This window comes from Chiroxiphia lanceolata, chromosome 5 (assembly GCF_009829145.1).
Source record: "Chiroxiphia lanceolata isolate bChiLan1 chromosome 5, bChiLan1.pri, whole genome shotgun sequence".
NCBI classification, from domain to species: Eukaryota; Metazoa; Chordata; class Aves; order Passeriformes; family Pipridae; genus Chiroxiphia; species Chiroxiphia lanceolata.
In genome coordinates, this window is record NC_045641.1 from 55,040,108 (window position 1) to 55,112,196 (window position 72,089).

The window sequence follows — 72,089 nt, forward strand, 5'->3', positions numbered from 1 at the left end:
TTGCTGCCAGTTCCATTAACATGGAAACCCTACAGGAAACCCTCGCCCGCGTGGTGAATGGGGAAAATTAAGCGTTTTCTGGAAAAACTTTCCAGACCTAAATTTGGTGCGGTCTCACTCGAGCCCCTGCCCGCCGTCCCTGCAGGTGCAGACGCCAGACACGCGGGGCCAGGGCGGGCGCTCCGCGGGGACCCGGAGTTCGGCCCGGCTGAGGCGCCTTCCAGCGGCCCGGGAGAGCCGCCGCGGAAGCCCCGTCGCTCCGGCGCACAAAGGAGGGCTCCGGGCAGGCAGCGCTCCCCGCCGCTGCCGCCCCTGCAGCCGCCGCCCCCGCCCGGCTCCGCGGCTGCCGGGGCGGGGCGAGCCGGCTGGAGGGGCCGCCCCGCGCCCGATCCGCCGCCGGGGCGGGCGGCGGGGAAGGGGCGGAGAGCGGGGGCGCCGCCACCGCCCCCCGGCCCGCCCCGCCCGCCGCGCCCCGTGGTGCCGGCGCGGGCGCGGGGCCGAGGCAGAGGCGGCGAGGCCGGCGGGGCGCTCACACCGCGCCCGCCGCCGCCGGGCATGGAGGGCACCGAGGCGGCCGCCCGCGGCAGCAGCAGCCCCAGCCCCGCGCAGCCCCGCGGCTCCTCCTGCGGCTCCGGGCCGGCCGGCGGCGAGGCGGCAGCGGCCATGGAGGAGCCGCTCGGGGAGGCTCCGTCCCCGGAGGTAACGGCGGCGAGGAAGCAGCAGGGGGTGAAGCGGCATCACCACAAGCACAACCTGAAGCATCGCTACGAGCTGCAGGAGACCTTGGGCAAAGGCACCTATGGCAAAGTCAAGCGGGCTATCGAGAGGTTCTCTGGCAGAGTGGTAAGGCTTCTCTCTGCCCGTTTATTTCATATGTACAGGTATATGTAACTTTAATTTCCAACGCCGGGTGCATTCCGTCGGAACCCTGCCACCAGGAGCCCCGTCCCTGTGCGGAGCTGCCGTGTTGTGGCGAGGCGGGCGCTTGGCGTGGCCGCAGCCCGCGGGGACCGGGTCAGCATCCCACCCGTGCCTGCGGTCCAGGGCTTTGTTTAGAGTGCAGATCCAGTAGAGAGACTTCTGTATGGGTGGAGTGGTGAAGGTATTGTAGTAGCACATTGGTACATTTTGGAGGGATGCATTATCATTGGAAAAATAGGGTGGCTTCTTGGTTTTGTTTTGTTTTTACATGCGGGTCTGCTGTGAACAGTTATTTTTTTCCCCCGGTGGAAATGCACGGTTTGGTGAAACCTGTCACATTCCCCAGCTGACCAAAGCTGCTCACAGAGTACTGTCAGAAGGGCAAACGTTGGCTTCTCTGTTTAAAACCGCCGTGGTTCAGTCATACTTTTCTGACCTGAACTTTGCTGACACCTAAAAAAATTGCAGGGACTGCAACCCAGCCCCATTGGTTTTTACGATCCGTTTCACCGCTCAGCGGTGCCGGCTGGCTCGAGGCTTGAAGCAGCCCGGAGGTTGTCCAGCAATAACTCAGCTTTAGCATTTCCTCACTGGTGCAGAGCTCCAGCCGGGCGCAGAAATGCGATTGAAGCAGTGTACACATTAGTCACAGTTATTGTCATTTTTCCTTCCCAGAAATATGTAACTATTCGCAGAGGACAAGCGAATGAGAGGCAGGCGTTGTTGTGTTAAAGATTGTTCTGAGGAATAGATGGTTTTCTTCAGAGGTCTCCATGCTGAAGTAGACTAATTGAGTTTTCACTCGACTTCATCTAAAAGCAAGGCATTTCCCTGGTGACGTTACATTTATCTTTCCCTTTCGGTTGCTGGGAAGCTCAATGTGCACCCAGAGGCAGAAGGATCTGTAAAACAGAAAATGAAATTTCAGATGCTATGGCTTTAATAAGGAACACTTACTTTGCAACTGAATAGCTTTGTGTCGACAGTGAAAATGAGAGTTTCAGCCAAGTTGTAGAGTCATATCATATATGCTTTCAGTTTATTAGCTCATTTGGAGGCTGGCTAAAGAGAAACCAGAGATGGACATCTCTGCACATGCTCACTCTAAGTCCATGATTTTTAAAGTTTGCTGTCTTGGCCATTTTACAACTTCAGGCTAACAAAAGCTCCAGGGCTACATTATATACTATCATTTTGTAAGTAGATTATTTTTGACTTACATTACAAGATGTAGTAAATAAGCAAGTAAATGGAAAACATCTTTTTTAAAAGAGTTGAGAAATTAAAAAGGAAAGGTGAAGTAATGTAAATGAGATTTGGCTTTGGGAAGAGCCCTCACAGGAAAAGATGCAGAGTGTATCTCATCTGAGTTAACAACAGACCAGGTCTTTCTATATAACTGTCAAGCACTTCAGCTACACAGCTAAAGGATACTTTGGTGATATGGTCTCAACTGAATTTATATGGCTAATGCCATCTTGAAATGGAGAGAATGAAAATCAGAATGAATACCCATGCAATCTTAAATACAATAAAAATGTAACACTTGCACTATCAGCTGGTATGTAGAAGCTAAACAAGTCCTTACCAGGGTGTGAGTTTTTTACTGGAGTAATGCAAGCCTTGGCGTGTGGCACTTCATAATTATTAACTAGTCTGCAGGCAAGTTCTGGTGTAACGTGTCTGTTTGAACTGGAACATCTGCAAGTGTATGTAAAGTATCCACATTTTGTCTGCTTGCAGAATAAAAGCTAGTTGTCAGGAATCCAGCCAGATCTAAGTGAATGGAAAACGCTTCTTGTTTTCCCACAGTTCCGTTGTCTGGCTGATACAGTGAACACCGATTGCTTTCCGTAGGTGAGATAAGAGCACCGACAGGATGACTGATCAGAGAGGGGCAGAATTTTCCTTCCTTTTTTCCGCCTCTCTTTCTCTTCCCTTTCCTCTTCTCAGTTCTTATTAGTGGACAGTGCACACATCATCCGTGAGTGGGTTGGACCAGATGCTGCTGTGTCCAGCAGGGGATGCACAGAGCAGGGGATGTGGCCGGCACTTTCTCTTGCACCATGTCCAATGCCAATCCTATCTCAGCCGGCAGCTAGGAAGCGAGAGTCCTAAGGTTGCTCTAGTCTGGTCTGTTTGCTTCCTATTCTGCTACTGGTTTAGCTAATCATCTCTTTCTTTACTCAGTGATAAGCAGGTATTTGAAGCTGGATGGTAACAGATTGCAAAGCTGGACCTTGGCAGCAGCACTGTGTTCCCATTCACCAGCCTTGTCCAAGCCATTCTCCTATTTGGCCTTTCCATTTCTCTTGTCTATCAACAACCTCTTTAGATTTAGTATGGCATTTCATAAAGATATTTGCATGACTAGCCAGGCTTTTAATATGAAGCACAAACTTTGGATTTGTCATCATCTGTATAAATACAGAGCTCGGAAATGAGATAGAAACTGGCACGTTTGGGTAAATAAAGTGGGACCTGTCTTCTTACCATGGTTTTAAAGTACAGATGTGCTTTAGTCCTGTGCCACTGGAAGTCAATAGTGAGATTTCTGTTGAATTGAATGAAAGTAGCATTTGGAATGTGTTCACAGGTTATAGGTTTATTCAAATTGTTATTCCTCTTAACTTTAACTTCATTGTCTTTCCTCCTAACGCAGTGGTACATGATCATAAAGCTTCCTGCCATAAAGCTTCAGGGTAGATTGCATGATACATTTGGTTTCTTATTGAAAACAACTTAAGTGAATTTGTGTATTAGTTGCCACAGTGACTGCAGACAGTATTGCATGCTGCATGAAGCAGTTAAAATATCGCCCTCTACATGACGTATGAGGCGCCTAATTTTGCCAGCAAGATTTTCTTCATTAGTACTGGCTCAGTATACACAGTTGTAACTTATGTTATTTTAAATTAAGGCACCTGTTAGTAAGTGTAAGGATGAAGAGATGATATCACAAGCCTGTGAAGTAACACTCATGTTGACGTTTCTTTGGGCGTTTTCTCCACTTGACAACTTGCACATGTTAAACTGAAGAACTGAACTGTTGTTTGTGTTATGTATTCAATATTTGTTAGCCAAGAAATCCACTGTTACACTTATATCAGCCTTAGTTAAGGTGTGCATTGACCTCCTCTGGCTGATTCTGTGTGTGATGCAAGAAGATGGTAAATGCTGCTGGGTTTTTCTTTGACTAAATGATTCCACTGGAGTAAATACTCATTGGAATGCAACTTTAAATTACAGATAGGTGTTTTCAGTCTTGTTATCTGTGTATTCCTGATATTATACAGAAAACAATACCTGGATTAAAAAGATGCATTAATTTTAGTTAGTGTTAACAGAGGAGCATGCAGCTCTCTGAAACATGGAAGATGCCAGGTAAACCTTATTAGACTGCCTGGAGCACTCCCAGCAAAGTTTAACGCAGGGGTTCAATAGCCTGGCCGGTGTACAGCTCCCTGGGGGTGCCCTCCTGTGAGATGCTCTGCTAGGAGTCCTTTTGCCTTTCTCACCGCCCCTGGACCTGGAGCTTGTTAATGTTGCTGGTTGATTGTTACAACCATTCATGAAGCTCCTTGTGTTATCTGCACTTCCTTTCTGGTACCATCTGTCTGCATAAGAGGTTTTGACGTTTGCAAAAGCCAGGAGCTTGTCTCCCTTTCTCTACTTAGGCTGCACTGAGGAGGCCATGGGGAGTAGATGCAGGAGCCTCCCCCTCCACCTTCATCTCCCCCTTTCTGCCTGAACCATGACATCTTTTCTTCCTCCTCACCAGCAGGTGGAGGAAGCACTATTCTCCTCCAGCCGTTCCTTCAGAAAGTTAATTATTTTGGGAATTGATGACAAGCTGCAGCCCAACATGAAAAACAGGCACGTGGTTCATATTTGGGCAGGCGAGTTATGTGTGGTGGCTGGCGCCTGTTATTTATCTCTGTTGCATAAAAATTCAGGTAGAAGGATGTTGCCAAATGAAATTGGTTTCTGAATCAAAGTCTTATAAAAAAACCCTTACACTTTAAAGCAACAAATCTTTTTATTTGCAGCTCCAGTGAAAACCTCTCCTTTGAAACAGCTCTACATTGTGATGCTTTCCCAAATCTTCGTTCGCGAAGCCCAGCCATGATGACATTGTGATGCTTTTGAAGGGTTACATAGGATTTTTGAAATCCTGAAACAGCAACAGATTGCATGAAAGGAGGACCTTTGATTTGCTGATTGTATTTCTCCATATCATAACAAAACCAAAACATGAATGCCAACAATGACAGCTCTGTCATATCAGTAATTAAGGCCTTGTTGGCCACACAACCGTTTGTTTGCAGTGTGGTTTTTAAGGGTTCCATATAACAGGATAAAAATGTGCTCGTGGGTCACTGAGGATAGTGAAAGCCAGGTGAAACGTTTGCCCCAATTCTCTTATCTGCACAGCTGATATCACAGAGAATGCTGGTATCCCTCTCAAGCATGTGAACCCTTTTATCTTTAAGGATATGTTATATTTCCATTTTTTTCCCCCTGAGAACTTCTGCTTCACTTAGCACCTGGGTCACTACTTCGTATTGATTTTTATCTTGATTGCTCAGTGCAATATCCAAACTGCTCAGGATAATGTCCAAATCTGACACAGAACTGTTTATTTTTTTTAGGTTCTTTGTTGCTCTTATTAAGATATCTTCCTTTGTTGCAGACACCGGTGTAAGTATCTACACAACACTGCTGTGATGTGAAGTGCTTGTACAGCACTTTGCACAGCAGGTTCCTGATTCGTGAATGTGCCTTCCACAGCTATGATAATACACTTGAATTATAGAAACAATAGCTTGTATTGCTACCCCATTTTATACATGAGAAAGGAAAAACTTGCCAATTAAAGCCAAAATCGTTGGACATATCAGCTAGTTTTGAGTGCAAACCTAATACTTGATTACTTGATTTTTTTTCCAGCCGCGTAGAGTACGTAACATCAGGGCCCTGTGGATGATAGCCTCCTCCTCAGGCTCTCCTGCCTCCTGGGCTCTCTCTTTGCCCTGAGCTTTTGTCCCTGTGTGACATCCAGCTTCGGTCTCCATTCCTGGCCCTTTTGTACTCCACTGCCTCTTGCTTTGTTGTGCATGCCAGCGCTGTGACCCGTGCAGAGCGTGCTGCTTTGCTCCCTGCTTCCAAGCTGGTAGCTGCCAGCACGGTCTGCGCAGCCTGGGGTGGCTGCTGTGTACACCTCTCCTGCCATGCAATGCTTACGTGGGGCCAGAGGAGGGGAGGAGGAGAGGTTCTTGCAAAATATATCACCTAAATCTTATTTATGTATGTATGTATGTATTTATTTATTTATTTAAGATGTGTGAACTGAGTTCTTTTAGGGACTGGTAATGTGACTAAATCTGGACAATGTTTTCATGGTGCTGAAGGCGTGTTAGTGGAACTCAGGTCATCCTCTGCGTGCATGGAAATTCTAGATCTGGAACGAACAGAAGTTGGAAAGAGTATATGGGCTTGAAAATAGTTTTGCTGTTAATTTGTTATTTGTTCCACCCTTAGTTGTTAGATGTGTTCTGAGATTCTGCTTTAAAAAAGAAAAGAAAACAGGATTTAGGAAAAAAACCCACTGGAATTAATCTAGTAAAAAACACTGGAATTAATCTAATGTCATTCACAGTGAATATTGTGGGCTTATTGCCATAGGAGTTACTACCTGGTTATATAAAATTACTACTGTCTTCACATAAGCACTTGTTTAATTGAAATGCCAAAGAAGACCTTAACATCAGGGGCTGCAGACTTAAATAACTGATTACAGCATGAAGGTCATCAGGAGAAAGGCACTAGTACAAAATGCTAGTTTTCTACACTGAGAATTTTTGTTGGAGAAGCAGATTTGTTCAGGGGAGTATGGTTCAGTGGTATGAAAGTCTGAATTAATGACTAGCCAGTGAGGAGTCATCTGAATACACTAGCTTGTCAAATCTTTTACCAAATTAAAGAACAACATGTTCTTTGAGCTTTGAGTGGACATCAAGTAATGTTCTTTCAATGATGTTGCACTTTCTTACAGGTGAAAAAATTAAAAGTTGCGTGCTTTCCCCCCCCCCTGCATTGGATTGAACAATTTTGGGCAGGTCAATTAACTTTTCTGTGTCTCAGTGTATTCATTTCTGAAGGGATACTACTTAATATAGGAAAGTTTAACTAATGGACAGGGCCCATTTTGGCCTGATACATACCTAATATGATTCCCTCTAAATGTGAAATTCACAACAGAATTTGAGCCAATGTTTATAATACAGCCTTCAGCTAAAAACACTATAACGTGTCTAAGCATTTTTACAAATGGTTTCACAGCACCATATGCTAGAGAACACAACAGAATGGAAATTGCTTGTACAAAGTCTTTCATTAGATATTGCTGAAATATACTGCGTTTTTTTAGTGGCATATGTTCTAAAAATTATTATTATTTTTTTAGGAACCACAATGTGGATTTGCCATGTGGATACAATTACTGTATATATTGTAGTTCGGGGTCATACATGTTTGAACAAAATCGTGTGGAATGTGCAGTTCTTGTGAACAATTGTTTATTCTTTAGAGAACTGTAATTGTAGTTAGTCTGTGTTTTGTCTGGTAAATAAATAACCCGAGAGTCTTTGCTGGAGTGAAGCACTGGGAGGAGGCATGCAGTGTCCACAACAATGCCAAGGAAGAATGAGGAATGTGGGTTGAAAGTCAGTTCTGGATATATCAGCCTTGAACACCAGCAGGTGAATGTGTGTAGAGCCATGGTTATCCAAATGTAGAGCATATGGGACATGTTTCCAAAACCCACATACCAGGGATTTGGAAATTGGCTGCTGACCTTTGGTTTGACACAGGCATCTCCCTGGTTCAGGCCTCTGCCTCCTGTACCATGCTTATGTCTGTCTGTGTGAACCAGGATGCCCATGCCAGAGCACCTCCTCTTGCTGTACAACCATGCTTCTCTCAGCAGGATACCGTTCTCCTCATTGTACGCTCTTCCTGTAACTCCTCCTCTGTGTGGAGTGGCCACAGCCTCAGCAGCTCCCGACCTGGGTAGGGGTGGAGGTTGCAGCCAGTGTCCAGCTCTGGTGTTCAGTTTCAATGGTTTACGCACCACCGGTGATGGGTGCTTTGGCATGGGAATCTCCGACCTACCGAGAACGTTGTTCTCTTCTTGCCTCCTACATAAGTCAAGATCTGTCCCTAAATTGCCCAGGCGTGCACTAGACACTTTATAGAAAAACCTCTTGTCATTAGCCCTGATGGGTTGATGTACTTAGGATAGTTGGTATGTCAGAGGAAATGTCTTAGATGAAAAGGTCTCCGACTAAATATGTAAATGATATTTGTCAGCGTTTCCCTCAAATATCTTCCAGCAGATGTGAGTACCATGTGTGTCCATTTAATAAACTAAACTCAAAATAATTTCCACTTTGCTAGATATATGGGGAATAGCTGGGCAGGGCGGGGAGCGAACTACAAAGCAAGGTAAAGGCTGCATATGTGTGTTGTTATATTTGATGACCAATTCATTAAAGCCATAAGTGTATCCAGGCTTTCAATAGTGTTCTCCTGCTGTTGCTTCCTGTACTCCCTGGCTACAAAATCAGTCTCTATGGCTCTCATTTGTCTTACCCACATGAAAGACTTTGAGCATCTGCAAGTTATGATTTGAGAAGTATCTGCTTTTAAACAGAATATATATATCACCGTGTCTTCACAGGCAGCATAGTATGTTGTATAAATTAGGGGATCCTAGACCTTTGAACACTAGGGGGCTGGGTGAGATGCTCTATGTGCTTACTGTGTCTGACCATACCCATCAAACATCCTGGACCCACACCAGAAATGCCAGATGTTCAGTACACGTGGAGGCCCTCCCGCAACCTTTGCTGCCTGTTGCAAAGGGTGGAGAGGGCAAGGCTGTAGCCCTCTTTTGATCTTCCATTGTTCTAGTACTCTTACTTGAGCTCAGTAATTTTTATATTTTGAGCTAAAGACCATGGGCCAAGCCTCAATCCAGTCTACTGGATGTTATAAGCTCCTTGTGTCCCCTAACTCTCCAAAGACAGATGGGACTTGCTTCTAGATCTGATGGTTTATGAGACTGTCCTTAAAGCTGCCACTGGTCTGAGTGGGATGCAAGTCCCGAGTCTTGCTCAAGTGTGAACATTTTCAGGCTCTGTTCTTGTCAGTGGAGGACATAATAAAACACTTTAACGGGTGGCTCCTTTCACTTGAAAAAAACCCCAGTCACACAGCAGTTACGGGAAAAGGGGTTGGCATGGCTGGCATGTTTGAAACTGTCCTGGCCAGTTGTAGGTGAATGCAAAATCACAAAATAAACGCAGGTCTTGTTGTAAGTATTAAGAAGACAACTGAGGTTGCTTAGTTTAACGTGCATGTAATGTAACTGTTAATTTGTGGATTCTTCCTTAGCTTTCCCTTCTCCCTGTTGGAATTTCCCACCTCACCTCAGCCACACCTCCGGCAGGGTACCTGAGACCCCTTGCTATTGGGTCCTCTGGATGCCAACCTAGTGAATGGGAGGGTCTGCTGCACCTTGTGTGGGGCTGGCTACCTCTGTGGTGAAGCATCAGTGCTTGGCAGGCTGCTCTGTCCCTGTTGCTTCACCTTACTGGTTGGCTTGTGGTAATCCCAGAGCCCTTTGGTCACTCTGACCCAGCAGCCGGCATGTGGGACAACTTAAGCAGAGAGGCTGAAGGACTGTCTTTATTCCGAGGTCTAGTGGCTTGAGGGACTTGCAATTATCCTAATGTCTTACTGTGCTGAGGACCTGAGTCAGCACATTTACTGCCTCAGAATAAAGACACTAGTTAAGGGATATTAGGCTTAAAAAAAAAAAAATTGTTCCTGTGAAAAGATACCATGCCAAGCTCAGACTAAATTTGGCTGTTCATGGGTAGTTCAGAAAGACTGGGGTCCTGCTGTTGATGGAGATCTCAAAGCCTCCATATCATGTTTCCTGTACACAAAAAGGCATTTGATCTCTGCTGCAATTTCTAATCTCCATGAAATACCTGATGGTGAAGGATATCTCTCTTTTTTTGAGATACAAGTGTCATTTTAAAAGTGAGTGTATATAATTTTAATCACAGAAGATAGCAATGAGGGTTGGGTAGAAATACGTTTTTGAGCTGTGTGGTAATGAAACAAATGTTCCTTTTTGTTAAACGGTGCTTTGTTGTTTACACAAAAAGGTTAAGTCCTTTGCACACAAGTTTGACGGGGAAGACAGCAAAGCATTTGTTAAAAAAACAGTTCCTGCGGCATGTGCTTGGAGCTGTCATTTATTTGCATATTTTTGCCATCACACTCTGCACAGATCAAGTATTACAGCTTTCCCGCTGGAGTGCAGCTCAGGAAGGAGGAGTGAAGGCCACCCGGTCCCTAAGGTGACCAGAGACACCTGTGGACACCTGGTGCAGTGGATTCAGCAGGGCTGAGATGGGGGCTGCTTTTTGGCACGCGGAGAAAAAATAGCCTTTGGGAGGAGAGGAGGGGAGAGCGCAACCTTCCTAGCTGGTAATGCTCTAATGCCATGTGGCCTGGAACCTGGAAAATTCCTGTAAATACCTGCTGGAGGCAATGCAGGCTTAGCTGACCAATGCAGGGATGCAACTGAGAGGCATCCACATTGCCCCCTTGGGAAGATGTGTTTTTAATCAGGACTATACATAAGCAACAGCATCCTTCACGCTACTTTTTTTGTCATGTTTATATTCTTTTCTTCAGGGTGCCAAAATGGGGTGAAATAATTAAATGGTGATCTGTGGGTTTAAGCTCCACCTCCTGTAGGAGCTGGTTTTTACACCAAGGGTGTGAATGGTTTCCCTGAGGTTCATCCAGAAAGTCTGTGGTGGAGACGCGGTTTGACCACAGTTCCAGTGCTGTCCTGGGCCATTCCTTTTGTGCATATAACCATCTCAGGAAGATTTCTCTTGAAATGAATGTCCTCTTTCATGGCCATAGTCACACTTCGAAGGGATGGTGCCAATTTTTCAGAAGCCTGCCATCTCTTGTCTGTTGGAGGCAGGTCACCACTGTTGAGCACCAACTGGTACCAGTTGATCACTGTTGTGTCTTCACAAACTGGGAGGAATGAGGGCCTTTAGGTGGACTGTGCAGTGCACTTACATCCAGGTCAGGGACTAGCCATCTTTTTCAACTACCGTTTTTTTTTCTGAGTACAGTTTGAGATTTTTCTACCAGGCTCTCTGTTTCTGTAAAACAAATGTATTCTCCCATCCTATCTGGCATTTTGTGATGAAAACATGGTCTAATGGGACCTGTGAAATGCCTCGTTGTGGGTTGTGCATTACTCATGAGGAATTCATCAGGGAGAAGGATTTCATGCTGTACTTCAACCTCCTTCTAGCCTTTCTTGGATGAAAGGAAAACTGCAGCCGTGAATGTAACTGGTTATCATTATTGGATGTCATTACTCACTCACTCCAAGCATAAACCAAAAAAATTGCATCCCTTGTGATGTCCATGGGTAAAATGCTGCTCTCAGTTACATTAACACTTGTAAGCTGAAGAGTAGAGTTCGACCCTTTGTTTCAATTGAAATATTTGTTTAACACAAGCGAGGACTAAACAATACACTTGAAAGCGATTTGTGTTATTGTCTGTAGAGCAGAGCTTGTATTTTATGAACTGACTGATCATAAAGGCAGCATAAATCACATAAAGCATTCTCATCTGCCTTTTCTTTCTTTTTTTCTTTTTGCAGATGGGGCTTGTAGAGTAGAGCTGCAGTCACATGGCTGCTCCAGGATATTTTAGTTGAACTGTGCGAGTCCATTAAACAAATGTAATGGCTTTTTGGAAAGAAACGCTGCGTGTTTCAAACCAAATGTTTTACATAGAGAACATCTGGGTAGTTCTGGGTGTTTGTATGTAGAGCACATCAGACAGCAGCCGTAGTGAGCTCAGCTGGGAGGTTGCCTGGGATGTAGTTGTAGGATATGACAGTTCAGTTGTTATGGGGAAAAATTCCTATGAAGTATTGCCATAAACTGAATGTTTGGCACAAACAGCTATATCGTTGTTTTGCTGTACACCCAAGTTATTCTTCTTACCTGCCCAGCAAAACTCTAAGCGCTGTTTAAATAAACCAGTAAATGCTGGCACCTCTGAGATGTGGCACGTGCATTAAAGTGTGCCTGAGGAAGGGGAAATGAAGCTTGCTCTGTTCTCAGCGAAGCACTATCGATTCCTGCCATGGGCAATGCAGTGCGAGTGAGCGATGAATGCAATATGTGAGAACGGTTTGTGTGATTGAGTTGGAATTGATTGATGTTCCAGTGGTGTGGTGTGGTGTTGCTTGAGGAATGTGAAAATGCAAAACCGGTGAAACACATATAATTAGGCTGACGTTAGAGTTTATTGGGGCTACTGGAAGAACTTTAACCTGGGTGAATTAATAAGTCTGTTTTTATTTCGCAGCATCGGAGGTAATATATTTCCAGGAAATGTAGGAAATGTTGAAAAATGTCTTATTTGGGAGTTGGTTCTTAAATTATTTCTGCAGTTTAACTGAGGAATGTGTGGTTCAAATGAGATTAAAGTTGTAATTTCCAGAGTAGCAATGCAGCTTCCCCTTTCAGGATTGTTTAACTAAAAAGTTAAACAAAGTGGGTTAGGCAGTCTCTTGGTCCCGTCCCTTGTGGACAGCAATTCACATTATGCAGCACTGCTTTAATAGTCCTGCTCGGTCTGACATGATTTGTGGTATTTGCTGAGATGAGTTTTTGGACCGAGCGGAGTGAGAGGGAACGGCTCCTCACTCTGAGGAAGGGGATATGTCCAAGTCTGTGCGAAGGTCACTGGCAGGGGGAAGTGGGAAGCCTGGGCTGCTGTTGTTACACTACCTAACAGCTTAGCTTCTGGCAAGGGGATACCAGAAACCTGAGTTCTAACTCTCCCTTATTCAACTGACTCCAGCCAAAACACGTGCCAAAAAAGGTGTTTGTGCGTGTTGAAGAAGGGGGCAACAGTGCTGGAGATCTCAGAGTCTGGAGGAGTTCTTAGGCAAAAGCTTTCCAACACGAAAAAAAGAATTGGTTTGCTGTTTCTCCCCTCCAAAGTTAAACCTCCTCATAACTACTTAGAACTACTGCCTGCAGTTGTGAACTCCTCTTCTAGCAGGGAAAGCTAGAATTATGCGTTTAAGGCTACCAAATTGCTTGATCACCAGGCACTTAATTGTAGGAGAGCATAATTCATTCCTCACCCTCTCATGTCTACTCCAAGCCCAACTGGCTGCAGGGAGCAAGAGTGTTCCTGTTCCTGTGTTACTCTCTCCACTGAGCCATTGGGGTGGCCCTGGTAATATACTTTCAATAAATAGAAGGGAACAACAGGAGATTCCTCTACCTTCAGGGGTATAAATATTTCTCAGAAATCAGAGACGGATGGGGAAGAAATTTTAGCAAACTCCTTTCCTTCTGCTGTAGCAATTCTACCACATTCTGTCATAAATTCTGGGATGGTCCCTTCCCAGAAGGGTCCGTTAAATAGGTAATGTCCAGGCAGAACAATGTAATACTGAAGCAGTGCATTAACAAAAACTAATGTAATATTGCAAAGTGGTCTGTAAGCCCTGGAGCAAAATAATCTGGGTGAGGCTTTGATACACAATTGCCAATCTTTTTGTTTTCCAAGAGTATTTTTCCAGATAGGATGTGGGTTTATGGTTTGCTAGATTCCTGCCAGAAAGTGGTGTTTATATTTTGATCCACCTTAGATCAATTTAGAAAAATATACTAGTCATGGGTACTTCAGATAGTTCTGTGTCATTAACCCTTCCAACTTGGCTGTTTAAACATATCTGTGCACCTTCCATGATATAATCTGTGTGGCCCACCATCTTTTCAGAATGAATCCTTGCTCATCAATGTTAATCTGAAAGCCTAAACTATATAAATTCAACTTTAAAATCTCTCCACACTTCAAAATTCCATTCTGTTAATCTGGAATTTGAGGTGGTGAAGCAGTACAGTGTTGAGTTTTAATGAGTGTTGTGGTGCGTGAAGGTACAACATTTCTTCTAAACAAGAAAGTCTCTTCCCACGTTTTCCTTGTACTATTGTAATTCTCATGGTGAAATACCACTTTCTTTTATCCTCTGAAGGACTGCAGAACCAGGAGAGCAAAATTAAAAGATCTGAACAATACCAGGTGATTTTACAGCTGTGGCAGAAGAGGCATTGTAAAGATGTGCAAAGCTCTCAGTGATTCTGAGATTTCTCTGAACTCGTGGAAACTTCACTGAAAGAGAGTAGAATAAGCCGAGTTACATTTATTTACTCACAACTTTCTCAAGGAGAACGTACCAATGAATGAAAATGTACTGTGAGGTGGCTTGGGAAAAAAATAGTTCTAAGAATGAGTTCAAACAACGTCTAACCTTCTTCCTTGTTTAATGTGAATTACAGCCTCGCACTGATGTAGCACCTTTCACCTAAACCTGCAAAATCACTTTAGAGACTCTGGTAACTGCTGAGGTTATCATTATTTAGCAATTATTTAGCAGCACATTGCAAGTTTGCAGTGGTTGCTTAGAGGGTGTGAATAACCCTATTTCCAATTTAAATTATTGGGAGGAATTACAGGAGACTCTGTAATTTTCAAATTGGAACTAGATCCAGGCACCAGGACTTTATACCTGTCTTCTTTAAAAAGTCATAAAGGGCTTTTTATAACAACGTAGCCAAGATCTTGGTTTTGTGTTTCATCCCCAAATTGATGCCTTGAACAGTGTGCACTCCCTACTTTGGAGGATTACTTCAGTGTGGTTCACTGCTTATTCACAATGAAAAAACAACATTGAATTAAAGTCCCTCTCTGCTGCCTCAGGTTAGCATTTTGCATTACATCAGCAGCTGTGGTAGCTGTGAGATCAAGCCTCAGAATTAATGTGAAATCTATCTTCCAGTTTTTGGAGACTGGATCTGGAATACCCATGTAACATTGAGAACAGTAAACTTGGGGCTTGTGAATTCTTTCACTCCTCTTTATCCTGACTTGCTAGTAATTTAATTAGTGCTAAACAGTCTGCGCACAGACTTGCAGCAGTTAAAAGACTGACTGACATAAGATTCACTTCCAGTGACTTTTCCTCTTTTGCACATGTGCTGGATGGAGCTGTGCTGTATTTGGAAGTTGATCAATAATGATTGCACAACTCTAACCTCATTTAAACTATGATATAAACAGACATGATAGAAACGGATGCTACCAGTTTTTTTCCTACTTAAAAGTGAAGTCAGCTTTTTTTTTTCTTTTCTGCCTTTTTTTTCACCTCCTTTTTTTTCCCCCCTTTGTGGTTCCAACAAAATTGTAACCTGGAAGAAAAGCAGTTGGACTTTGTGAAATCCCAATTCAGTGTAGCATTTGGCTTTAGTAAATGTGGAAGCCAAAAATAAACATCTGCTTGGCAACTTCACCAGACGTTAACTGTAAATGCAGATTTCGTCTTTTCAGTGAATGTGGCATTCAGTGCTGGTTAACATCTATTAAGGAGAATGATCCCTAGTTGAGGCTGTAAAGCATTTTTTTCTTTTAATTACAGTTACGAACCTCCATTGCCTCGGGGAAATCCCCTACCCCAGTTCCTTTCCAGATATAATTTCTTATGTGCCAAAACATGAACTTTTCTTGAAAGCTTGAAGGTAGTTGGATGGGATATTTGTGAGTTACTAGGCTTTGGAAAGGAGATGGTCTCCCATCAGTCTGTGCCTGACAGCCCCAAAACTTCAACTGGGCCGTTTTTTTTCTCTTTTCTTTAGTCATTCAGAATTAGATCATAAGCCTCTTTTTTGCAGGCAGAGTGATCAATATTTTTAAGTATTAGATATTGCATCTTTGGATATTCAGAAGGCTATGATGTTACATTTAGAAATGTATTAGAAAAAATGTAAGCAGTCCCATTCTTTTCTCCAGGAAGGTGAAGTCTGCACATGACAGGATGCCAGCCTTGGGCTCTGATCCTGACGGGCCACAGCTGGAAACATCTTGTCAGATCTCTGCTTTTCAACAAATCCTTTGCACCCTCTGCTCCTACCAGGGCAAATTCATTTTACTGTGGATCAGAGAGGATTGAAGAGGGTACAGATTTGTGGTAACGTGCTGTATAGGTACCATTGGGACAATGGGGAGGGGTGAGAAGGTGCAACTTAAGGTAGCGCTATGGGAAACACTTCATTGCTAGGGATGGTGATTTTTTGTAGGATCTTCCTTCTCAGACTGAACAATCCTACAACTTGGAACTTCGGTAATGCAGTGTAAAAAGCTTTTTATTTTGGGAAGTGAGAAGTTTCTTAGTAGATTTCCAACACGTATGACTTCAGGCCAGGATTCTCACCATTGAATGAAGAAAGGTCTGCCAGGTAAATTTGTCAGGGAATGCATGATGTAAATATGCCAGGTTTCATATACATAGCTGAGGATAGCAGGTACCAAACAATGAAGGGATGTAAACTTCTCAGTAAGGCAGTAGCTACTCAGGAAATGTGCTCACAAATCCTGCTAACAGGCACCATATGCGAGGGTGAGGAGAGAAGTGGAGGAAGGGTGTTGTATGTGTTCCTCCTGGCACCCACTTTGTATATGTACAGTATAAATGTGTTCATCTGGTGCCTTCCTGTTCATTAAAACTTGATTCCACAGATGTCTTTCTCTATGAATAAAGGGGAACTAGAGAGAATATATAATCCCCTGACCCAGTGTTCGTAATTAGTTAATTCCTCTTCTCCACTTGATGGATCATAATTTATGATATGGTAGCAGCAACTATGTCCAGAGAACCAGAAAAGGAAAATTAAACCCGAGATAATCGTACCTTGGTTCTCCAAGAGGCAGTGGCACATTGTACCTCAGCTTATGCAAATAGAATTTTTACTTGAGACTTGGCACAAGAGTGAGTTTCTCTACAGGTAATGACATCAGCTATATTTAGAAACATAAGCTATTTTATGTGGAGGGGAATGAAACAGAGTGATGCATAAAGATGTTTTCATTATGCTTTTACACATTGCTTTTTACACATGCAGAGTGAGGCAGCTGTAAAAAATACCTTTACCTTGTACAAGCAAATGAACCTGAAAGGTGCATCACGGCACGTGCATCCTCACCCTTTATGTGTACAGCTGCTGTCTCACAACAGCAATAACAGCATTTCGTGCTTGGTAACATCCATGATGTGAACAAACGTGTGATGGAGCAGAGCAATGGGGAGATGCCCTGAGATTTAAATCAGCAGAGTCTCACTGGGTGCAGATGGCAGCGGTTACCCCTTTGAGCAACTCCCCTGATTACTGCATAGTTTGCCAACATATCAAACAATAGAGTTGGGCTGCTGATAAATAATTAATAAGGATTTTGTTGCATGCTTGTCTCCCAGGCAGTATCACCATGGAGATGATCTGGCTTTTAGGATGTGAAAACTAACAATCTCCAAAACAATGGCATTGTGTCAACCTTACTCTTTCTCTGAAAGGGAGAGCTCTCAGAGATGTGTTAGCAGATTACACAATGCCAGACACTAATTTTGCTTCCACTCACAGTGGCCTTTTGTCCAACTTTTTAGTGAGTGCATGAAATGTTTTCAATGACCATGCAGAACCTTGTTCTTAGAATTACATGTCCTGCATGATGCTCTTTAGTACTGCATTTGGCCAGGAGTTGGAGTCTCAAGACAGCTTTTTTTCCAGCAAATAGACACAGGAAGGATATAATCCTGTGGGAAGAGGCTTACAAGAAGTCTGCATGAGAATACCTTTGCAAAACCCTTTGGATGCTTCACTTCCCCATAGGAATATCTATCCGTGGTTCCTTCTTCCCACCTGGAAGGTCTAGAGCCCAGATAGACAGGCCTTTCCATTTTCTCCTTTGTGCAACCTCTGGAAGTGCCATTTCAGTGCAACTGCATCAATATCCCTCTCCTTATCATTTGATTGCAGCCACCTTAGGGACCACACAATTTCATAGCTTTGTTTCTTTTCCTCTTGTGTTGGTGATGTCTGGGGCAAGAGCCATAGGCAGAGACTCCCCTGGAAAAAACATAATATGGTGCCAGACTTTATTCTTTCTTAGTGGACTCTGTGGGGCTGGAGAAAGAACAATGTATCTTTTCTCTCCCCACCCCCAAACATCCCCTGCCTCTCTTTTTTGCCCCCTGGTTGATCCACCTATTCTTTACCTCCACACCCCGTTGGCATTTGGCACATTTCACTTCCCACCTCCCAGTCTCAAAGAAAGGAAGCAGAGCTGTGAAACCGGCTGGGCTCGCCCACTTCCCATTGCTGGGTGGGGATGGCCTCAATCACAGCTTTCAGAAAGGAGAGGTTTATGTGAATTTAACCCTCCCCTCCCTCTTCACCTCCTGCAAATAATTTTTAATAATTTTCTTTAAGCTGCTCTTCTGATATGTCTTGCAGTGGCAGCAAGCTGGTTTCCCTTTCTCAGGGGACTGATATTTTTTTGACTCTCCACAATCCTATTGCAAGAGCCTATTGGAATTTGCTCGAGCATGGGTGGTATGCACAGGCGCTGGAACCAGCTTAAAAGTCACAGTCCCCATGGTGGAAAAAAGAAGTTCGTATCTCACTACAGTCCTAAAAATAGCCTTGGTAGATAATAGGGAGTTGGAAGATTGTTTTCAATGGGACTGAATGTGCTGCACACAGAGGTTGCTGGGGAAGGTCAGTGGTTTGTGGCATTCAGGTGGTCAGCCTCTGCTACAGCACTCGCCGACTTAAAAATCTGTGACTGCACTGTGGCTCGTTCTACCTTTGTTTATATTCACATGTCGCAGCTGGAAATGAGGCAAACGTAGGTACATTACATTAAAACAAACACATGAACCAACTTCCTGAAATGAAGTGAAACAGCTTTTTGCTTTGATGAACATACAGCATTTTTAGCTCATGCCATAAATGATGATGCCAGCAGTGACTCAGCAGACACGGAGATTTGATATGGAATTGGGCACCTACTGCCTGCCATGCCCTTTGCCAGACGTTTAGACTTGGAGATATTTTTCTGTACGTGATGGTCTTGATCAGGCTCTGTAAAAATGAATGTCACCTGTTTTGCTCTGCTAAGCAGCTGAGAAGCTTGAAAAGAAGGAAGGACATTTCTCTCACAGATAGGACTGAATGTACAGAAACCTTTGCAACCGTCATCTTTTTGAAGTATTTATAGTTCAATTCCAGTTATTTGTATGAAACAAAAGCAAAGAAGCATGAAGTGTGTTGGAAAATATTTTATAATCTCTCTACACCAGTTCAGAGAGTGACTATAAATTCTCTTTCCAGCAAATGGAGACAGGTAATTTATTGCAGCCTTGAAGAAAGCAGCTTATTTCTCCACGCTTCCTGCCCAGCAAACTTTGCAAACTGACTCATGGAGGGATGGGAAGCCAAAAGCTGTGCTCCCTCTTTCCTATCTGCTTCTGGAAGGCAGAGCAGCAGTGGGGCAGGGCCTATGTTTGTGCAGAGCTGTTGGTAAATTTGTGGCAATATTAGAGGCTCACAACCTCCTGCTTTCTCTCCCCTCTACCATACATTTTGGGGAGGGTATTGTCTCTGCCTGCTTCTGAGCAGAGGCTGGTACCAGAACTGGCAATGCAGGCAGAGGTGGTTTCAGCCCATCTCTGATGGTCTTTCTCCCCCCGACCCCATGTGTGGGACCATGCAGCCATCAGATCTGCAGGAGAGATACCGAGGACGTTATTGGTGTGTACAGCCAGTATTGATTCCCAGAGGGACCATCACATGGCCTAGTTTTGAGCTGTGACCTTGGTGCTTATGCATATATTTAACTTCACATGTGTGAGCTATCCCACAAAAGTCACTGGCCTGCTCACATGTGTGAAGTTAGGCATGTGCTAAAGTGTTTTGCCAGATTGAATACTGTGTCTATGGGGGCTTTGGGTGAACTTGAACCTATTTTGTTGGGGTTAGAGGCTTAAGATTTCATTATTAGGAATCTGATATGTTACGCTCTCTGAGTGCAAGGTCTTGGAGTTATCTGAAATTCTCATTAAGACAAGAAGCTGGGAAAAATACAAATTCCTCCCCTAGTAAAGTTACTAAAAATACTATAATTAAATTATCTAAGTCTTAAAGCCAGTAAAATATATTGAGAAAGTGTGGTAGAGGTATAAGTACAGTGTTTTGAGAGTACCAGAGGGACTAACAGCACTTTCTCTGCAGATCTTGAGCTGCAATATTTGGAGTAGTTAATGTAGCTGATGTAAAAAAGCATGTTGTGTTTGCCCTACTCTTGATTCATAGGCTGTGACCCTTAATAAATTTTGATGTTGCACACAGTGAAGCTGTTGCTTTCAGAGAAAGGAAAGTAAGCAGACAAGAAAGAAAGAAAAGGACCTAAAGAATGAACAAACAAGTTCTTTCATAAGGTATTTCTCAATTGAGATTATTTCTTATTATGCTTATGTTATTCAGGTTCATCATGTAGCAGTCCCGCAAGTGGGGTTTTGAAAAATTGAGCCAACTCTGTCTGGTGTTAAAAGCATAAGCTCACTTTGAAAACGTATTGTCTGGAATATGTTTCTGAGAAAAATACATTTAATGAAAAAAGTTACACTTTTGATATTTTAAAATACCTGCAAGAGAGGCTTGTTTTACAGTCTGATACCATAACATACAGGTAGGGGTCTTGTTTTGCTCAGAGAGATGAAAACAATGAAATATATATAGAGAGAGATATGCTATAAATACCCGAAATGCGATCATGACTTGTAATGTTTTCGTGAAATACTGAAAAAACCCAACTGGACTGCTTTCTTGTTTGTGCTGTTTCTTTCACATCAGTATCCATGAGCCTGAGTATCCCTGCTGACATGGTCTGGAGCAGACTGATGCAGGTGAAGGACACTTGGCTGGCAGAAATCCCTTTCTTAGAAGGGAAGAGCTGGAACAAATGCTGTCCTGGTGCTCCACTAATCCTGCTTTGGGATGCCACCTCTGACAGTGATAGCCTGCTGACAGCAATCACTTGCTGTTTGGCCTTTCAGACCAGGTCACCAGCAAGGCCGTGCACTCCTGGTAGCCTTTGAAATGTGGAACCTGCCCACTTGGGGATTGTGGAGGCCACCAGGCAGATGCCAAGGGATAAAAAGTATTTATTGCAATGCCTTAGAACCTTTCGCTTTCGTGAGGCTCTTTTTGAGGAGAAAACCAGCAACTGAACGTGGGGAAAGGTAAATCACCCTTTAATAACCAGATGGTTTGATGAACTTCCGTGATGTGTTGCACAGTTTGGAAGGAAGAGGCAGACAGCGAATGCTGTCGATGCTGTCCTTGTTTTCTTCTGGAGTCACATCAGCTTTCTGTTCCGATTTCCTCATCTCCTAGAAGTGGATGAATAGTGGTGTTTCACCACTTGCCTACCAAGGTTTAATTAATAAATGGTTGCACTCTGTTTTGAGCATGCTCACGTGCTGTGCAAATGGACAGTGATCCTATTTCGTTAGTATATGCAAGTAAACCTCCCTTACTTATGGAGTGCTTATACTGATACTGTACAAGGGGCATTCCCTCCTCCACAGCACTCTTGCTATTTGTCAGGATCTCAAGGGATGGTCTGACCATGGGCAGGTGGATGCTTACAGCTGCCCTGGCTCCATTTACACCACTGGAGTTAAGATATTTCAAGCCTGCCAGTTGTCTTTCCTTGTTTCCAGGTGCCAGTCACTGTGAGCTGAAGGAGCTGAGGGAGGGAAGAGAAAGTCTTGAATGTTAAAACCCAAGAGATGTGTTCAGCTTGAATTCTTTCCTTATACTGGGATGAGACCTTGCAACCTGAATGTCACTGACAAAATCCCAAGTACTTTGACTGGGCTGTTGAATTGTACCCATGCAACTGGGAAGTGATGCTTTCAGGAGGTTAAGTACTTTCTTCAAAATTCAGTTAAACTTTTAGGAATAGCTGTTACGAATTAAGGCTCCTAGGTGCCTTTTAACCACTTTTCAGCATGGACTATGGGACTCTAAACTCTCTGGTCCTATTGAAAAATATGTTCCCAGGCAACACATCTGTTTGCATTAGAATATTAATCCAAACATAGATTTACAAAGTGCTGCCACACTTTTCAATCACATTTGCACTTTTGTATCTAAAAATATGTTTTCCTTTATACAATTATTCAGTAGTTATATGTAGACGTACAAAAGTCCTGCCTGTGAAGCACAGAGTCAAGTTAGTAGGAGATTGGCATGTTCTCTGGGCTGCCTTATTACTTTACCAGCCCTGAATGGGGAAGAATTTGCTCCTCGTTGTATAGACAATGAAACCCTTCTTAAATTCTTCCTCAGAGCCAAGTACAAGGCTGTCTTTTAATAAAAAATGTGTTTTTACCCATGTCTATATTTATTTCTTGCAGGAATGCACATGCTGCTCCAAGAGCCACCCACATCCTTCTGTAGACAGGGTGTATTTGCATTTGCAGTCGGTCCCAGTGCAAACGTGGGAAGGGGGAAAAAATCTAGTGTCATCTTCATAGTTGGTTGCCTTTTCCATCTCAAAAATTACTGGGAAATTATCTTGGGCACTCATTCAATTAAGATCTGTTGTATTACCTTTTCTAGAATTATGTGCCATGTAAATAAGACCGTAGTTATATTGTTACTGTTAAAATCTTTATCCCAGGTATTTGGGTCAAGAGGAAGAATAGAATTGTTTTGGTTTTAATTTGCAAATCGATTTGTCCCTTGATGACTTCTTTTTGTACTGCTGTCTCAAAGTAGGGGAGCACATGAGCATGAGCTTAATTTTAAGCACGTGCTGCAAGCTTTGGGAATTCAAGGGGATTGGGCATATGCATAATGCTTTTTTGAACAATGTTGCTTTTTGGAGTTGAAGTCTTTTTAGGAAACCTGATCCTTTAAACTGGCTCCTGTTTGTGTACATTTCAGTCTTATAATATTTTAAGTTTTTCCCTTGTTTCTCCAATATCCTGGATGCTACATCATATAATGAGAACAATACTGGTCATGCCACTTGCAATTACTGAAGTAGGCAGTGAAGGTTTCTTTTCTGGAGGAACTGGGAAAATCACATAAATCACAGATTTACAAATGTTTTCCCAGGAGAAGTCCACAGTAGTTGGCTGCAAAGAATGACACAATTTTGGTTTACCCATAAAAGGGTGGTCATCTCAGCAGGTCAGTGATGTTTTTCAAAGACGTATTGTTGATTTTAAGCTGGCTGGTAATTTATTCCTTGAACTCTGGCTTACCAAAATAAAGCAGGGTAAATAGTGAGTATAATAAAGGCCATGCTACCATTCAGTATGCACAATACCCTCACCTTCCCTCTCCCACAAACTTCTCTGCATTGTTGGCTTCTGCATTTCTCATAGGGCATGAGATGACCTCCGCGATTACTTATGGTGGTGTTCAGATAAGCCCTTTTTTCACAGGCAGCACACATGCACACACTCACAAGGACTGTTATAATTTGAATTTATATTGCAAGTTTAGCTATCACTTCCTCTGTTCCCACCCTGCCTTTTGGAAAGATACCGAGTCACACGATATGCTTGTAAAAAAGGTTGCTGATTGAGGAAGGATGCAGGAAGGATATGGTTTTGCAGTGATTTCATAAGTGCTGATCTGAAAGTCTTGGGTTTATATGAGGACGAGTTTAGATGTAAATTTCAAAGATTTATTTCTTCTGATTTTTGAATAAGTCATAATTCCTAAACAGTTTGCCTGCTTTTAGAGAACTATGGACTAACCTGTGTTAATGGGATCCTCTATGTATTAACATGGACAAATACCAATACGTAATCAGCACCCTGGATTCCCTCCCCCTGTTTCTTCAGAGATCTCAACCTTGTTTCTGAGAAATTGTCTCCAAAGCTTCTGCTTGAAATTTTGAGATGCAGTCATGTCTTAGCAAATGTCTTAGCTCATCGAAATCTCTTGGGAGTTTTGCCATTTGCCTCAGAAGGAGAGTACTTAGGCTGGCACAGAGATCCTTCCAAGAAGTGCTGTGTTCCCCCTCAGTGAAGTCTTAAGACCTGAAGACTCTAAAACTTCATGTCACCCATTACTGTAATGAGAGTGTATTTATTGCTATAAAATGAGGGAGCTGGGGCATGGAGGTTTGTGTTTGAAAACTTTGTTTTGGTCATTCCACATTCTGCCAACATCTAACATCTGTATTTTATTTTTAGAACTCTTCTTAATGGATTAGATGCATCTGTTCAGTTCTAAGAATAATGCTTGATTTCCTGAATTTATAGGTTGCAATAAAATCCATTCGTAAGGACAAAATTAAGGATGAACAAGATATGGTTCACATCAGACGGGAGATTGAGATCATGTCATCCCTCAGCCACCCTCATATCATCACCATATATGAAGGTTAGTGAATGTCATTTTCCTCTCTGAGTGCTCTGTTACGTTCTTGCAGACCTGGTGTTCATGTTTCTTGAGATGGTGCACCAAACAAACTCCTACTCCTAGTGTAACCCATCCCTTACCAATGAGACTGCTTTGAGCACTGCCTTCCCTCTGAGCTACCAGTGTTTCACAGGTGCATAACCCTTTGCTTGGAAGAGCTTCTTTCTGTGTGAGTTAAGCACTGCGTCCATGGCAGGTGGGTAATTGTTGCATGTATCACCTCATCTCCTTGCTCTCATTGGACAGTTCAGTTTCATTTTATCCTCACTTTTGAACCAGCCTGATGTCTGTTTTGTTCCCAGCCCCTAAACCAGTCCTTGTATGCTTTATTTTCCCTGGACTGCACAAGGCTGATCTTATCTGCTCTAGGACTTTGGTCCTCCCTTACTTGCCAGTTGTCGTTGCTGCTTTTCCCCCTGAATCCCAGCACCCATTTCCTATCCACCTTCTCACACTTTCCTGTCAGTCTGGTCGCTGGCTTATCATTCCTGTTTCCTTATCCTGCGTTCCCCCTCTAACTCCTTTCTTCCTGGGACACAGCTGGGAATTCTGCTAATTCCTGCCTCCCGGAGCTGCTCCCTAGTCTTACAGCAAGGAACAGGAAGCTAGGGGCATTCCTCCCTGATTTGCCAGTTTGTTTGTTTATATATTCATAAAGTGTCACTCTATAGTAAAATCTCCTCCTCCTTCCTTCCTTTCTTTCTTCCTCAAGTAACATCCCAGCACTAGCTGAGAGATTCGGGCTGGGTACGTGCTAAAAGACACAGGCCCAAAGGTCTGTCTGTTGCTGCGAGGAGGGTGTCTGCATGGTGGACCCAGGTTGTAGATTCCAGAGGTTCAGAGGGACCTGGGTCGGGCGGCCTTGTCCCTGGGAATCACATCTTCTCCTGTGTGCAGAGCAGGCAGCTTGAATTTAGCCCTACATGTTTACACAGACGTGAGGTAAATGCACAAGGTGATGATATGTGTATGGCAGCTCTGCTCTGAGAGTTGAGACAACTGATTAAAACAAGGGCTGTCTTGGCGTACTGTTACAGTATCGCATATTGAGTTATTCAAAAGCATGTTCTGGTACTTGAAAAGAGATGAGTATCTGTCTTTTTATTGAATAAACTCATAAAAGGATCTGGGAACAGAAAAGGGGAGGGATGCTGTGTCAGCATGTGGGTTGCAAATGGAACAAAAGTTACTTCAAATGTGGACGGGAACTTGGAAAGAATAAAGATTAAGCATGCTGTGGTCCTTTGACCAATTGCCCTTCTCATCCTTACTTTAAATAGTTTTTACTGAGTTAAAACATTTGTAAAAGTTAAAAAGATTACGGCATTTTTAGGAAGCAGACAGTAAAGTCCTGCGAGAGCAAAACTTCCTCCTCTGGCCCTGCGGGAGGGAGGAGCAGTGCTTCTGCAGCAGATCCAGTCAAGCTCCACGATAGAGAGTTCATCCTGTCTGCAGGAGGATGAGCACCTTTGTCAGGTGATGGTTTATTTTCCAAACAGTCAGTCAGTACTTGGCCTTTAGCAGCCAATGCTGTAACTTAGATGTGGTAGCACTGGGAAGATGCGTGGTTGTGCAACTGAACGCACAGGACCAGTCCCATACTGCCCAGAGGTAAGGGTGTGAGCTCAGAGATCCTTATATACGTGCTTCATTATAAGCTGAAGGATACTTGTAGTGAATTTAAGGGACTACATCTAGGACTGAAGTATTTGTAGCCTCTTGAAGCTGGATTTTAAACACATGGCTATCCCTCTTGAGTGATGCATAAAGACTGATAATATTGCTATCCCCTGACACAAAATGATGAAGTCAGTAAATCCTGAGAGATGGGCTTAATCTCACCAAATTTAAGTGATCCATCATTTATGCAATTGGTGTATGCTACAAGTCTGAAGAGTCCCTCTCTAGTCAAGAGGGATCAGTGTCTTCACAGATGCTGGCTTCCTCCTGGGAGATGTTTTTTCAGATAGGTGGGATAAATGACATATTGGAGGCTCCTGTTGGTTATAGGTGGAGTCTAACTGACTAACTTAGATCAGATGCTTAACTTTTAAATTGAAGCCACCCCAGAGATATTTTTCTCTCTCACAAATTGTTGCTGTAGGTTTTCAGACTGCCACTGCACGTCTGACAGCGCTTTTGGTAGGTGCACAGATACACCTACCATGGACAATGCTGTATCTTCCTGTAATATCTTTGGAAGTTCTTTGTATTGCATTTAGAAACGTGTTTTCTTTAAGTAGCATCCCTGTTTAGGTATCCTTTTGACCTTCCTGCTTAGAAGCAATTAACCTCTGAATTTGTCAACTTGATTTAAACACAAGCTTATCTTTTTTTTTTTTTATACCAAGCTAATTCAGATGTGTGGAGACAAAGCTTTCCAGTTTAGAGATCTTTTTTGTAATCTAATCAAAAGACATGTACCTTCCCTCTTACTGTGAGGGCAGATGTACCATTGTGACTCCAAAGAAATTCCATTCTCTCAGCAGGACTGTAATTGGCAATCTGTCGAGTATGGCTGTGAGGGAAGTGCTCTTTCAAGTGACTTTAAACTCCTTGAAAGGGAGTGGATACATGAAGTTGGCTTTGCTGGCAGTGTTCTGATTTCAGCATATAAATTTTAATTTATAGAATAATGCCTCTGTCCATTCATCTGTCTGTCTCTCCCCTGACCCCCCCCTTCCCCTGCCCTATTTCTTTCTTGCCTTGAAAACTCCAGGATTTTATAATAAAGCCTTTAAGAGCTAACATATTTTTCCAGGGGTAGCCTGAGTGCAAAATCTATCTCATCTGGCAGTACTTTATAAAAGTTAAACCAGGGAAAGAACATCAGACCCAATTCTGCAAACATTTAAACACATGTTAGGCCAATCATGAGGGTGAAGTTATGCTTGCTCCATTCAGGAGTGAGCTCTTGAGTCCTTATAGTGTGAACTACAGTTGTCTACATGACTGTTTCTGTGCTGAAAAAGTTGTCCTTGATCAGCATAAGCATACAGAGAAGTCTTGGCCGTTTGCTATATGCATTTAAAAATGAACAGTCTATTAGCTAATATGATTGTAGAAATAGTTTAATGAAGATATTCCCTGAAGAATGAATAAATATTAGGGTCACATTTTGGTGCCGGGGGAACACGATGGCATTAGCGTAAACGAGTAACTGAAGAAAAGCACTTGCTGAAGTGCTTCGCTGGGTTGGGGCCAGAATGCTTATAACGGTGCTGGACCCTTTGCATCCACAAGGCACAAAATATGGATTTCCTGAGTAAGATGTACTTCTTAATTCTTTTATTTTTAGGTTGCGTTTTTGGTACTCTTAAGAAAAAGCACAGAGATTCTCTGTCACGTGTCTGCCAGTCCACAATGGCTTTAGCTAGGTTGCATGCTTTGGTTAGTCAGGAAACTGGTTCAGCTCTTCTATACTTTCAAATCCTAAAGGCAATGGAAGAAGATCTGACAGAGTGTAATGGCAGTGGCAAAATATTCCAGGATACTCATCTTACTTGCCAAATACTTGTTCAGTCTTGCATTTTGTGCCAGATTTCATGCAAGAAAAAACAAACACACACTTGGTATTTCAGACACACATAGGCCTGTCTCCAGTGTGGGGCTCCTTGAGTTGTGTCAGTCAAGTCACCGTGTCATCAGCAAAAACATCTGCATTGCCAAAAATCTGCCTGGGTGGCAGCTGGCAAGGTGTGTGACATGAACCATTGCTGAGGAGCTGGATCCCCTGTAGCAGCACCGGCTCAGTCCAGTGTCTCCCACCGTCGGCTGCAACACGCACCTCTGGAGGGACTGGAGGGGCAGCTCACGCCACTGTCGGGTTTGTGCAGGGGCAGAACGGTTACGTGTCTCAGGCTGACAGTTCTGGGGAGAAAATACCAGCCTCTATCCCAGCTCCCCCATCTCCTGGCTTTCAGACATAATCAAAACAAACTTTGGTGCCTAATGACCCCACCCCTTCTGTGTGCAAAACACCTGAAAAAGTCAAAAGTCCCTTTAAACATTACATGGATGACTGGGCTGTAATCAAGAAGGATGGAAGGTGGAAAGCTGAAGAGATTCTATTTTTTTTTGTTTGGCCGAGAGAAAGTACTTCAGCAGTGATACTATTTAACCACGTTTCTAATTGATTTCCTCTAATTATGTAGGCTTTTGACCTTCGAGTGCTTTATTCCCTTTGTTTCCAGTTGATAACATCCAAGAACATAAAGTAATATTTCAAGTGTCTGGCGATAGTAATGAAACAAGAATAAATAAACTTAACTCTTTAGTTACCGTACCCCAGCTTTATGAATTTCCTGTCATTCAGGGTGATTGCCTAAACTGCACTTTGTCAGGCATGACATAAACTCAAATGTGGGAGATCACTGACAGGTCCAATTCAGATGTCAACATGATTGCAAGCAGTGATGAAATTTATTTCTATATTTCCATTTACACAATCGTCCCACTGCAATGTAAATATTTGCTTGTCTGAAGTTCCTTGGCACTTTTAATCATAATATAAAAAAAGGGGAATTAGCTCTTGTGTTCTTTGCTGAAACAAAAGACAATTAGCGTAACATGTTATTGTGGCCAAATTAGCAACTGTCACTTTTCCTTCCTTTTTAAAGAGTAAACCGTCACAATCTGCATATCCTCAGTCTCGCTCTCCAAGAAACTACCTCACCAAGGATAATGGTTCTCATTCTGATTTAATCTTCTCACTGGGGAGTAAATTATAGCATGCTGTCTGATTTAAAAAGATTATTGCAGGATCTTAACTACATTCCTTTAATTTAAAAAGAGGTACAATTTGGCTGAATAAGGCCATAATTCAGGAAAATGATTTAATACAAGCTTAGCATTAAAACATCTACTATACATCTTGCTATCTTCAATTATAATTAAGCATATGTGTAAATTTATGTGTATGCATACAAGTGGCTTTCTCATTGGACCCTGGATATTTTCATGACTGATGTATGCTCTATTAAAAACAGTAATAAAATAATACTACTACAAAAGAAAAAAAAGCAAAATAAAAAGTATGCCAAGGGGCTCTAAAGCTTTCAAAGCAGTCAAGAACACGGAAGTTGCATCAGGCTGAATTTCTAAGGTAAAAGACCGTTTTCAGTACTCACATGTCTTTTTGAAGAATAATTCAAGCCTTATTACACAAGGGAGGTAATTGGGTCATACATGACTTTTCTGAATGAAAAGGTTATTCTAGTCTGCATCTCCAAAATTAAAAACAAACTCACTTGTTCTTTTGATTTGGCTGACCTTTAATAAAAGAGCATTTTGTAGCAGTGGAAAGGTACTTCTGTCTGCGGCTGTTAGGAGAGTAATAAAAATACCGCTGAATGGAAAGACACCAGATGGAAGGAATGTCAACATACTGGAACTAATTTAGGAGATTGCTCTGATAGAGAGCAAAGGCATGAGGAGAATTCAAATGGTTCCAGTGCAAAGAGATTGGCCGCCCCTCTTAAACTAACAAACTAAAATCCTTACCCCAGGGTTATATGTAAACCAAATGGAATCAACCCACGAGGAGGTAGTCCATTAAGGGGGGGGGGGAATGCACGCCCCCGTGGTCGGCACTCGCTCTAACTTTAGTATCCTATAAGCTTGGAGGAAGGGCAAAAGCCTTCTGCTTTGTTTTGCTTTTTAAATTTGGTAGTAAATCCAAAATGAACTGTCCTAATAGAGAGGTATACAATGTACCGTTGAATCTTTCTGACCGATGTTTGCAAAACCATGCTCATGTGGGCTTTCAACAATTTTAGGGTGAAGTGCATCTTAGCATTTAAGAAGGATAGCGAGTGTGTCCTGTGAATTTAAGAGGAGGTGACTTCAGTGTAGCTAAAGGGAAGAATTTGGCAGTAGGGTTGAAAAGAAGAGTGCTGATGAGCAAGAGATCACAACACAGCGCTATTCAGAAAATGGGAAGCTGTAGATAGAAGCTGAGTTCATAATTTCACAGCCTCTAAATATAAATAAGTGGAGACATTATATCCAAGAATTATTGCTGTAGTAGAACAACCTGTGAAAGAGACAGATTGTTGATGTTACAGAATGTACTTTGTCTCAGATATGTCTTTGATAGTGAGAAGTGAAGTTCTTTCCCAGTTTCACATTTATATTCTTCAATGAGCTCTGAAGCCAGCAGATTTGGCTTCAATTATCAGCCTAGAAGTATAGAACTTTTTTTCTGTCATTTTAAAAAAAGAAATAAACAAACACATTAGAGAAGTTGTAAGAAACCTTTCTTTGACCACTGCATGTTAAGCACCCTTTGCTGCTTGGGTTGCCAAGGCTCTTGGGGTGAACAGATTAAGCCCAAGCAAGCTTGTATCCCACTGGAAAATTCTGTTTCTTCACATTGCTGTGACCAATTTCCTAGTACATTAACACAACACTCTGCTCATCTCCCGGGGATCCAATCACGTTCCTCACACCTTGTGGTACATGCCGTTCCTGGTTCCTGATGTGCTCTCACAGTGCTATCCCTGCTTCCTCCCCTGTGGCCACGTGGAAGTGTAGGCATCTCAGAAGTCAATTCTTCAACTGGCAGGCTGTGTCTGCAGAGAAATACTAGAGATTTGCAACCACTACCCTACCCTATATCACTTGACCACTATGGCTGAGGTAGTGCAGCAGCCCTCCCACCACATCGAGGCCTCACTGCAGCTCTCTCAGTATAACTCAGCTTGCAGAGTGGTGAAAATAAACACAGTGACTCAGAAATAAATGACACACAGCAAGCATTTCTCCTGCTGCTGTCTCCTCTAATATGTGGTGCTCATGCCTCGTATCTAAGCAACCCCTATCTCTCAATTTTTGATTGACAGACCATCTCTCCTGCTATCCATGTCTGGGTGTTGATAGTGACAGTTCTTACTGACAGTTCTCCACTTATTTGGCCAGCTGTTTGCAGAGTATTGATCGTTTGAAAGAAGCTAGAGCAGCCCCACCTTATTTATATATAACCTCCCTCCTTCCCTTGACCTTGCTCAGGGTTGAGGATCAGCCTTGTACAACACGGCCATCCAAGCAGTAACACGCTGTAGGATGTTCCTGGGGTGGAGCATCCTGCCAAAGCCACGTTTCTCCGTTGGCAGTAGGTGCAGCCAGGATTCAGGCACACTTCTAGGTGGGGGTGAGCTTTGGAATGAATATGCAATAGGATGGCAGGTAATAAATCATCTGCAGCAAAAACAAAGAGTGAACCATGGAGTCCTGGAACCTATATGGAGGCGATACGTCTGTCATCAGCCTGCAGGTTACAGCCCAGGTGCTAACAGGGTGGGATATTTATTACCTCATTATTATTTGCAGTAAGTCAATCCAGCCTTTAATTAATGTCCTACTCTCTTCCCCCAGCCATTGGCCACAAGGCTTTCTTGAGCATAGATTTGTAAAACTACATGCTGTGCCTGTGTGAAATCTGTCTGACATCCTAAATACTACTGTGGAAATTCATGGTGTTCTTGGCTGATGGTCTGAGACTTGCCAGAATACCACTCTGTCACATCCCTGATAGTTTTGACCACCGAGTTCCTCTTTAAGATTATGTGTGTGTATAGACATAAATTCCACTGCCTTTCAACTTCCTCTTCCTTCAGTGGCAGCTCTCATTTTAGATTTTTTTGTCTGCTGTTCAGTTTGCTCTCTGCAGGAAAGTAGCTGTGTGCCCTCTCATGAGATTCAGCTGGTATGATGGAGATGCTCTGAACTGAAATGAAGCAGTTGTGAAAAAATACCTCCCCATTCATCTCTGCCGCTTGGCAGAGAAATTAATTGCTGTTTAATTCTGTAATCATTCAGCTATGATGATGGTGAGGAGGCCTCTGTAATGTCATTTAAGTTCAAGGATAGTTTCCCTCTCACAATGCTCCCTCATGAAGGAGAATGTGCCAATTTGTCCCAAGTGTGCTGGTAAACTGAAAGTGGAATATGAGTTACTGAGATGATTCTATTCTCATCTATTCTAGCAAGGCTCTGACAAAAATAGTGATTTATGCTTTCCTAAATCCAATTTGAAGGTATTATCTCGGTTTCCTAGAGGGCATAGGACAAAATTTGAAATGGAAAATGCCTTTAAATGCGCATTCCTCCAAATGAAGTGCTTTCCACCTCATTTCTCCAGAAATGTTGGAAAATATATCTGGATCAGGACTTGTATTAATATGGCAAATTTGAGTCCAAAAAAAATTAGATTTTGGAATTCAAAACTTCAGTACATCAAGGATGATTTGAGAAAGCTCTCATGACTGAGTGATGAAGGCAAAATTTTAACGAAAGCAGGCTGTAAGAATGCTCCATCGTGGCAGGTCTGTTACTGCTGTTACTGTCATCAGCAGCACTGAACACCTGGTAGGGCATCAGCAGCAGGGGGAGTGGGGTGGGAAGAGCCCATAGCTGACGGTGGTCCTCGGTTGGAACTGCTTGGGATGTGCACTCCCATGAGAGTGCACTGAGATCATTAGTGCCATGTGGCAACTTCACCTGTATGTGCATGATACAATAAGCCCTAACTCATGGAATCAGCTGGGTTTTTGGGGCGAGTGGGGATTTTGTTGTTGTTCTTGTTGTTGTTGTTGTTGTGTTGTTAGTTTGTTTTAAAGCAGATCTCTTAAATAAGAGTGGTTTTAGTGATTTGTCTCAGCTTACTGAAACCATTTCTTTTTGCCTTCTTAAACAAGCATATACCTAACAAGCCTTTCCAAGCTCGGAGAAACAAATGTGTGCATTACCCTTTATTGATAACACACCACAGCACTTCCCTATATGACACGGGGCACGTTCAGTTTTTCCCAGACAATATCAGTCTGTCATTCTTGGAGAGGATACTGTATGTGTAATCCATCCAGAGACGGCTCGTCCAGTTTCCGAAGTTTATTGCTAATGAGGATGCACATAGGATGTAATCATTTGCAGGAGCCTCTGCTTCGGGGTACAGTGAGGCCAGCAGACAAGTAAGCAGCCAATTTTATCTGGCTGTTTGCTCTCCCTTTTATCAGAGCTGCTTGGCTGGGGTTCAAGGGTGTTAGAGGGAACTGCAAAGGCTTTGGCTTGTAGATTTGAGTGACAAGGTGTGAGAGGACATGAGACAAAGCCTAAGAGAAGCAAGAATCTGTGTGTTAAGAGAGGCAGCTTCACATTTCATGCAAAAGCTGAAGGTTGATTTTGTTTTTTTTTTTAAATCACTAAGGACTACTGGCTGAGCTTTACTGAAGAGATATAGGAAGGCATCATTCCAGTAGGGCTGGTCAAAACTAGCATCCATGTGTAATAAACCCTTTAACCTCATTAATTTGTAGGTACCTTGCTGCTAGTGTGACCTAGCCTCAGCAGGCTGCTGCCACAGATAAAAAGAAAAGGAAAATTACCATGTTTTCATCTAGTGGTGGTTATTTATGGCAGGTGCAGGAAGTTTCCAGTGGGTTGCAGTGGATTTTCGGTGACAGAAGGGAAGAGCTATGTAGCAGCCAGGGCATTACAGCAATTCCAAACTAACAGCCTGTTTTACTAGATTAAGTATTAGCTATCTGCCACTCACAGTGAAGTCCTTGACAGCATGTGACACAGAGTACTCTTAGCCCCAAAGAAGACTCAGGTCATGACGTGTATTAGATGAATTTTCCTTGCACTGCTTACGTCGGAGTCGTGCTCTGCTGCCGGCTCTGCGCGAGTGACAGAGGATTACAGCGTGCCATCTAAGGCGTGCAGTGGGACATGAAGTGGTGGCAGGAGATAAGTAAGCTTGAGGATGAGTTGGGTACATGAGGTAGGGTACAGAGCCATACTGAAAAGAGCTGTACAGCTCTGGTGATGTTGCAGGCACAGCTAGCTCAAGCGTCCATGCCCCCCGTGCTGTTGCACAGCGTTGGGATGGAAGAGGACACGTGTATGAGTTCACTTGTTGGATTTTGATGGTAGGTGAAGGCCAGCCAACAGCCATTGTAAGCCAAATGGCAGTCCTGTATCAAACAGTCATTGAAGACAAGAATTTATTATGCCTTCTATTAACCCTTTCCAAACGATGTGAGGGCTCCAGTTTGCTTCTGTTCTATGGCTTCAAGAGGGCTACTGGTAAGAGGAAGTCCCTGTTGGAGCAGGAGCTAGTATTCAGGTGTCACCGGCACAAGTATCTACCTACCTCACTAGGATCAAGTTGACTTTGCCACCCTTTGACCCCTTATTGTTGAGGCAAAGAGCTTTCTTCGTGTAGCCATATCAAAGTGAAGACAGCCTCAACTTCTTCTCTTGGTCTGAGATGATGTAAACTTCCTCTGGTAGAAAGCAGCTTTGGAACTTGCTTTTTGCAGTGGGATAGCTATTTCCAGGCTTCAGTGGTGATGTAGGATGTGTTCAGACATCCCGAGTTGTCTTCACTCTTTAAAGTGTCAGTTTTCAAATGTTGGATCAACTGTGGTGTTTTTTCTTTTCTTTTATTCTGTGCAGTGTTTGAAAATAAAGATAAGATTGTGATCATCATGGAGTATGCAAGTAAAGGAGAGTTGTATGATTACATCAGTGAGAGGCGGCGATTAAGTGAAAGAGAGACAAGACACTTCTTTCGACAAATAGTCTCTGCTGTACATTACTGCCACAAGGTGAGCAAAGGATTTAATATTAAAAAATGCTATTTGAAGGCTGATTACTGACATATTTCAAAGCATGTCTGAGTCAACAGCATTCATTATTAAGTATCAGAGCATGTGATTTTATCAGTACAGCAGGAGATCTTCATTAAAAGTGCAACACTGAACTAGTGCCTGTTTTTGAAGACTAATGATGTTTTCCTGTGTTATGGCAGATACCAGCCACTCCCTTACTTTAGCCCTACGTTGCATTTTTGCCTTTGAAATAGTTCTCCTGACACTAAAAAACAAAAATTCCAACATGAACTAGAGAAGGCATCCCATATAACTTCTACAGCATTTGTATTAATGCACTCAAACAAATGATAGTTTGCAATTTGAATATACTTATGAACAACTTTAGAATAAAAGATACAATATATGAAAGAAAAAGCCAAGAGAAAGGTATGAGGTTCACATATAAGCTTTAGCATTTACTCATTCTGGATAGGTAAAAGTAATTTTTTCAAATGTAGTGGGAGATGATGTAGAAAGATACCATTTGCAAATGACTTTATCCATCATGGTACCCACTTGGAATGACAGTTTAAGCAATTAAACCCAAGGTAGCTGACTGGCTGTCATCATGGACCTTCTAGCCCTGCTTATGAACCAATCTCACAGAGCCAAAACTTGTATGAAGCTAAATACAATGAGCACCTAACACAATTTTTTATTTGAATTCTTTAACACTTAAATCTCTACTTGAATTCTGATAAACAGGGAGGTTTTTCAAAGTCCTCACTTCACAGTGCTGAAAAGCTGCAGTGCCATTCCTGGTGCAGTTGATTTTGCCAAATTTCTTTAAAGAAGACTCTGATCTAAACCCAGCTCGTTCACTTCCATCTCTAACATTTACAGTCCTTCAGGATTATAACTCCTCCAATCCACATGGCTGCACACTGGAGGAATGAGGGCTTTTGTAGGCACTAACGTCATTGACAGATATTTTTTTCTGGTGCCTGGGAAGAATATATTGCTTTCACGCAGTGGGGGCAGGATCCAGGATGAAATTAAGTTCTGAAAAGACACCCCCTCGCCCTCCACCCCCCACCCCCCCTGCTGTTTTAGAGTCTTTGTGGGAGGACAGATTCCAGTCATCCTTCCCATAACCACACACCAAGTGACTAATATAGAGCCTGTCACTAGTCACTGGGCCAGGAGTGTTACGACAGTGAAATCAGCCCTGAAATGTAGATGCAAAGACCACCCTGCCAGCTCACCTTTAATTTTCCCAGTATTTTCTCATGTTTTCTTCCATTTTTTTCTTTCTTGTTTCAGAACGGTGTTGTCCACAGGGACCTAAAATTGGAAAACATCCTTCTTGATGACAATTTTAATATTAAGGTAGGATTCTTTTTCTCTGTTTCTCAGAATGGTTTTGCATGTTTTTTAACATTTTTATCCAGGGTATTAGAAGAGCTAGTGTTATGGCAACAGCTACTAAGCAACAGCATCTGGCAAGAGGCTCAGGAGTTTGGAAGTTGGGGAAGGAAGACACCATTGATTACCAGTAATACACACTAAATGAAGTTTTGCATACCTTGGGGGAGAAGGCCCTGTCTTGCCATGCAAGTGCCACTATTCTCAATGCAGCATCTATTTACTGGTAGAAAACACAGAGCATTTCGTGCAGTCGGGTTTATTGTACAAATGATATTATTGCTGGCTGCTTCTGAGGGTAGGAAAAAACTGTTCTGGTCTACAGGGTTCAAGTGCCTCCTACAGAACACTACACAGAATGTTCTTTTGATCATGGCTGGAAAATAAGCAAATAGAGTTTCAAAATAAACCTAGTAAAGCACATGTGCTTCATTAGGAAATGGCCTTGGAACTTCAGACACAAACGTATACTTTGGATAGTGATGTCAGTGATGTCATTTCCATGTCATTTCTCCCCAGTGAAAGCATGGGAGTAACTTTTTTCCCCATCTTTTTCTTTTATTTTTTATAGCTGTATCATTAAGTTAAATAATACAGACATTTCATTTCCAGTGTAATTCCCTATATATATCCTATATATATTCCTATATAAAATAAGTGTAATTTCCAGGTGGCTGAACCTGTTTCACTTTCAACTTTGTTCCTCCCTGGGTAGCTGGATGTAAGGATGGCTGGTTGGGCTCATCTATGGGCAAACAAGCAGAGGGAGGAAAGCCAGAAGAGTTTCTGCTGATGCTTGAGCATCCTTGTTTAATTAAAAACGCAATCAAGGAGCTACTTGCATAGCCAAATACCTAAATAGCCTGAGTCTTCCTTTTGTCTACCCTCAAAGCCACGGGGCTGCACGCACTGCCTTCTCTGCTCCACGCTGGAGAGACTGTCTTCATTTTAAACTGATGTGGAATGGAAATGGAAAGTAACATGTGGTAGCTGCCATCTGTGTAATGCTGATGACAGAAGCTAACTTGGATCAACTAGTGGATTAAAGGCACATAAATATGTGGTTTCCAAAAATAGGCTTTTACAGAAGGCCCATCCAATGCAATATTTGGACGTTTTGCCGTTAGCATCCAGTGTCAGAGCAAACCTCCCCACTCCTGTTCCTACAGGGACACTGGCTGCAGCAGCCAGAGCTGTTCTCAGCAGCGCTGAAAATGAGAAGTAGCCTTTCTGGGACATTGTATACGAATCAGACTTCCGCAGGCAGGATGACCTTTCTTTCCACATTGCACGCTAAACTATCTTCCCAGCTAATCAGAGAATTCTTGAGAGAAAAGAGGAATTTGAGGAATTCGCTAGCTGCCGTGGGCTGGATGTCTGCACTGTGGTCCTCATATGCAAAACCAATCACTTCCCCAAACCTCTGGGGAGCTCAGCTTTGTTGGAAGGCTCCACTCCCGCCTCTCTCTTCTTTATGGGAGTCTAATCCTCCTGTTGGTAGAACAGGAGGACAGAGCAGGGACAGGTAGCTTTGTGTTCAATTCAGACCATGGAGCCGATCCAGAGGCTTCAGAACCACAGGCACATTCCAGCTGCCATAGTGAGTGGCACTGCTGTGGGAGAGGTTCATGTATCCATACCTCCCCACACACCTTCCTATCATTTGGACCTTTTTTTGTTGAGGGTTTCCCTTTCCTGACTTGTGCTGTATTTAAGCTGCTGTGTAGGCATTTTGCCTATTTCCAGTTACTTTCCTCAGGTACTTCTCTTCAGTCTTAAGGCCTCTGAGCAGGCATGGGCAAGTGGCTGCAAGCTTCCTTGATGTCCCCTACTAACTATATTTGCAAAGGATCTCATGAAACTGAAAAACAGACTGAACTTGTAGATATTTCATACATCTTACGATCAACAGTGTTTGAATTTTGATTGTTTCAGGAGGTGGCTTTTGGTGTGGTTTTCCTTTTTCTCCATGTTCTGTGTTTTTACACCTTGTGGCTGAAGTCAGCTCTGAATACTCAATGTTAAGCATACTGCCACTATTTCCCTGATGCTGAAGCTTTGAATATGTTACTCTGGTTTCTATGTTACTTGCACAGAATTTTACTTCCCACATTTTTTTTGTTTCACTAAACAGTAACCGTTGCCAAGGAAACACATGTGGAACTGTAAATTATTTATTAGGAGTAAATTTATCAGGTCCTCGTTCTGAGAATATTTATATGTGTTTTATTCAGGCAGAAAAAAAAATTGGGGTTTGGTATTGACTGATGGCTTCAAATACTCAGTGGAAGGCATTTTCTGGAAATGGAGTGATAGTCTTATCTGTACTTTCCTAGTATTTATGTTTCATTCAGTGGATTACAAACAGATACAAAATTGGCAGTTTGATTTAAAAAATAAGAAAATTAAAGGAATCCCTTTATCTTTGGGTACAATGTGCAATTAAATACATGATTTTGAAGAAGCCAGTGATCTATACATTATCATTTCCAAAAACATGTCATAGTAATGTGAATAAAAAATAAGATGTTGTAAAAATACATCCCTGTATAGCAGCTTAAACAATACTTTTAAAACAGGAAATAAAGAGGACAAGTAATCCATTAGAAATTATTATCCGACCTGAAAGGGCCCCAAGCCATTTTACATAATACTAACTTGGAAAGCATTCTTAAGTTTTAGCTAATTAAGTGAAGGTCAAGAAGGAGTGTATGGAGACATAATCAGCTTTTTTTATTTTTAAGAGTTACATGGTGAGTAAAAGTCTCTGGAAAGAGTCATGTGTTAGAGTACAGCAATTAGGAAACACCAGTGTGTGGAAGCTGACAAAAAATTACACATTTTGAAGAGTTAGGTTTTTCAGGGACTTGGTGTATGTGGTACTATTTCCTGCAAACTATTACATAAAACCCCTAAATGCAGCAAGCATAAGTGAATAAAAGGAGTTTTAAACACTTGTGAGACTGAACACACATGCATATCTATGGCATACATGGAGTTCATCCAGCCAATTAATCCCACAATACCTTGCCTTGCTCCCCAGATGCACACCCAACTATGTAGCAGAAACTCAGAGCATGAGTGCTTCTCCTGGGATCCAGCCTGTCTGTGGAGGTCAACAGTGGGGCAGAGTCTTAGAGCTAAATCTTACTAAGACACTGCAGCCTCCCAGGAGAGCGTTATTTGCTTTCTTACCTTGTTGTCATGGTGCCATGTTCTTTACAGAAATAACATGGCAAAGGGTTTCTGGAGCATGTACAAGCTCTGCCACATTCATGTGCCAGATGGTAACATCACCACCTTAAAATTTACTCCTTTCAGCTGCCTGCACTTGGTGACTTCCACCCTGCAGCTGTAGGCAGCTTGGAGCTGCCCCCTCTGCTCATCCTGTGTTCCTGGGGTGGGTACAGCTGCTGCCCCTGCCATGCAGTGGCAGAGGAGCCTCTCACTGGCATTGTCATCCCATCAAGAGGATGTAATCGTTCATCAGCCTAACACAGCTGGAGGGGGACAGGGTCAGACAGGCAGGAGGGCTAAGGCAGCTCCAAAGCATTGAAAAAGCTGCCCTTTGTGGGAAGAGATTCACGATGGCTTTAAGCATTTGCCTTCGGTGGTCTTTAAAAAAGCCTTCTGGTGGTGCCTTCTCTTCATTGGTATTGAAAGGATGAAGCATGCTAGTGTTTGATTTATTGCAGCTATGGATTTACTAGAAGAAATAGCAGCGGGGCAAGTATGTAGCTGCCTCCATTTGCCCATAGCTCCTGCAGTTTAGTCTGATAAGGACCATATGTCCCCAAGCACTGCAGTTCTCCCCAGTGCCTAAATCTCCAAAACTGCATGCAAGGAGGTGGAGAGCAACTGCTGTCTAGTGTGGCAGGTGGGGAGTTAATGTCAAATACTGTGTTCCTGCCCCACGCCATAGGCTGCCCCCAGGGACACCTCTGTCATGCAGCCTGGCTCGATGGAGGGGCCTCCTTGTTCAACAGTAGGGCTGTGGCGGCTCCTGGGCTGGGAATTGCACCTAAAAGAGACGTCTAGCAGAGGTTGACGTAAACCATATGATCAACCCCAAAGTGATAGAAGGAGAGAAAAATGCAAGTATAATAGTAACATAATCCTACTAACTGCACCTTCTCTTGGGCTTGGTAAGGGGACACCAATCAGACTAACCACTAAAAACCCATGAGGGTTTCGTATATACAGAGTAAGTGTATGTAATTGGGATTTACCTTGCCGGAAGTCTCACCGACTGCACATACATTTCATGTGCTTTAAGAGACCTAATTATTTCTCTATCTGCAGTACAGAAAGACAGATTTTTAAGTGGGATAGAACTGACAATTTCCATGAGTGTGAACTTTGTGGAATTTATATTCCACACTTTAACAATAAATTACATCTGGTTTATCACAACTAACAGTAAATATGAAACATACACTGCTGAAGTGAGGGGAATAAAACTCTACTTCCTGGCTCCTCCTAATTTAGGAAGTTTTTTTGACTTGATGCCTTAGTTCCATTTAAGTGCCAAGAACATGAAGTAATGTTGGCTTCTATTAATCTTTTTTTGGGGGGCATGACAGTTTTAATGGGAAAAGCTGATAAACATCAGTCTGTGAGTATGGGAGTGGACTGTAACATAAATACTCTTTTCCTGAATGGTCAAAAGGAAAACATGAATGCCCAAGTCTGAGTTTCTTAGAGTGAACAATGGTATGCGTATCCCTATATATATGTATTCGTGGACATCCACATGCATTTTATACATTCCATGGTGTTAAGGGAATGTATTTTCATAAGGAATCACACTGTGCAGTGTTTGTCCTTGTCTTAGCTGCATCCTGAACTAAAATAAAAATCAATGACCAGCACGAATTTTTAACACTGAAATGATCCCATTCTTCCCCTGATTGACAGGGCACACTTCATAAGGCTTAAAACCAACTTCCTGCAAGCCAGGCAGGGTGACTTGATAAGAAAGTGGAATTCAGGGCAATTAAGTGCAATCTGAGCCATGAGAATATGTTTGCAGACTGCAATTGTACACCAGCTGTTTTCAATGACATTCCAGCCATACAATGAAGATTTTACAAACCGCATTTATTTAAGGGTTGAATTTTCTGCTGAGGGTTGATAATACACTGTTGGAGGGACTGAGTGAATTCAATCTATGAATTCAATCTCTCATAGTGAGATGAATTAATATTAATGAACAGGAATCAGCTGCTCTTTGAGCAGGATGAGTCCAAATTGTTGGTGAAACACCTGCACAAGCAGAACATCAAAATAGGAGAGGGTAAAGTGTGAAATCTTGTATCTGACCTGTGACTTTAAGATTTGTGTGAAAATTTTGTTTTAAAAAAAAGTTTATATTTCTAACATGAAAGTATCTAACAGCTATATATGTATCTACTTATGAAGTGTATATATGTTTCTGTTTTGGTTTCGAATATGTCATGTTTCGGTGTAGCTGTAGAAGTTTAGATAGTAGAGACAAAGACTTAGAGGTCACTAAGTGTCGCAATTCAACAGTTATTAGGGGCTCCAATGATGGACATTCTAGAAAACCAGGAGTGAATGATGTTGCTGGTAAATCCTTTTCTTTTCCGTTCATTTTGTGTTTCCATGAATTTTTGTCTTGTGAAAATTCCTGGGATTTAATTTCTTTCTGGTAGAAAATACATGAATAAGGTGAAGAAAACCCAGACAAAACTCCTATCTCTTATAGCTCTAATACCTTTTTAATGCCTGTACTTTATGTCTTTTATGTGTGCCTTATGTCAATAGTGGGCAGTAACGCAAGTATCTTTGCAAAGCAGAAGCATTTGGGTTTTAAACAAGTAAAAAAATGAGATGTGTTGCCTTGTGCTAGAGAAACAAAGAAAATGCAAAGGTTGTGGGAGTATTCAGTGTTGCTATCCTCAGCCTTTGTTTTGTAAGAACAAGAACAGAGAATTGAAGTAAACAAAATATTTGGACCTGATCCTGCAATTCCTACGTGGGCAAAATTCCCAGTAGTCTCAAGGGAAGTTTTGTTTGTGTTGGGAAAACCAGATTTGGGCCCATTGTTTCCAGTTAGGAATCAGACTTGTGTTTATTACCTCGTGATAGACATCTCATGGGCTTAACAGCTCAGCTTCCTCAGCCTGGTGTCCCTGAATCTGGAAGAGTTAGCAACTGCCTCGCTTTCCATCTCATTCAAGCATAGCTATGTTCCAGATGATTTCAAAAATTACTTTTTTCTGTAAGGCTTAGTTTCCTGCAACATTCCTGCCTCACTCCTCCTGTTGAGTTTAAAGGTCTTGGCTTTTGGCTTGCGTGTGTGTGATAAGAAGGGTGGTACTTTCTATTTGCTTTCCTTTGGTATTAATGATTAAACAAGATGAAGAGCAATCAGTGGACAGCAGGCCCAGTGCCTCACAGTATGAAATTGTTTTTGCAAGCATATGCAGTTCATCCAGGGTAAAATTACTGACTGATGGTTGCAGTCAGTTGGTGACCTGTCTGTAAATGGTACCAAAGCATCCTTGTCCCTGACTGGGAGGATTTAACCTGTGAATCTTTCTTCTCTGAAAGGTCTGTAGAGAGGAAAGTCAAAAAATTATAGAATAATGGGTTGGCCAGGGAACCTGAGAGATTATCCACATCAAGATCCCTGCACTACAACAGAGTCAAATATAAGATCCCTGCACTACAACAGAGTCAAATATAGCTAAGTCTTTCCTGGAAAAGGATTTTTTTGTTTCTTTAAGATATAATTATTACTACAGAGGCCTTTTGCAATTCTATTTGCAGATTGCTGATTTTGGACTCTCCAACCTTTATCATAAAGACAAGTTTCTGCAGACCTTTTGTGGAAGCCCACTGTATGCTTCCCCTGAAATAGTTAATGGACGACCTTACAGAGGCCCAGAGGTAAGAAGGGTCAGCTTTTTTGTGCTGGTATGGGGATGTCTTTGATGATAATGTTCTTGAGGGTTAGTCTTACTGCGAATGTTATTGATCTGTCCTGTATTTAAAGTTCTTAAGCTGCCTTAGTTTGCTTTTGTTTGCTTTGCCTGTGAGTGGGTAGTGAGGTGTTAGATACCAGTTTGCCCACCAGCAGGTGCAGCTGGACATTACGCTTCTCTTGTGGTGCTAATGGCAGGGAGAAGGGCAGGGATCAGCTTCCCTGGGCTTCACACGTGTTGTGTCTGTATTTCAGGTTGACAGCTGGGCCCTTGGTGTATTGCTTTACACTCTGGTTTATGGAACGATGCCCTTTGATGGCTTCGATCACAAAAATCTCATCAGGCAGATCAGCAGTGGAGAATATCGTGAGCCAACACAGACCTCAGGTACGTAAAAGGAGGGAGAGCCGTGTACTGAGCTGACAGGAGTTCAGGATGGAGAGTTTGTCTGGTCCCTTCCAACATGTTTTGGTGTCATATTAGAATGATGCAGAAAAAAAAAACCTCATCCCCTACTGACTTCATCTACTGTAAATGCCCATCTGGATACAGCATTTATCAAAAGCCCTTTCGAAATTACAGTTTTGTAGCAGATAGATTTTGTTCCCTTGGGGAAGCTGTAGCAGGCTCTTTTAACTAGATGTGTGACAGTGAAAGGTCTGTTAGCTATTGCAAGTGGAATTGTTCAGAGAAGCTTTAAACTGATACAACATACTAGTACAGATCAATCCTCTAACTGCACTGTGGTATATCACAGCAGAGAGATGATAAATGGTCAGAGCAACACAGTCTCCTATTCAAGAAGGCAGGCCAAAATCTGAATTAATGCCACTATGTTCGCATTGATTTCTACTTAGAGGATAACACATTAAGCAGTCACCTGACAGAAAAGCATCAGCTAAGTCTGGGTCATTGATTATAATGATCCCTCCGGCCTTAAATATCTATGTATACATTATATTTAAATTAATATTTATCTTATATCAGTTGTTTGCTATCCCTTTCAATTTTTGGTCTTCTTGCTCTCTGTATGAAAATAAACCCTTAAAATACACAGAAGACTACACTGTTAATGGAAAAATAAATAGAAAAGCAAATATCCCAAGTCATCTTTGTTTTCCTCTAAGTTTTGTCAATATTAGAGTCAATTGGTTGGTGACTTCCATCAGTAATATGGAGCTATTCACTTTCTAATACAGTACAAATACTAATTTATTTGATAGCCCAGTGTACATTTCTCAGAGTGAATCATATTCTTCTGATGAGAAGTAATACTCAAATGCATTTTCTGTCATTGACTGATGGACAAAGCCTTGCCCTCTTTCACTTCTCCTGTTGTAAAGGGCGTTATTTTTGCGCATTTGATTGGCTTCACACTTCCAATTTAAACTGACAAAGCTAACTATGCTCATGTTCTAAAAATTTTGTATGCCATTCTTCATCCATAGATGCTCGTGGTCTTATCAGATGGATGCTGATGGTGAACCCTGAACGCCGGGCAACCATTGAAGACATTGCCAACCACTGGTGGGTTAACTGGGGCTACAAGAGTAGTGTTTGTGACTGTGATGCCATGAGGGACTCTGAGTCCCCATTGCTGGCAAGGTTCATTGATTGGCATCATCGTTCTACTGGCCTCCAACCAGAGACTGATACCAAAATGAAGTGCCTTTCTAAGCCCAAAGGTCCTGAAGTCACACTAGAGAGACAAAGATCTCTGAAAAAATCAAAAAAGGAAAATGACATTGCACAGTCCATCCAGGAAGGAGGAGCTGAAAATGCAACCAAACCCACTTCCAAGAGACCCAAAGGCATCCTGAAGAAAAGGAGCAACAGTGAGCATCGATCTCACAGTGCAGGTTTCATTGAAGGAGTGGTCAGCCCAGTGTTACCCTCTGCTTTTAAGCTGGAGCAAGAGTTGTGTAGGACTGGCGTAGCCATTAAAAGTGTTGTGGAGGTAGAGGTAGCTGGCAAATATGGCACTAAGCAGTCTTCACTCATGCCAAAAAAAGGAATCTTAAAGAAGACTCAGCAGAGGGAGTCTGGCTATTACTCCTCTCCAGAACGAAGCGAATCTTCTGAACTCTTGGACAATAATGATGAGACAGTAAATAGTGACACTTCTCCAGGGGTCACAGAGCCATCCAGAAATGGGTCTTACAGCCATTCCTGCAGGCGTAAGGGCATCTTGAAACACAACAGCAAGTATTCTCCCAGCAGCACTGAATCTGCTTTGATTAGCCCTGACACGCCAACGCTGGAGGCCATGGAAGAAGCGATCCTGCCTGGAGATGCATTACCTCAAAGTTACAGTCGCCCTTCCAGCGTGATTAGTGATGACAGTATTTTGTCCAGTGACTCATTTGATTTGCTGGATTTGCAAGAGAACAGGCCAAACAGACAGAGAATACGGAGCTGTGTCTCTGCTGAAAATTTCCTCCAGATCCAAGACTTCGAAGGACTTCAGAACCGCCCACGGCCACAGTATCTAAAGCGTTATCGTAACCGTCTGGGGGACAGCAGTTTTTCTCTTCTCACAGACATGGATGATGTGACTCAGGTCTACAAGAAAGCCCTAGAGATCTGCAACAAGCTCAACTAGTGGAGGGAAGATGGAAAAGGAGGGAAGGGAGGTTTTCTGTGTACCTTTATGATGGAGTAAGCCAGGTCACTGATTTGCTGACAGTGGTAGGTTTTGCTTCAGAGGTGCTGACTGTACCTACTTAGCTGAACTCCTAGTAAAGTAGCCCCAAAGCCATCTCACACTTCTTTAATCTTGTGCCCTCAAAATATTACCTACCTGACCAGAGAAAAACCTTTGGTCTTTGTGAGGAAAGCACATCAAAAGCTAGCTGGCAAAAGCATCAAGATTTGATGGCTCTAAGTCAGACAGAATTAAAACTGGAAGTGAGGGACACATGTTTTGAGATGTTTCCAATTAATATCAGTTAAGCTTTATCAAGAGATGAGCTGAATTCTTCAAGTCCGATTTGGATGCCTTTTAGAAAGAGAGGCTTCATTTCCCCCTGAAGTTATTCATCTGAATACAGTTATTGCACAGTGGGGATCTTTGGCTTGCATTATGCAGCAGGCCAGGCTAGGTAGTCACCATGGTCCCTTCCACCAGAGTGACCTGAGAGGTTCTGAACGTGTTCTGGGACAGATAATCTGAGAGACTTGCCCCAGAAAAACACCCCATGAGGTGTTTGTGGACAAGTGATGGAGCAGGCATTCAGATCTGGACTCTCCCACACGGTCCAAAGCCATTGCTCTTCGGTGAGCAGAAAGTTCTAAAATTATTTCCAACTACTGCTCCTACTAGCAAAAAGAGAGCCACAGAAACGATAAAGGGATCTGGAAGGAAGGGATGTTATCAGCAGCTAAATGACCTTTTAAGGCATTTCAACCCATGTGTTCCACTTGTGACTCTTTCAAAACGGCCGGCCAGATGAATGCCCAGATAAAGATGGATCTGACAAAGGGTCTCAAGAGTTAGCTGACCCTCCAATCTAGAGTTCAGTCACTGTCAGCAAATGGTGCCACCTTGCTGCTAGCTTGTAGTATTTGGGAGTGACAGGTAGTTTGTGACCTGAATGTTAGGTAAGGAAAAGGTTGTAGCATGTAGGAAACAGATAGAGGTCAGAAAGTTAGTGGGAAGATGCCTTTCTCCATATGAAAATGTTTTTAGGTAGGTGGTAATGGAGCAGAAAGAATTGAGCGATGAAATGATAATGTTAGGTTTAATAACAGAGTTAGCAGGCCTGCTTCTATCCTAGTGTAGCTGGTACTGAGTGTGCAATGACACCAGTTTGAAAAAAAAAAGGATATGTGTTTGTGTTCTCAGATATCCAACTATCCAGACCGAAGGCTTCAACTCCCATAAAGGTACCACATGGGTCTACTGGATTACCTGAATGTAAGCCTATGTCAGAAAGGCACTGTGTGTTTGACAGGCCTGGGCAAACTGGAATATTCAGGCCCATTTCAGTCTCATTTCCATGAGCACATAGCCCCTGGCTTTCTTGGAGGTGCACTGGTGTGATTAAATCACAGGTTTCAGCCTATGATGTCAAATGATCCACAGCTGCAAAACTTGCATCTACATGCATACCCAGAGCAGAGGAGCATGGGGCAAGTTCTAGTCTCACTCCTGCCCTGAAACTGGAACTGAAAGCAGAATTTGACCCGCTGTGTCCCAAATCTTAGAGGTGGTGCAGAAACAGAATAGAGTTCCTCTGAGGATTCCTTGGGAATTGGGGATAACTCCATAAATCATTGGCATCTGGGGCAGGAAGCTATTTCACTTGCAGATTCCTTATTCAGTGTATCATGGTATTAAGTCTGATGGTTCCTCCTAAAAATCAACTGGGCTGCCTAGCATAAAGATGAACCAACTTGAGTTTCCTAAATCAGTTAATCTGCCTCTATGGAGAACCTTTACTTATTACTTATTTCCTTACACTGGACCAAATTTGGCTCTGAAATAAATGGCATCAATATCATGAAATCTCTGAGAGACATGCTCTCAAGCAGTCAAGTGAAATCTGGCTCACTGTTGTTTGCCTAGGAAGGGCAACTACAGGTCACTTCTCTGCAGACGTGTACCTCTCTGTATGATAGTCAGACATCTCAACTTCTCTCACAAGCCCTGCATGTGCTCTTTTAGCCCATCCCAAGCCAACACCCCATTTTGCAGTGTATCGAGTTAACAGGTTTGCTGTGGTGCATTTTAAAACAACTCCACATAGTCTCCATGGCCTTTCTGAAACAAGGGTGGATGTGCCTTGCAGCCATGGCTTTTGACCCGTGCCCTGGAGTGTAAGAGCTACATCCTTAGCTGGTGTGAATTAGCGCTGTCCCGCTGACATGCTGGAGCATCGCTTCGGTGGGGTTGCGCTGATTGACACCTTCCCTGCACGTGTGGCACTAAACCTTGAATGGATTTATAGAGGTTTCAGGATGAAGGGAAGGGAACTCGGCGAGCCATGGCAGGGAAGTGAGGAGCACCCCAAAGGCTCCTGTCTCCCGAGGCTTTTGCCCAGGCCTGCTTCCTTGTGTACAAATGTGAATGAGTGAGTGACTGCTTGCTGCCAAACTGGAAATGTTATGTAGGGATTTACTGGCATGTTACTGGCATGTTACATGTTTACTGGCATGTTATCATTCCTAGAAGAGAAGAAAAAAAAAAAACTTGACTGCACATTGTTATTATTAGTGTTGTGATTCTTATTTAATTTTTTTGTAATACAAAGTCGACTTTTTTATTTGAATTTGTTTTGGTTTTTTTTTTTTTTTATTTATTGGTCTGAAAGCCATTTCAAAGGTATAATAATATATTTGGTGTAATTTAATTGGTGCAACATTATTTTACAGCTCCGGCCAAAGTTGTTTGGTGTTATTTTTTGGGTTTTTTGGTTTTTTCTCCCAATCCTTGGTTGGTTTGAACTCTATGAGGCACACAGGGAAAAACGCTGGATAATCACCCAAAGTGTTTGTATTTTTAATCTGATACTGTTTTTTATTAAATAAAATGAAGTTAATGTAACTGTGAAGAGTCTCTCTCTCTCTCCCTTTTCTTTCTTATTGTACATCAGCATAAGCCAACGCCAAATGGTAACGAACTTGTCATGTAGAAATACAGCAGCATCTCAGCACTTTGTACCAAGTTGTTTATGCAAAGCTTCTTGGCTCGTTTGTACATTTGAATATAGTGTGGGTGGCCACAGACACTCCCGTGCTACGAAGTGTTTGGCACTACAAAGCACCCAGAGCTTTCAGCTGTGGAAATGTTTGGTGGCGAATAGCTGACTGGGGTTTTTCTGTTTGAGATAAATGAGGTTTGTGGGCCAGGTGTGCTGTAGGTGAGGCAGAGCTGGCTGGCTGAGCAGACACAGCATAACTCATTTGTAGCCTGGAGACAGACGGTCATGGTCCTTTTTCCTCTGTTGGGAAGAGGGGACGGACAGTTTATTGACAGTGTACCTGTAGGTAAAATTTAGGGGTTTGGAGCAATTACTTGAGCAAAAAAAACGGATGGCCATCTGCTACTGTCAAATGTGAGTTGATTTCACTCAGATGGCTTTGAGCAGCCAGCATAATCAGCTAGTGAGAGGGAAAAAGGGGAGTCAGTTTTCATTTTTTTGGAGTCCCCATGATAACCAGAAGGCTTTAGATTGTTTTTCTTGGAAAACAGATGGGCATCATAAGGGAAGCTGGGTGTTAGGTATGCTGTGTGTGCTGGGGACTTGTTAAAATAAAGGAAATGGTTGGCAATGTCTTCATGTTGGCTCTGAGCAAGACACCATTAAACTTCACCTTTGATGCAGCCAGCCAAGATACCTGTAGTGTATATTCTGCTTTTTAAATTACAGACAGTTTGGATCAGGATCCGAGGTTTGGATATCATGAAAAAAAAAAGGCTTTTTTTTTCCTGATTCATTTTCTCTCTCTAGCTTTTTAATGCCAGAAACCATGGCTGTAGGTACTAGATTTCTTACTTATGACCACTTGAAAACCACTGGGAATAAAGCGAAAAAGCCAATGATGCAGAAAGGCAAACAGCCGTTAATACATTACAAAGGGAATGATTATCTGCTATGTGCTAATTGAGTCAGGAATTATATGGTGTATATACAAAGTCAGCACATGTGTTCTTGTACCTGAGGTGAAGAAAGTCTAATTGTGTGGGTGCTGGGTGGTGGAAAATGTACTGTAAGTCTCCTCTGTAATAGCAATTATGAAACAACTTTTTTTTATTTTTTTTTTTTTTTAAACACACTAGGAAAAAAGGGAAGCTGAGGGCAAACTATTTGTTTCATTTTAAAAATAATGACTTTTAGAAGGTTCTGGATGGCTGGGCATGCTGCGCGTTTGTGGCAGGATCTGAGGAGTAATTATGTACGTGTTTGTACAGCTCTGAGAGTGCACACTTCTGGGGTGGGGTGGGAGCTTAGAGTCTGATTTTCCTATTTATTACAGTAGATAAGTGTACAGCAATATACCTTAGCTGAAGTTACGTAGTAAGTCCGTAGACAGACCTGGTCTTCTTTCGTGCTTGCTTCGTGGGCATTCCAGTGTTTCTCAGGAATCACTGAGGTTTTTATGGATTGGGAAGACAGGAGCAAGGAAGCAAGACAAGCCTTGGGAGCTACACAGTTGAGTGACAAAAGCAGTAGTGTGGGTTTTTTCTATACAGCCACAAATCGTTTTATCCATTATAACCCTTTGTTAACCAATTTCTGATCCTGCAAAGCCTGTGCATGCGTGTGTGTAACATAGTATTGCCAGGGATCCCTCTCACTGCTGTGGTGGGCTTTGCTGAAGTCCAGGGGCCAGCTGACACGGGCAGCGCTGCCTGATGCTGAGCAATGCTTCCATATATCAGTAGGGCACTTGGAGGCCAGCACAGAAACTTGCAGGACAGCCTGACACTTGCTCCTCAAAGCTCACTGGCCCCAAGCCACTGGTGCAGAGGGAGAGAACTTGTGCCAACACAGTGGGATCTCCCAGTGCTGTCAGAGCCTGAGTTGATGCCCATAACCAGCCCATAGTGCTGGCAAGAGAAGCAAAATTCTCAGAGCAAAGTGATACAGCAGAATTTCTGGCCATAAAAGTTTGCACTTGGTGTGTAGTTGCGCCTCTTCTCACAGAAGAGTCTGGTCTCTGATTAGAGAATCCAGAGACTGTGAAAGCAAGGCTCTAAATTGGAGAGAAGAGATGGCATTTTTAGTTATTACAGACAAGTGTATTTACAGATAAATTTGCTAGTGACTCCGTAAGCATGTTTAATAGTAAACTTCACGACACCAGAGTCTCAGTTATAGCTACAGGGTAAGTCATAACCAGCCTAATGAAGGGAGAAGTCCAATACTCATGTAAATTTGGTGTACATGAGAAGATTATCAGTTCAGTTAAACATCTCGGTGATTCACAGCTCTTTTTAATGAGATGCTTCTGGAGACAAATCTGCAGGAATGCTTTTGTTGAGCCAACAGAAACTCTACTGTTTGAATCAGCCCAGGGTCTCTGGTACCTGTCCCCAGGGTCAGTGGTTTCAGTTAAAAGTTTTACCACAGAAGAGAACAAGCCGTGTTTCCACTGGATTGATGGTATTTAGAATTCAACTAGGGCGCTTTTTTTTTTTTTTTTTTTTTTTATTGTCTGGTGGAACTGTCTTTTCCTCCTTGCCAAACCAAGACATCTTTCTCATAAAAGACTGAGTAATTTGGCTGGAGAAGCAACTTTTTTGGACAGATGATCTGAGCATTTTGTTTCTGGCTATCTCTCTCTAACCCTTACTCCCGACCCCATATTTCCTGGAATTTCATCAGTGCAGAAAGCCCTTTGATTTGCATGTCATCTGGCCATACAGAGCCCTGAACTTTTAAGGAAATTATATTTATTTGCACTGATGCTTAATTATTCCTTGGAAAAGCATTTTACAAGACAATTTTATGTATCACCAGAAGATTCCCTGTACCAATACAAAAACTGGGCTTAGAGCTCACACAGAATTGTACCAGGCCCAGGGCCATGAAAGAATTAGATAGCTGACTGCCATCAAAATAAGGAAATCAGCTGTGGGTGCTTGCCAGAGGTGCCCTTATAGGTCAGGACATCACCCTACTTCTTCATTCAGGAAAACAGCTCTACTGCCAATGGGAGCTCTGGTTTTTCTTGACAGTAAGCACCTCTGAAAACTCATGCCTGAACTTTCTCACAGTGCACATCCAGCACTGAAGCCTTTGCTGTCAGACAACACGTGGAAATGTTGGTGTCAACCCGCCTTGACATTTTCTTTTTGCCCTTTTGCCTTTCACTTTAACCTATTTACTTAACAGAAACTATGTCTCTCTCTCTCTCTCTCTCTCTCTCACACGTAGTCCAATCTTGTTTGCCATCCTGTTTAGTTTTGCTGCACGGACTGTGCAATAGCCTGTCAGGATGGTGGGTTGAACTTTGCTCACAAGGTCCTTTTGCAGCACTAACCCTGCCCGTGGCACAGCCTCTGCTTTGGAGGCTGTTTGGATCCTCCTGCAGCGGCAGCTCTAGTGCTGGTGCTTTGCAGCAGGTAACTTTTCTTCCAGGTGCAGGAACTGTGGGACTTTGAGCTAATAGTGGGGAACTATCTGGAAGAGACACCGTGCTGAAGACAATTACAAAGCTAGGCTGCTAGGACAAATGTGTTAAACCAACCAAATACAAATCCCTAGAAGTTGGTGGTGAGATTATACCCTCCCCAGCAGGAATCCACTCAGAAAACTGTGCTCCTTTCATAGGCTAGGTAGATGCCATTGCATTTAGAAATACAAGGAAGGAATAACTGTAGAACTGTCTGAAAAGCCAGGGAGGAGGGAGCATTTGTCTTGTGGCTCTGCAGTACAGAGAGTTTATTAACAAACCCTTCCAAATTTCAGCCTTGGAGATAATAGGACAAGACATACTTTAAATAGAACCAAAGGGAAAACAAATTCATAACAGATGTTAGGAAGTATGTAAATATATGTTTATATTTACATATAAAGCCCTAGCCCTCGCCTGCCAGGCCAGATTGCTAGGACCAGAGTGTGTGTCATCATCCCGGCTGCACTGGGAATTGTCGAAAATATTTCTTTAAATGTTCTCTGTTGTTCTCTTCAGCTGCACGTCCCACAGCTTGACGGTTTCATCAGAAGATTCCTTGAGAGGAGGGATCTGCTGCCTGAGAAGAGATCTTTGCTAAATTCCCATACAACTCAGTGTCACAAGGAATGTTCAGTTAGCTCCAGCCCTTCGAAACCCCAAGGTAGTTAAGCCCCTTGTCCACCCAGTAAAAAATTGTGTCAGAGTGGAAAGAGACAATGGGTAACAGTTGAGTACTACATCTCCAGATGGTGCAAACTGCTGTTGACCCAACATGGACAAGCATCCAGCCTTAAAAAGTAAATTCCTATCATTGTGGAATTGTGGTTGGATCAGTGGGAATGGCATCAGGCCCCACATGCTCACCATTTGACTTCCCCCTATGAAGAGTTCTGTATTTACAGAAGTGGTGTTGGAAATATCTGATATCTTTAGCCTTACCTTAGCTGGCAGGGGTCTTTCAAATCATTGACACACTGGGGCATTGTATAAGTTCCTGCTTCCAAGACTTTCAGGAAATGGAACAATTCTTCACCTGAATAGGGATTTTATCATTGGTGGTGATTTTTTAGGAAATAAAAATGTTTTTAATTTCTCAGGATTGTATGACTCAGAGTACTGCTTAGACAACAGGGAGCTTCAGCCCCTTGTAAACAAGACACTTGCAAAGGTCCCAACAGCTTGAGCATCATAGTTCAGTAAATCTGTCATTTCCTAAAGGAAGTGAAGTAGTACTGTGGGTCAAGTTTCTAACGTGGTTTTATCTCAGTATATCCCACCATATTAGCCTGGATAGGCATAGAAATTTATCTCTTTTGACATTAATAGAGAAGACACATACAGCCCAGATAGGTAGCACATGAACAACGTCACCTGGTCTATGAAGAAATAACTGCAGTTGCTTTTTACTACAGTCAAAATGCTGTTTTCTGAAAAGTTCCACATTATTGTCCTGATCTGGCAATGACTAAGGTAGGTAATTCTGGAAGAAACAAAACTGTTATGATTACAAAAAATGAGGCAGAGTGGGGGCTACCTTTCAGCTTGGTGAAAGAGCAGAGGGATGGTCTTCTCTTGCACTACAGATAAGTGAATAAATTAATTTCCTCCTGGTGTTACATTCTAAAATGGGAGGAGATTTACTGGAACTTTCCTCATTCCTTTTCTCATGGCAAGAACACGTAGTTGGGTTTGCTCACAAGAGTTGCAAATTTGCACCTTGTCACCATTTGCAACAAGACTGCAATATTGCACAGAGAATAGGATCCTGCTTGCTAACTCGAAGAGGGAGAGCTCTCAGAGCCCCTCTAGGGAGCCCTGGTACAAAGACAGCTGTGTCCTGAGAGAGGGATCAGAGTCCTTAATGTGCTTGAATGGGGCTGTCAGGGACAGCTTTTGTTAAAGGTCTGCCATGCAAAGAAAAGAAGATTTGCATATTTTCCCCTCTGACATAAGTGCACTCCCCAACACCTGCAAAAGCACTCTTGCCACAGAAGCCATCTCTAAAAATGCTTCAAAAAATACATGTGTTGTGAGCAGACCTGATTGCTTCAAATAGCAGAAAAGCTTTTTTTTGTCAACACACTCACTAGACCTTAATTAAAAATGTACTGTTCCACTGCAAAGTTATCTGGCTTTTCTTCTGGCAAAGCTGGTACTATTGAAAAAGGAATTCCCACATCTAGTTTAAACCTTTTCTTCTGAAGTAGCCTGGGTTAAAAGCAGAAGCAAGGTCCTCCAGTTATAGAAACAATACTCAAGTCAGTCTGAGAAATGGAAGAAGAATTACATCACTAACGACCAGTCAAAGCTGTCCACGCAGCCTGCATGAACATTCCACGTCTAGTGGCAAATTCCCAGAAACACTGTGAGGCCATACTGACTAACTGCCCCCCCTAGAAGGAAATGTGTTGGAAGTATCAGAAGGCTCTAGATTGATTTAGTCCTCTGCCCTGGTATATGTACTCTTTGCTACAAACAAACATTTGGTTGACTGGTTTCTAGGAGGACAGAAGAAAGCCTTGGAGGTGCTACGATAAGTCTGCGAAGTTCAAAAGAGAGATTTGATTTTTCACCTCAAAAGAGAGATTTGATTTTTCACCACAAAAGTATCCATACTCTCTTTCACAGGCATGGGAATAGGAAGCCTTTGTTCAGATTGAGCCAAGAAGAAATAAACTATTGTTAGAAGGTCATTTCAGCTTGCTTTGAGGGGTGAGGAAGAACTAGAAAAAATAACCAAATGTGTCTTAAATACTGATTACAAATACTGTCTTTCATCACAACAGGCAAGTTTTTGTTAGAAATTTCTATTCTTGTGTCAGACTAATTCGTTTTAGGTTCAGGCTAGAGGTTTTATAAAATTTTTAGCTGCCATGCTTTCTGAGGGTCCCACTTGAGGCACCCTGGTGAGGTTTGGTTTTTAGAGAATGAGTGGTTGCTATGAGGACACAGCCAATGTAGGCACTTGATCTGCCTTGCAGATCTTGGTATTGATATTTCAAAGCTTTGCTTGAATTTCATGCTCTACCTTAAGCTAAGTCTACCACCAGGTTGGCAGCAACCGCATTAAGTCCATCTTCCAACAATCCACCACCACTTTTATAAAGAAGAGTCTTGCTACAACTAATGAATGCATTTTAAATGGAGGGTGGGGAGAGGAGATGTGACATTTCAAATCCTCTGCCAGGATTTTCTGTAGTTTAGTCTTTTTTATGAAATCTTCCCCCTCACCTGTCCCATATGAATGCTGATTCAGTAAATTCCTCCTGTAAATAACTTTCGCATGTTTAAAGGTAGGCCTGCCCATTCCTTGCTGACTCAGGGCTATGGTTTTCTATCTGACAATGAAATGCTATTCAGGAAAATCAAAGGTCAGTTTTCAGTATTATTTTTTGATGTAAACTCAAAGAGTCTGGCAGAAATGCTTCAGTAGAGGTTTTCTTGAAAAAACTGAGCAATATTATATATCTGTCTTTCAGCAAATATGAACCTTTGGCACAAACCACAGCTTGCTTGACTATGTCCTGTTTTCTTCTATTTTGAGTATTTATTTCTGCAGATAAATGGCTTGCAGTAGTCCATCATACAAATGGTCATTAACAAATCAAAGCTGAGATTTTCAAAAACATTCAGCATAAGCCTGGTTCTGCTCTTGTTCAAGTTACCAGCAAAATCCCAGAAATATTTTTTTCTTTTTTTTCAGCAGATAATCCCTCAAAAGCCTATCCTATGGCTTTACCCCAGAAGAATAGTTTCCAATTTCTGGTAGGATCATTATAGGAGTTATTGCATAAGGGAATGAACACTTTGGCAAGATTATAATGACAACCCTGATATTCTCTTATATAATTATGGATTCAGAAGGAATTAAATCAACAAGCTTAGTGATGGAGAGAAAAGCTGAAGAGGCTGTTTCACTACATCCAGAGTCACTGTCGTTTTTAATTTTGTAGCCCATGAAATCTTCCTTGCTGTAGTGGACAGATCATCCTCACCTACATATAAAATGACTGGATTTATGTGCGGATTTTTCTTTCCTAAATGGCATGATAGACTCCTTAGGCTATGGTTTAAACTTCTTAAAAAACCCAACAAAAATAATAAAACTGACCTTTAAACTGCTTGGTTTCTTTTTAAGTGCCAGAGTAAAATAGAGGAAAAGAAGAGACTCAAAGGAAATGGATATTGCACGGAGTCTCTGCTCACCTCTATCCATACTGAGTTTCCTTGTCACCCCATAGGCCACGTAGCATGTCCCAGCATGGGTGCAGGCTGGATACATCTGCAGCAACCTCCACCACAAGCCCAGACCTTGTTCCAAAAGCGCCATCAGACCCCAGAAACATCCAGGATCCCTATTACTTTGTCCCTCCAAAATATCTTCCGCACCACACACACCTTGAGCTGAATTATCTCCTCAGGGTTTTTTTGTACCCCATTTCCACCACTGTTTTGGTTTTATTTCCTTGAGGGGTAGTCCGCTGCTGCTCATTGCTAATCAAGGGCCAGGGTGCCCAGACCATAGGTTTTCATCCATTTTGTCCAGGCTGATTTGATTTGAGAATTCCTGCCAGCAACAGCAGAGACAAATTCTTAACTGGACATCCCATCCCATGGTTCATTCCTACTGGCTCCCCTAAGGCAAGGCTAATGTACACCTGCAGCTGGGGAAGGCAATTTACTTTAAAAGTCAATAGCCAAGTTCAGGAAGGCAGGAGGGGTTGAGGCGATCCAAGCAGTTGGTTTCCATGCTGGGAATCCCCATTAGGCTGAACAAAATCGCCCTTGTTTGGTGAGCAAGAAGGGAGAGTCAAATCGGGACACTTCAGACCTGCAGTAACCTGCACAGTAGCAGCCTCTGCTCCGCCAGCCACAGCAGATGGGGAGGTCGGCTTGCCTGCATCCAGATGGATTTCTCTCAGGCGAGTATCTGCTCCTGGCTGTTCATTCAGTTTCCTTCCTATTTGTAAAAATGAGTAATGTTACAGTATTATTTTTATTTTATAAAGGCGAACTAAGAAATAAAGCTGTAGGCTGCGTGTTCTGTGCACCCTCCCATATTTTTTGATTGCTGCTGTCTGCGTGGAGCACATTGCAGGTTGTGAACTCCTTGTGGGGGTACAGCCGCACGTACACAGCTATGCAATTTTTATGTGCATTTATACAACAGCCCTTAGCTGAGCACAGCTCTGACTGATGTCATGATTGCTCATGTCAGATGTTTCATGGTGTCTTTCAGGCCTTTGTTCCACTTTCATGATGACTATGGGGAGTGGTATTGGGCAGATCTTGCAAAAGAAGTACCGTCGTCAGCAAAAGAAATGGAAGTCAGCTAGGATTTTGCTTCTGTCAGTGAGTGAAATCTGCAGTTTAGGACATTCTTAGCTATTGTAATAACAAAAGCAGCTCCCTCTCTTTTCATTTTCATTTGCTTGGACTTGGATCTTTCTCTCAACTTTTCCATACTTGAATTCCTTATGAACTTATTGTACACTAAACCAAGGAAACTGGAGACCTGCATAGCACAATTACTGTCTTAGTGAGTCTGGGTACAGACCCATTCTCATAGGAAAAATTGTGAAAACAACACAAGCCACTGAAAAAATGGAGATTTTTTTTTCTTCGTCCCTTCGAATTCTAATTAAAGAATTTTGTTTAAATGTCAAAATATCAAAAACTTCAAGCAGCCACACTGATCAGTCATTCTGCAGCTGTATTTAGAGGAGACTTGAGAATTTGTACGTAAGAGGCCTGAAGAACAAAGACTTCTGCCCTCAGGAAGGATATTAATATTGAAGGAGGCCTATACTTGAGCATGCTTCCATCCCTGTTTCAGGGGATTTTCTTGCAGCAGGGATATCCCTGCTTCAGTTGCTAATTTCCTTGAAGGTATTTTGATAAGTAGGATTCCTCTTTACACTTTTTGTCTTAGCTAAGGTTTTTGAAGGAGCTGAAGTGAAAATCTACAAATCTGTGTGCATACAACGAAGGAAGGAACTGTTAGTATATGCTTAAGGGCAAACAGAGGATTATTTTATAATCTACTCATTTTGCTAAACAGAAGTTGTACAGATTTACCAGACATGAGTTGCATCTGTTTAAAATACAGCTTACCATTTAGAAAGTAACCAGCCTTGGTACAAGCATTCCAGTGGAGGAAGAATCAATTGCATTCCTGGGGAAATTGTTTCAGTCATTTATCACTAATGTATGAAGCTGAGATTTTCAGAGTCACCTTGAGCAACCCAAGACCTGAAGGCAGTTCATCTTTAAAATCTCCATATGGATAAACTTCTTCAGCATTTTGATAGTGTACCTCTGGAGCACATCTAAAATTAAAGTGTTATTAAGTCCCTGAAGGCTTTTGACAGGGAGAAATTAAAAAATTTTAAAATGGAAGAATGGGTTGGAGAATATGAATACTCAATTCATGTTTGCTGTGTCCACTTAACCCCCAACCTTCTTCTTCCCACAGGAGATATATAGAGAGATACATATAAGTATATATAAATGATGGCTGAATGAGTAAATAGATATTACCTGTGTCCAGAATGAGTAGGTGTGCAAAACATTGCTCCGGTTAAGCTTCCATCTACTCCTGTGGGATGCATGCAGTGGGAAATGCTTCCTTCTTGTTTACATAGATCTGAAAAATGGGGTTTTGGCATCCTGTAGCAAATGCTTAGGGAATGAGTGCTGGGACATTGGAACATTTGCTTCACCAGTGCCAAACAAAAAAACAGTCCTGGATAATATTTTCTAATTGTTTTTGGAAAAAAAAATGTCATTTTTCCACATGAGTTAACACATTTTCATGACAGGTAAATTAATCTTCCAGTAGTGTTCTACTGTTGCTAGTCTAACCGTAAAATGTGCAGAAAATTCCTAATTAGTCTCTTACAGCAATTAGCTTTGAAAATACTGTACAGGATTTGAATGCTGCAAATATTAATTGATATAACAATTCAAAGAAAATTATTTGACAGCAAAATTAAGTCTGTGTTACAAAGAGAAAAAAATTGGCCCAGGCTAGAAACCATTCCTGATCTGCTGTCTGATTTTCTGATGCCTCCTCCTATTGATATCAATGATGGCGTGTGAAAAGCAACCACAAAATATGTAGCTTCATCATACCAAAAAGACACGTAAGTAGGAGAAGGGGACTGGATTTCAAGAAATCAAGCTGGATTTATGGAGGAAGATTAAAAAAGCTAATTATGTTTAACTTGGCTGACAGACAGCTAAAAAGGGGATATGATAACTGCCTACAAATATTTGAAAGATGCAAAATACACGAAGGAAAGAGGGAAAGAGTTTGAGACAAAGTCTGGTAAAGCGAAGTTTAGGCTGGGTAGAATGCTAACAATGAGACCTGTCAGACTGCAGAAAAATTTCCCGAGGGAACTAGTCAACACCTCATTAAAAATACCTTGGTCAACATGCCCTGAGGGGGATTGCAAGGAATAATCCTTCAGTGAGAAAGTCAAGTACCAGGGAGCTTCAGAGGCCACATTCTGCTCTATTGTGAGTGCTGTTGTCAGCATATGATTTTAAAGGTTTTCCTAACAATATTTTTGAGGCAGGAGACTTTTAGTTCCACCCTAACAAACAGAAGGTGGAGGGAAGGTCTTTTTGAGGGAAATTACTCTTTTTACGGAAAATCTGAAACATCAAGGGAAAGTCACTGTATTTGGAATGGGAGCTGTGGAACACACCAAAATGGTGTTGTGCCAACCTTCCCTTTCCCCAGGGAAGTGTGGCTGGCAGGTGAGCTCTGGTTGAAGTGCCAGGGAATTCGAGACACTCTGGGTTTTGGATCATGTATGTAGCTCCTGTTCAACATGGGCTCCGTGGTGGACTTGCACTTAAGCAGCTATCCCATGTCAAAATCAAACCTACCTTATGGCTGTGGGGTTTTTTTCCCTAAATCAGCTAATTTGATTTTGTCAACCCAACTCCAGAGCACATTATTTGTTTGCAGTCTAGAGCTGCCTTCACTCTTAGGGAGTGCAATTTCTATGCCAGAAATACCAGCCTATATTTTTCCCCGGGACTGGCTCCTCTGCATGATCTACCATAACTGAGACTTAACATAGCTCGAGTAGAGCAACTGCAAATCTACTTAGTGTCAGTCTTACCAAAGTCAGTGGAAACAGCTGATCCCTTAAAATGAGAAGAGAACCAGCGTTTCACTGCACATTATGCCAGTGTAACTCCTCTGCCTCATACCAGGATAATCTAAAGCGAAGCAGCAGTGAATCAGACCTAATGTTTAGAACTTGTATGCTAAATTTATGAGGCACCCAGTGACATTTGCCTTATGTATAATGGTAGCACTCCCAGCAGGATGATCTAATCATTTATGAGGAATTATGGTAGAGTGTTGGAGTTTATTTAATGCTTAATGTTCACAACAACCTCCAGCACTGATTTTAATCTGGTTACTGCTCACATTGTGAAACAGATCTCTGTGGAGCAGCAGCAGCAGTAGCAGAAGAGATCAACCACATCCCGTGCAGCGTGGCATATATCAGCAGTACAAGGTTGCACTGTTTTTCTGACAAGCAGAGGAAGCAGAGTTGATGCACTGACCAGAACAATTCCTCTCACCAAGACACTTAGGAATGCATCAAAGGAAACCGGTCTCTTTCTGCAAGTTTCCTCTGAGCAATGGGCTTACTGTAAGTTGGACACTAAAAAAATAGCACTTTTTAAAAATGGTGCCCTTGACAAATGGAGCAGGAAAACCTGTTAAAATGTGGATGCAGCAAAATGAATTTTCAAGAAGTGTTAATTTTGCAATATGTACTCAGAGTGGCACATTTTTCTGCTCTTAACATTTTATTCCTTCCAGGAGGGATACTCAGGCCAAAAAAAGTCCTCCATCTCCAAGAGATAGACTGTCCCTTAAAAAGAACCAAGAACAGAGAAAAAAAGGAGAAAAGAGGACTTTCTTCCAAGTTGGTTACTCAAATTCCAAGGAAAATGTTTCAAATCAGTGAATGAGCTTTTCATAACTAAAATCCCCTTCTGGGGTCCCTGCAGCTTGGTTCATGTTGCCTTCAAGTCATTTTAACAGCAAATATTTCCTGAGCAGGAAGGGCAAATTGTCCTTATAGTGGAATTTAGTCACAAGATTTTAGGGAAATAATATTAATATCCACATCTGCTGTGTCAGTGCCACAGAAAAGAAGCAGCTTCAGGAGGATGACTCGTTTGTATCCTGTCCAGTCTTCATCCAAGACTGGCAAGGTCATTTTGCTGATTTTCCCTTGGAGAGATCATTACTTTATCCCCTCAATGATTTCTTGAGCTACTCTCTTAAAAGATGTATTTACATGACATCTGTTTGTGTGATTGATTGTTCTTATGACTTGTTGCCTGGCAGCCACTTAAATATTACAGTAAAAAAAAAAACCATAAAAAATTCCTTCCTAGTAAGTTAAAGTTACATCAAGGAGGTTCTCACATTTAACAGTCCTCCTGTGACCACATGTGACAACATGGTGAGCGGCAGGACCCATCCAACTTGTTTGCCTTGGGCTGTCAGAGAAACAAATGACTATGTACTTTTCTTAAAGAGAAGTATAGCATCTTATAGCATCATTTCAAACATCATGGGGCAACAGCCAAGGCTCATGTATTCTCCAAACAAAAACACATTGCCTGTGAGCACTACTGACACAGATCCTGGTTTCTGGCTAGGAGGAAAAACAACCACACTGCATCTCCCACAGCCATGGAAACAGCTGGCAGACTGTGACAGCCTGATGTGGATCCTCTTCTCTGCTGCCCCTCGCATGCTGCTTTGCTCAGTGAAACAACCCTCAGCATGCCACTTCTAGGCAGGTCTCTCTGTGTGCCCTGACCAAGGATGCTGAGTAGGAATCCAAATTGCAGCTGCGTCCTGGGCTTTATTATGGGGAAATAGGGTCGTCTAAGAGTAAGATGAAGGAGGGAGAGGATTTAGTCATAGTAAGAAGCTCAAGAAATTAGAGTCAAGCTGTGACTGCATCACTGACTTTTGGGGTAACTGACAGAACATTATTGGGTAGCCCTGGGCTTCTCCCCGGGAAGGTTTGGAGGGCTTGATCTCACCATTGGCAGTGGCCATGGGGCTGTTGGGGGAATGTCCCCACAAGCCTGGCAGCTAGTGCTAATTATCAGTCACTCTGCAGACGCTTTGGATGGCATCATGCCCTGCGAGCTGGCACTGGTGTGCACAAGCTGCCAAGGAACAGTGCTATTATTGGGTAACATGTCTGGTTACTTTATAGACCCAGTTAACAAGAAGGGGTAGGGGGGATGGTGTGGGGAAATTCCTACATTGTGCAAAGGACTCTTTTCTGCCCCCCCTGTTGTTTGGACCTTTGCCACTGTTTAAATTTAAGCAGATTTTCTATCCCAACATCTGCAGTTTGATTATTTGACTATTGCCTGGCTCTGGGTCAAACCACAGCAGAATACACTAGTCTGTGATTTACAGCCTGGGCTGTGATTATAATGGTTTTATTTTAGTTGGACCCCTATTTACAAGCTCATTTGTATTAGTGCACAGTGTTATAATAACAATGGTAGAATTATTAGGTCTCGCAGAAACAATCACACATAGTAAATGGCTGCAGCTCACAGGGTGCTGCTTAAGTGCTCTAACAGCCCGGAGATGTCTGTAACACAGAGGTTGCCATTTTAATAGCAAGGTGGGGAGGGGAGTGAGAAGAGGACCAGAGAGGGGGAAGGAGCTGTGGAGAACCGTGGTTGTGATTCATTCTTTTCAAAGTAAATAGAAAGGACGTGTGTTTCCTGGATTAGCAACTGAAAACAAATGCTGAGAGGGAAAAGAGCTGGTGGTTCCCCCACCAGGGTTAAATAAGGTACTCTACCACAGCGCTGAGGCCGGTGGATGCTTGGAGCCACAGCCCGTGCCACATGAAACCCCACGGTGGGTGTGCCAAGGGGCACCCATATCCACGGGAAGGGTTGTGGACAGCCCAGGGTGCCTTGGCTCACACTGGAGAGCCCCTGGCCACCTCTGGTGGAAGTGCCTGCTGTGCAGAAGCTTAGCCCCACAGGCTTTTCCTGGCAGAAGGGGAGAAGGACGAGGCGAGGCCAGGGAATTTGGTGGTGCCTCTGATAGGCATGTGCTGAGGCCTCCCCACAAGCACCGGCGTGAGCCATGGTCAGGGTGTCCCACCACCACAAAGTGCTGAGTCACTGCTCCACAGGCATTTTCAGGGCTTGCCTTGGGACCTCTGCGTCACAGAAGCCCTCCCTTAGCTGGAAGAGTGTTCAGGGCTTCACCTGGCACACCACGGATGCTGACACCTCTAGACCCTTACACACGACCTTGGCTGCATATGGCTCAAGCAGAACCACTGCTGCAGACCTCACATGTTTGATCTGCCAGTGTGAGGAACACCAGCAGCTCCCACTGCAGACTTGTGGATGTCAGGCATTCCTGAAAATAAGGCACTTTAAGTGATTCATGGCCCTGGGGGGTCAGGGCAGAGCTGGGATGGGCGGGATGGAGGGGAAGCCAGGCTTCAGTCCCTACCACTCTCCTGATGTCCCTGAAGGGAGCAGGGAAGGGACAGCTTGTCTCCTTTGTGGAAATGCTGTCCAAAGACTTCCACCTCCTGCCTCACCACTGGCCAAAGCATGAGTATTAAAAAATGATGATTCTCTAGTCACAGAGAGCAAAAAATCATCTAATTTATTGCCTGGAAATAAAGACATCACAGCCCAGGCTGCTCTCATACTCACAATTTAAAGTTTTAGACCCTCTTTCTCCACTATGTAGCAAATATACAGAGGATATTCCCACAAACGAAGTCAGACTGCAGTGTAAATATATAAAAATATAAAACCCCCATACACATATCTCATAAGGAATATTAACAAGGAAGTGAAGCTAAACATATTTGAGCTCCACATTGTCAAGATGCCTCTGAACAAATATGACTTAGTTAAGACTCCTGCAACTGTGGGCACAATATTGCAGGGACATTTACTAATGAACATCATAATTTGGCTAACTCACACTATATATTAGTGTAATAATCTGGAGATCTCTTCCTGTTACAGAGACTTCAAAATCAAACAGAAAAATCAGAGGAAGAGGGAGACTAAGAGTTATTATCATTCTCTGTGAAGAATGTAAGACAAGGAAACAAGCCCTGCAAGTTGGGCCAGAGCTGAGTCTTTCCCTGATGCAACTCCCTCAGCCATCACCTGAGTATGCACATGAGGAACAGATGAGCTGAATCATCCTCTCCCCTGTGACTGTGAAAGAAGCATAGGCGAAAAAACCCACTTTATATTCATGTTTCAGAGAAATTACTCCAGATGCCTGAGATTAAATCAGATTTAAGATATTCTATTTAAGATGATGGTTATAAAATTGAGTGTGCTTGATGCTTGTCCTGTGTTTAGCAACTCTTCCTCTTACAGATGGTGTTTGGTATTGCTGACCAGCTCTGTTTAAAGGTAAAACCCTTCAAAGCTAAGAGAAAAATTAGTATTTCTCTTCCTCTGGCTGACCTCTTTTTTATACCTCTCTCTTTTTAAAAGCTGCTGGTTTCCTGGGTGTTTTGGTCTTTTCTAAAAGAACCTTCTGATTAGAATTCTGTATAGTGAGAGTTTTTAGGGCTTTCTGCAGTCCCTTTGTACTAATTGATTCCCCAGTGCATTAGCATCACCAAAGCTAGATTAATCTTCTTTTCATTTTAGTGCTAAAAGCAGTGTCTGTGTCAACATAGTTTATTGAACCTGGTACAGTTTTACCACTTGCCTTTACCTCCTCTAGGATGGCTTTTCTCTTAAGTATGCCCTGAGAAAGAACCGCACTTTAAAACTCTCTCTGGCCAAGCTGTGGAGCAGAATTGCTCTCCTGTGGGGCATCATCCAGTGCCAGAATCTCTCCTGCCTCATCACAGATGCCAGATTTCCCAGCAGCCTGCATGTCATCCTGTAGATTTAGGAATCAAGCTGTGTCTTTTTGTCAGAGAAAAATTAGGGTGGATTTGTCTGCTAAAGAGAAGGACTAGTGGGAGATACAATCACTCATAGGCTGTGCAGCCTAGGCTCTTCTCATGGATGTAACACAACAGTTCTACAGTACAAAACTTGTTTTCTGATGGAGTCAAACATTTTCCTTGCACTTTTCAGGAGCCATTGTAAAATCAGGCTGAGAAGTAATTCCTATATAATTACCCAGCCTTATAAAAGACATTTCAAGGAAAGGATTTATAGATGGTCTCACCTGAGCTCATTTATATCATACCACAATATCTGTGAAAAGCAATCTTTCTGCTTGCTTATATGGATGGCACAGACAGCAAAGGGTCCAGCCCCACCTTTGGCACTGAGCCTGCTGAAGCTGAAGCTGGTGCTAAATTGCCACTGACTTCAGCAGCAGACGCACATGATCTCTTTCGGGTTGGGTTTGCACTGTTTTCTCTTCTCTTTACTTAAATGAGGACCAGTTCTTGCAAACTTTCTGTGCATTGACTGCTTCTACCAACTTCAAGGATGTAGTTGAGTGGATGAAGATTATTTCCTCATATGTGACTTGCAAGATTAGAGCCAAAGATGCACAGATCTTGCCTAAGAGGACTGAAACAGAGCTTAGCTTACTCATCTGCTTCTGTCACTTTGCGGCGAACCTGACTTGTAGCTCTGCTCTGGCTTCAGCATAGTGCTAAATACTTTGCAGCACAGCACTTCCCCAAAGAGCTGGGAGCCCCTACATCTGCAGGGAAAATCAAACAAACAGATTGGAGAATTTAATTGTAGAGTTCCCACACACAGCTCTGCATTTAAAGTGAATACAAACAAATAGATCTGGCAAGCTGGGTTACTTTGAAAAGAAGTGAGCACTGCACACCAGAAAAAAATCAGTTTGCATTTGTGATATTCTAATCACTTATACTTTCATTAAACAAAATACTTAAGTAGATCTTATGCTTCAATGAAGTTGAAGGGACTTAAGTATATGCTTGAAATTCTGTAAGTGCTTAAAAGTACTGGCAAAAAAGGATGCAAGTCCTCAAAGTGCTTGGGCTGAGTGTATACTTAAGTGTTTTGCTGAATCAGATCCATGGTGTCACAGAGACTCAAAGTGAGCTCAGAGGTTTCAGCTGAGATGAAGGATAAAGCCAAACAGCATAACAGGAAACTCTCGGGATTTTCCAGAGTCCCTAATTAGATTAAATGTGCAATCCCATTTTGGGATTATGAATGGGTTTGGGTTTTTTAAGATCATTAAACAGAGAAAGAGCCTTCCTTTGCAGACGTACACAACATCTATCATGTAGCTTTGCCTAACTTGCACTTTCCTAGTATATGGCATTTCAAAATTAAACAAATGTCAGTGACGCTGCAGTTTGGTCCTGAGTAATAAAAACTGTCCAGCTCGTGAGAGCAAATTTTTCTTCTGTGTTCATCTAGATAGCATTAAATTTCTTCCCGAGTTTCCCTTGGGCAACTAAATGGATTGTAATGGTATTGCAAGTAAAACATAACACTGACCATAGCAATTACAGCTAAGCTGTGCTAACCATACATTTCAGCAAACAATTCTTCTTGATCATATACTTTATGGCACATAAGCATATTTATTTTAACATATGTATTTAATTTACATATTTTAAATAAGTTTCACCTACCTCTGATCACTGTTAGCCACATGTATTGCCTGCAGAAATGGGTTCAGCAGAGCAGAATGAACAGTTTTGTCCCATTGCTTCATGTCTTCATTCCCCTTAAAATTCTATCCTATTACTTGGTCACAGCTTGATCATGCCCTTCAGCACTACTGAATCTCAAGGAGGTGATAACCACTTTGAAATTGATGGAAAGGGCCATAAAGAAAACTAAAGGCACAAAATGTCTGTTACCTTCATGCTGACTTTACCTGTAACTGTTCTGTGATTCCTTTCAACTGTTAAAATTTATTCAGTCATCCCAGAACAAGTCCTGAAATTGTACCCTCTGTCAAGCAAAATTTAATTGTTTTTAACAAAGACATTGCACATCTAAGGAGAACTAGACTATCTTTTGCTCTTATCTACGCTAACCTTATGCTTCATGCATCCTGTTTGCTGGTGTTCTGTGACCTCCCCACTCCAGGGCCAGGGCCCTTGGGGCAGGAATGTCTGCCAGCCCCTGTTAGCTGGGCTCAGATAGCCCCAAATGTGAGTGACCTAGGAGCTGAGGTTGGGTGACCCAGGCTGACTACTTGCAGACACATTGAGGTGTCTGCACCATGTGCCTCGGGTAACAGCTTTTCCCTTTTCTGGGATATCTCAGCAGTCCCCCATCATCTTCCTCCCTCCAAAGAGCTGGCTGCAGGGCAGTGCCCATCCCAGGACCTCAACTGTGCACTGATGCCTGGAGCTGGGACCACAGGTCACACTTGACTGGACAGAGCTTTACCAAAAATGAAAACAACCCTAAACTGTAAAAGCAGATCCATTTCCAAGATGTTGTTGGCTTCCTTTGCCTTTCATACTCATTTTACATATCTGACTTTAGAGTGGGTTAGCAGTAGGGCTTAGAATCAGAAGTTAGAAAGATATACGAGGGTTTGATTCCCTGTGGGCCTCCCTTACCCTTCTGTGGCTCCACCAGGATGACAGAGTAGCCCAGACTCCAGAAGAGGGTTGCCCCTTCATCCAGCACAGGCAACCCATGCAAGGGCCCTCCCCAGGGATTACAAGCAGCTGCTCTGACCCAGCTCCTCTGTCCTCACCTCACTCTATGCACAGTTGTATAGATACCACATGTCCTTTTTCTCAGGCTTCAGCTCCAAATGCAAAGCCAAATGCAGGGGAAGCCATAAGTTGCCATTTTCTGCTATCAGCAAATTACCACACAGATGATCCCAAAAGAAAGTGTAGAGGCAGGCACAGAACAGTATTGGCATGCTGCTTGACTGCTGCTGACTGCTGCTCCAAAGGGAACAAACCTGGGCATTGACTTTTCCCATATACATCTTTAAAGGCACCATCTGACTATAATTACTTCTAAAAAATACCATTATATCACAATGGATAGTAGCCTGCTACATCAGCTTTAAAATCTACTGAATGCAGGACCAGTCAAAATCGAGACCTCCTGTGAGTGAGAGTTCTCAGTAATAAGGAAATTAGCAGCTGGAAGATGATGCCAGGGAAAAATGAACCAAACATACTTTTCAAAAGCACTTGAGAAAATATCATTGAGAAAGCTCAATTAAATATGGATATCGTTTAAAATGTATGGGAGGAGGCAGCAACAGGCAAGGAACAGCTGTGCCTGTTGAATCCCATCCCTTTATTTGAGCAATAACACAAATCCCCACAGATGTGGGATCTTTTTTTATTATCTTTCCCTCCACCCCACATATACTTATCTTTATTTATAGGATCTCTAACAGCATCTCAGGTTGTAACCTTGATTTACAATACTGGAAACGCTGGTGCACCGTTTCGTTTGCACAGAAGTTAGATAGGTGGATTGCATAGCTGAGCTGTAATGTTGCTGTGAAGAATAGCAGATGTTTAGCTGTTTTCATTTCCACTCCTCGGTGGACAATCAACAAAGTCTGATAACTTCTCTTGCTTGCTATGGGGTGGCCCAGGAATCTAAGTGGGGGGTCTGACCAGAGAATAGCATACTACTGGATCAGCAGAATACCTCCATCAGCATTTCTATGGGTTTAGTGACAAGAGATAGCTCAGTAATTTGGGTATTGTTTAGGGCTTTTCATGTACTTCTGCTTGTCCTAGGTCTGTTGCCAAACTTTTTTGGGTTGCTTTGCATATGTGATACAGTCCTCTTTTGGGACTTCCCACAGGATGTCAGGCACCTTTCTTTTCTCTTTTCAGGAACTGAAAGCTCACAATACGGAGGGCTGAGAAACACTTTCCCCCAGTGAATATTTTCACTTAAACAGAAACATCTTTATTATAACTGAGATTCCCATAAGCTCTTAATGAGAAACCTCCTGCTTTTCAGAGGAAAACAAACAGGCAAGCAAAATCCTCAACCCACCCATGTGCTCAACAAGTTCCTCCAGGTAGGAATCCAGCCAGACTGCAAAAATTGTTGTGTAATGCCATTTAAATGCAAGAAACCAACTAATACTCTCCCTCATCCCTCAGCCAAGCCATCTTCTCACTCTTTTCCACTCCATTTAAACTAATACCCATCCAGTGACTGCAGGGGAGCCTCTCTCTGGAGAAGTCCTAGACTGCACAATGTGGAGTCTGTGTCACCCAAGCTATGTCATTATTTGCACCAGTACAATTCAGTTCAGCTTCTCTCATTACTCTTGGTTGATCAGGATGCATTGCATTGGAGCCTCACTGAATTGTAAACCAGTTGAGTCAATCCAATATGAAAGCTGAATCATGATGATCCAGTGTAGGTTGATTTTGCTACTTGAAAGGGTGTTAACTTCACCAATGTCGAGGGAGTTGCTCTTGTTCTGTGCCACTATAAACAAGAGCAGAGCTAAGCCATGAGTCATTACCCATCTCTCATTTGCTGCTTCTATTTTCAGAGCAGATCTACTTGCTTTGCTGCTGGCTGAGCTTGCAGAGATGCTTTTTGGAGCTTCTTGCTAGTTAAATAGGAGTAGACTTTGTTCTCTGTGGGAGAGCAGAGAAAATCAGGATGTTATGAGCTGGGAAATGCTGAAACCCAAAGGCTCACATAGTATTTTTAGTAATATTATAAAATACAGGTGCCCCAAAGCCTAGGTTTTGTCTCAGCTGGTAACAAGCATTTAAGAGTAGTCATGCTGTGGCCACACTGGGTTCCCAGAGAAAGTGCTTGTCCCAAGTGATTAAAATAGAGGTTCCAGGGAAAAAAGTTTATGATATTACTGTGACCTGGACAAAGATGCCTGGGGGGAAGAATTGCTTTGAACCTCTGAAGTATCTTTGCATTGTCATATAATCAGGAGGTATTTTTAGTAGAGATGGCTATTTTAAAACTCAGTTTTCTGACACAGACACGCAGAAGCAGGATGCATCCATTTTCTAAGACAGGCGATGTAGCAATCTATCAGCTGAGAAACATCTGAAAAAGGGTGGTTTTCCTGAAAAGGAAAATGGCTAAAAAAGCACGTGGCTCTCCGAGGAGAAATACTTTATTATTATTAAAGAATTCAGTCCACAAAACATTTTTAGTCTGACATTTAACATTTGAACTATACCATGTGGTCCAGCATTGTAGCTATTAAAATCACTTGTTTGCACCCACCAGCCAGCAAGTAATTCTGTGGCCAAGGTGCTGTGTTCGTATCTTTCTTTTCCACCCCAGCTGCCCCTAGCTGTCTGGTCTTTGCCTCCATAAACCACTCCTTGCTTTCACCCGGCCTGAAAACAAGATGTGGTAGGAGCTATTGCAAATTAACAGATACTGTTTGCAGACTTAGGGATGGATACCATGTCCATGTCCATGAGAACTAATGAGAGTCATGTGTTCCATGCACACATTGCTTTTGGGTACAGATTGTCCTGAAGATTGCCATACTGGCAAAGATCTGCAAAATAAGATGAAATTCTCCCCTGTGTAGGCAGCCAGAATGGGGTATGTGCTTTACCACAGTCTCCTTTGAGCTTTATTTTGACAATGCAGTAAGGTACAGCCTTTTCTGCTGGTCTTCTGAAAATCAGTGAATTCCAGTTTTAGAGCTTAACTGGTGTCACGTTATTATGAATCACCACCAAAATATTGTCAGTGCTCCTTGGAATAAATAAAAACCACAAGAAAAAGAAGAAGAGCTAAATAGGAATTTGGTCCTGACATTAGGAGCCACAAGATTACTCCAGTTAGAGCCCTTATATAAGTCTTGATATAGAATGTTCTAACTAAAGTTGCCTCTTTGTTTCTTTTGAGCTACGTTTTCTTTAATTTGCAATCAGGTCAAGTTGGGCTGATTAGTGTTTCTGTGCTGCAGCCCAGCAATCAAACAAAATAACATACCATGCTGGCAAACATAGAGAAAGCTTGTGGATTGTAAGCTCCACTGTGGTGTGTATGCATGCATGTGTAGATATGTATGGGTAGGAAGAAATTGGAAGAAATCCTCCTACCGCTAGGATGGGTTCTGCTGCTATTGTACCCAGGCATTTTCCACGCAACCCTGTTGACCTTGGTGGAGTTATTCTATCCACATGGCAAGAATCCTTAAAACAGAACTTTGACTATGGGAAGTAAATGGGAGCTATGCCACATCCACTGTCTTCGTGAGGAACAGTGATATTGTTGGCTTAAAATTACAATCAGCTTTCAATTTTTATTTCTGAAGGGAAGGACTTAGAGAGGAAAATGGATAGAGAGAAACATTCATTAAGGGAATTTGAGAGCAACATCATTATGCTTTCTCAGAACAACAGGAACACAGCACATCTCGAGAATAACATAGACTGAAGTCAAATTGCATGACTTGTATATTTTCCCTTAGAAAAAATGCTGTGGTGAAAAATGTTAATGATTTTTAAATAATGCTTCATTTTGCAGGGAATAATTTTCCAAGCAGTGTTTGCCTCCAAAGCAATTGCTGACCATTAAATGACATAGTAAGTATCAAATGCTGGCAGAAA

At 42.5% G+C, this 72,089-nt stretch overlaps 1 protein-coding gene across 2 annotated transcripts; it reads left to right on the forward strand.

Annotated features, from left to right (window-relative positions):
• The first annotated feature begins 555 nt into the window (after nucleotides 1–555).
• NUAK1 (NUAK family kinase 1) lies at nucleotides 556–48,923 on the forward strand. Of its 2 annotated transcripts, XM_032688548.1 has the most exons (7): nucleotides 556–843; nucleotides 24,242–24,362; nucleotides 34,860–35,011; nucleotides 36,320–36,385; nucleotides 43,217–43,336; nucleotides 43,626–43,758; nucleotides 44,820–48,923. In XM_032688548.1, the coding sequence occupies exons 1-7, from the start codon at nucleotides 556–558 to the stop codon at nucleotides 45,971–45,973; spliced, it is 2,034 nt and encodes a 677-aa protein (XP_032544439.1). In that variant the 3' UTR covers nucleotides 45,974–48,923. The 2 variants fall into 2 exon arrangements, with proteins under 2 accessions (XP_032544439.1, XP_032544440.1); XM_032688549.1 differs by lacking the exons at nucleotides 556–843; nucleotides 24,242–24,362 and adding an exon at nucleotides 24,576–24,597.
• The last annotated feature ends 23,166 nt before the right edge of the window (nucleotides 48,924–72,089 follow it).

Bases quoted from the DNA above. Each gene is read 5' to 3' on its own strand.
- NUAK1 (XM_032688548.1), top strand. From the start codon at position 556: ATGGAGGGCACCGAGGCGGCCGCCCGCGGCAGCAGCAGCCCCAGCCCC. The intron at 36,386-43,216 runs GTAGGATTCTTT...TTCTATTTGCAG, and splicing joins ATGACAATTTTAATATTAAG to ATTGCTGATTTTGGACTCTC. The intron at 43,337-43,625 runs GTAAGAAGGGTC...TCTGTATTTCAG, and splicing joins GACCTTACAGAGGCCCAGAG to GTTGACAGCTGGGCCCTTGG.